At 33.6% G+C, this 61,305-nt stretch overlaps 1 protein-coding gene and 2 long non-coding RNA genes across 4 annotated transcripts; 1 reads left to right on the top strand and 2 right to left on the bottom strand.

Moving 5' to 3' along the window:
• The first annotated feature begins 2,576 nt into the window (after window positions 1-2,576).
• Window positions 2,577-10,324, top strand: LOC143243204 (uncharacterized). 2 transcript variants are annotated; one of them, XR_013024199.1, is made up of 4 exons: window positions 2,606-2,679; window positions 3,533-3,628; window positions 9,877-9,984; window positions 10,132-10,324. It is a non-coding gene; the product is annotated as an uncharacterized LOC143243204 (long non-coding RNA). The 2 variants fall into 2 exon arrangements; XR_013024200.1 differs by lacking the exon at window positions 3,533-3,628 and having other exon boundaries at window positions 2,577-2,679.
• A 30,625-nt stretch (window positions 10,325-40,949) lies between these two features.
• On the bottom strand, window positions 40,950-51,752 carry LOC143242720 (uncharacterized). The gene is made up of 2 exons (XR_013023169.1): window positions 51,370-51,752; window positions 40,950-43,492 (listed from the first exon to the last, which is right to left on the bottom strand). It is a non-coding gene; the product is annotated as an uncharacterized LOC143242720 (long non-coding RNA).
• A 5,898-nt stretch (window positions 51,753-57,650) lies between these two features.
• On the bottom strand, window positions 57,651-59,029 carry LOC143243306 (uncharacterized). The gene has a single exon (XM_076487155.1). The coding sequence runs from the start codon at window positions 59,027-59,029 to the stop codon at window positions 58,076-58,078; it is 954 nt and encodes a 317-aa protein (XP_076343270.1). The 3' UTR covers window positions 57,651-58,075.
• Window positions 59,030-61,305: the final 2,276 nt, after the last annotated feature.

The following is a 61,305-nucleotide window of genomic DNA, read 5'->3' as shown; positions in this document are numbered from 1 at the left end:
TTTTAATAACCAAACAATGGCCACAAAGGATTCTGGACTGATGTCTTATTGTTAACTGGAAATATGGATGAACTTTCAAATTCGTTGACAGTAAATTCAAACTTGTTAACTTTTAATTCCTATAAATATGACCTTTAGCATGATCTTTTGATCGTTGCCCTGACAACACCAATAGAGACAGTGGACGAAATATCATTCATGTCTGGGACAGAAACTGTGTTCAATTGTTGATATTTGTTGGATTGAAGAATTGTCTACTTTCACTGTTGCTTTACTGTTACATCGGGTAATGAGTTGTGAACACGTTTCAAACTACTTTCTTTGATAAATATAGCAGCAGCATCTATCTGGGGTGCAGAAGGTGAGAGGCCATTTCACTTTGATAACCACTGCACCATCTTACTTATTTCAGAACATGTCACATCAACTGGCAAATTGGAAGAATGAACTAAAGGAATAGGGAAGCAGGGAAGTTGGTAACTCCACCCTCGACTCCATTAACCCTCACAACATCTTCCCTTACTACGGGTATGGACTCTGTAGACCCCTTCGAGGTCGTGCTAGGTAGACTTGGAAGATTTTGAAAATGCTCTTTGTATTGTTGAGGAGACATATGAGAAAAGAAAAGACATTGGGAGGGCAAGTCTATCGCCCTTCCGGTTGCTTTGTCATGAGCATTAAAGAGAGTGCCTTCTACAGCATGTTGTCACTCATGTCGTAGGCTACACCTCCTTCTATACCATCACTTGTGGCGTGGGTTGTACCTCCATTGTAGAGTGGACTGTCGTCGTTATCTGGAAAGTGAGCTGAACCTCTGTCAGTACCTATGGTGCAGTCTGTGTCACCGATGACTTGAGAAGACTAGGCTGTCCACCAAATTATCAAACTATCTCAAATCATGTACATAGTCCAACAATGTGCTGTTTAGTGCAGCACATGTTAAAGCCATACAGTTTGTTAAAACATTGTATAACTAAATGACGTTTTAAATTTGTGAAGGTTATCTGAACCTATTCAGTCATTACGCTTAGGTGTTGTGGTGCTGCTCAGGGTTTCTTCATATGAAACTGCACAGATTGGGTTTAGACAACATAGTAGGAAAAGTGGGGACACTGGATTATTTTATGTCTGTAACACTCAGGCGATTATCCAAGATGAAAGTAAGAGTTTCGTACAGATTTTCACTTACGTTCATCTCGAAATTTTGTTAATGTGCAGATAATTTTGGAAAGTTAAATTTCATGTGCTTATAATTTTTACAAAAACAAAACTATACCAACTTCTACTAACAATGATTGAGCAGTCCCATTATCATGTAAAACATGTATTAGTATGGTATTAGTAGTGTTATTAGTATGGTATTAGTAGTGTTATTAGTAAATGTTATTTGTATGGTATTATAGTATTAGTTATTAGTACGATATTAGTATGGTATTATCAGTGTTATTTGTCACAGACACAGAACATAAAAGACACTAAAAGTTTTAATTGTCACTAACTTCATCAGTCTTTGTATATGTGACCAAATCAACAACATTAGGTGATCTGGTGAAACTACGTCCATATGTGGACACAAACACTGGGCGTTATCTGCGTTTCTTTTCCGTTCTTCAAAGGAAAACTATCGGACATAAAATGACCACGGTTTATTCCAAATGTTTAAATAAAGAAAAACACCTAAACCAATGATTCTAACAAAGAATAGGGTTAATGGCAGTCTTGTTTGATAAACAGAAATGAGAACAGTTTGTCTGTTTAATATAAGTACAAACCTGGACACTAGAAGAATCAAACCTCAAACTTTAGTTTTTAAGATCTCGCACTTTTATGTGATAAAGTGGAAAGTGTGTGGGGAAACGTTATGATGTTAAAAGTGTGCAATAACAAGTCCACCAATTTTTAATACAGCCGATAAAGTCGGCATTTTGAGATTGCAATAATTTACTGATCTGAGTAACAAAATCAAAGAATGATTTTAATAAACTAGTCACCATTATATATAAACCAGTTTTATGTATCAATTATTAACAATAGAGCTTTTCTTACATCTTAGACTATCTGTATGTAACCAGTTGATTGGATCTTGGTAACTGGAATATTGTTAATAAATTAAATTATAAATCTGACGTAAGACATTTAACACTTTATTAACATCAGTTGACACTTACATTGTACCTTTCATCCTTTTAATTTTGTGTTTTAGTTATTACATTATGTTTTGGGTTTGTTTGTATTCAAATCCGATTTTAAGCGTTTAGAGCTTACAATCTTACCACCGATGTTGTGGACATGAGGTATTACTATAATGTTTAAGTTTAAACACCAGAAGATAGAAAACATTAAGAAACCGTCACACCTAACTTGTGTAATTACTTGTGTTTTTATTACCAATAATAGATATTAGAGTGAACTAGTTTTAAACTTTATTTTTCAAGTTCAGACCAGTTATATGAGATATTTAGATACATTACTGTTTATAGTAATTAGAACATGTTTGTTCATGATAATTGGTTAGATATAACACACGGTTCGTTGTTGGTCATTTTGCACACGAATCTTTTTCTCGATGCAAATAAAAACTTCCACCACAGACAGGTTAGACGGAAATTACAGTTAGAAGCAGAAAAGATAGTGTTTTACTAGTGGCAATAATGACGGACACAGCTTGTAAATGTGGAGGTAGGGTCTAGTTTATGTTGTGCTGTAAATAATAATCAGGATGTATATATTAGGTATTTGAGTGTATGTTAAATAATATTATAAACAAGTAGGGGGAGTTGAGGAACAAATTATAGACATGAGTAAATAAATGTTGGTGATGTTGTGTATGTCAGACTAGTTTGGATAATGTTTGTGATGTAGTAATAAACAAAACTTTATAAATAGTACTTAAAAGTTTATCGGTTTAACTTTAATGTGAAATATCAACATAAAGAGGCTTGGTTGGGTTTAAGCTTTTCTTACGATTCACTCGATTACTTTCAATGTTGGTAAACCTACTATATCTATTTGTAACACTACCAATAATATATTTTATTGAAACTTGTACGTGTTTTCTCAAATCAAAGCCACATCAGGCTATCTGCCGATTCGCCTAGGGGAATCGAACCCCTGATTTTACCGTTGTAAATCCGAAGACATACCGCTGTACTACCGGGACCATTTATTGTACCTTAAGCTAAACATAAACCTTAATTTTAACCAAACTTTTTAAAATGTAATTAAACCTTAAACTCCCAATTTTCACCACTTGCATTATTTATATTTAAATGTTTTATCTATTGCATACAACCTGTTTCTTATTTTGCTTTTGTGACGAGCTGGCTGTAAGTGTAGTGATTTACTTAACGAATTGTGGGTAATATGTATTGTAACTACTACACAATAACAAGTGTTTACATGTATATTACTTGTAAACAACGAAAACGTTTCATTACATGAGTAATAATGAATTAACTTGTAGTTCTAATACTATAAATCTGTGTAGCATTCATACCTTACTTATGTTCTACTTGTCTTCTCTTCCATGAAGATCAAATGTGCACGTGCATCAAACAATGCACGTGTGGCAAAGAACAGGGTTGTAAGTGCACCACGTGCAACAAGAAAGACGAAACTGAAAGAAGTTGTAGAGTGTGAAGGTATGAAATGTTTTCTTAATACATGGGCAGCTATTAACATCCGTTTACTTAACTAGCAGGAGCTATTCAGCTATTAATATCTCTGGCTTGTAACATTTTAATATTCTCTTGGGTTTTTAATTTTTTGGTTTTAAATGTAGCGGTTTTCACCTTTGCCCTCCTATAAAGGGTGAACCCCTTACCTTGTATACGTCTACTGAACCTTCATTCTACTTCGTAACTAAAACTTATTTGAAAGACTACAAGTGCTTTCGGTTAATATCGACTGCACACTTTAATATGTAACGTAACGCAAATCGATATTAAGTAACATGGTAATAACACTGCTAAAAATAGCAGTATCATTGCACCAACAATAATAGTGTAACACGCATAGTCTTGCCATACCTCCACTTGAGGGGTCTGTCCTGATGCCCCGTCCGGTTTATTACTTTGTGCCAGTTGACTCGGTCTTAGATCAAATATTATAAATTCTAAAAAGGATTCATGCAAAATGTAGATCTGCATACAGACCAAGCTTGTGTGTTCCCAATTCTTCATTTTAGTTAATGGGTAAATAAAGCGATATTGCTGTAACATTCAAATTGCAAACTCGTTATCCGAAATTCGGATAACTTGAACCGTAATTATTTAAGTAACTGCCGCTGCAGAAGCGGTGATCGATACCTTTATGGAAAGCTTTCTTTTCTGGAAGTGTCTTTGCTCCACTTTCTTTACAGTATTTACCACATGTGTAAATTGGTACATATTGAATTAATTTCGTTCTTTCATTTTAGAAATTCTAGTCAGTGTCTAAAGCTGGTGCAAGAACTTGCACATTTAACAGTGAATTTCATACAAATATGAATTTTGACAAGGAAAACAAAATCAAATGTTTGCATTATTTATCTATACTGTTTGTTTTCATTTATGGTGATCTCTCGAACAAAACCTAACTACTAAACATGCAGCTACTCACTCCATAGTTCGACTTTGTGTTCTTCAAACTGCCTGACGATGCTCTTGTTAAAAGCTACCAAAGAGCAACCTTCGCTTATCACAGTTCTATCAACATCAGCTTTCAAATGTTGACTGCTTTTCGTAACTATGTTTGAACCAAAGATCCGTTCTACCAAAACGAATAATGAGGGTTATTTGTAATTCGATTACTCCTTCCTTGAAGACATTAAATAGATGTAGTCATAATTCGTTTCACCTGCAGCCGATGCTTCATATCGGTAACCTGTCAATTATACGTGTCTACGTGCAATTTTCCTTCCCAGAGTAAAATTGTTTCTTCTACACTTCCAATCGATTCCTTGAGTGACGTCAGAAATCTCGTCGAATTGCTTGGTGTCCACTTAAACAAACTAACATGACTTATCACGTTTTTTTCTTGTTGTGAGAACTAAAGTCCAAGCTTATATGTATAAATAATAAAGGGGACAACGTGTGTAGTTGATGTAACAAATAACCTTTCACAAATATTTCTCCTCGGTATGGATTTCTTCCCTTTAGTGAGAGGACCACCCAAGGAAAGTTCAGTTTCCCTCCAGTATTTACACATCCACCCGCATGTTTCCCGTGCGTGACAATTCGTGAAATGGAAAGATAAGATCCTCATGGTTGGTGTGTCCTCCCCTAACACACCTCTTTGGCCTTTACACCTATAGATGGGTGGCCTTGAGATTATTTCCCCCCCCCTTAGGACAATCGGCTGGTCCACTTGGACTAGGGTCAACCAAATACCAGTGTTGGATGTTCTTATCAGGTGAAGTAAACATTTTATCTGATACTGATGTTTGAGTATAGTGCTCACCAAACTCTGGCGTTGGTCAAGTGACGTTGTAGTACGTCCCGTTACAGGGCTCCATGGTGGGTGGGTTCAGGGGCCACTGAAATTTCCCTCTATAATTGAATTTTCTAACTAAAAACTTCAAATAGTGGCACACTGTCCCAAGGTAAACGAACACATCTTGAAGATTCTGAGCAGCAATCCTTACCACCTGTTCTACCTCCATTTTCTATATCTACGTTCTCTTTCAGACACGCCTTTAAGCCAAATGTCTTTTATTCAGAATGAACCTGTCAGTCAGCAAGTCACTAAATAAGCTCCAATCTAGTGACATTAATGGTGGTAAGATCCCATTGCAACACGGTGAACTCCTCTTGCATTCAAAGGTAATTGAGGATATGCCTATTGAGGTTACACCTCGTGCTACTTTAAATTCATCATGAAGAATTATTGTTGAAGAATTGAGAAACATCCCAGAGTCAAATTTTCACCGGTGTCTCTGCTAAAGGAGTTTCTACAGTGAGGTCCATCTCCATTCTCAAAGATGGAATTATGATGCTGACAAATATCCTTGTTCTTGCACTTCCATCCCCACGTCCACCTGGCACCATCATAACAGGTTATCTTAATACCAGGGTACGACCATATATACCAAACCTTCTGTTTCCAATATCGGAGGTTCAGTCATTGAAAGACTTCATGTCGTGGTTCCCTGACTCGTGCTAGTTGTAGTAACAAGGACCATGATGCCTACTAGCATAAACTGTCCTCAATTGCACTGGCTCTCACTAATCCTACTTTTGTTCTTATCTCTGAACATCCATACGTATTCAAATCGAATGATCTTCAACACCTATCTTTTAATTTACACACATTCCAACAAACTACAAACTCCACATTCTTTATTTGTGGATACATGCATTTCTTTCAATACATCTTCCACCCCAAGATGCAAAACAAGCATTCGTTCACTGGAATCTCCTAACAGCAAAGACTTGCCCAATAGAACTAAGGCAAAATTAATGAAGGTCTCCATACCTCCCTCGAATAAGAAAAATTACGTGGTGGTAAACAGAAGGGTTCTCCACCCAATTCGCCAACACAGCCACCATAATACAATGGAACTATAGAAGGTTACATTCTAATCTGGATGACATCAAAACACTAATTACTTCCCACCATCCTCTCTCCTTATAGAATACATTTCTCAACCTCCCATTAGATTAGTTACCTTCAGGCATTTTTATTTGTACAGAAATGAGTCTGTGTGAACGAATGCATGGAGGGGTGGCACTGTTGGTAAATCAGCATGTGCACACCTATCTTTACCACTCGACACACGCTTGGAGGTTGTAGCCCTACGTGTTTCCGTGGGTCTCACAATGGTCGTGGTCGATGCCACCCCGACCTTCGTGCCCTGGTAGAAGCTGGATCAAGCAAACTAGCTCTTTCACTACCCTTGCAGAACCTTGGCCCTGTCTTCGTCTGTAAGCTACCGACAGACCACTCCAGTAACAGAAACTGTCCGTATAATACAAGCATTTGATCAATATATTCCTAGAATCTCAATATGCTTTCCATTATATTCTCGTCCGTGGTAGAATCCTACGTATCACATGGCATGAAAGGCTCAAAAAAACGAGCAAAAATATTTCTGTAGATATCCTACTCTCGAACCACATCACTTTCCATGCTCAGTGGGTAAGAAATCAAAGCCATAAGGAATGTTGGATTCGGTTCATAACTAGTATATCTTGTACCACCAGTTCCAAACCTGTGGGACAATATTCGAAAGGTCTGTGAGCAATGTAATTTTGTCCCCCTCTTGTTCTTGCTTTGATGGCCAAGAAGTAGCTGATACCCAGACCATCACCGATACAGCAAGTGAAAGCTTTTGCTGGATATCTAGCTCTCCACCTTCTTAGCCACAAAGACTCAGTGAGCGATCACCTTTTCCTTCAAGCTGTTTACTTCTATGACTAATCCACTCTCTTACACTATTGGAACTCAAATTGGCCTTTACTCAATCTCTCAGTACATCTGTTGTGTCTGATGTATACTAACATGCTTCGTCTGTGTCTCTCACCCAGTATGGGTTCTAACGAGAGTGCTCCACCATAGACCACCTTATTCTGACGTAACGTCAGAGAAGCCATTCTCAAACGACATCGTGTATCAATTCTTTCACACTGACAAGACTTGATACAACATGGAAGTATGGCATTTTGCGAAAATGGCCGTTTGACCATGTTTACTAAACACTTAATGGACAGGAGATTCAAAGTATACGAGGTGTCGCCACTCTAATTCTTCTCTAGAGGAACTTGGAGTCCCTCAGGTATGTATCTAGTGTCGCACTTTTCAGTTTAAAGATTAATGCTGTCGCTGAACAACTCGTTATTGCAAACGGGCTCTGTCGACGACTTTCGCACCTCATATCAGTCGTCAAACACGAGGTACATCGACCAGCAGCTACGGACTACCCTCAATCGCTTTCTAAAATGGACCACAGCAAACTGCTTTAACTTCTCTAAAACCGTCTGCATGTAATTTTGCTTCGATCAATACTAATTGTCTATTTCAATATGTTTATGGTTCATCCTTCTGGTGATCAACATCCGACAATTTGAAAGCAAAGGAAATAGCTTGTGAAGAAAAATGTGTAACTTTCTCAACAGTTTCAAAGATCAACGTACTTTCTTACCTAATCTGAGGAATGTTATATAATATACTTGTTTACCATATACTATTACTAAGAACGTTTTGAGTGAATAGCACTTGATGTATTCATTAGACCTTCAGATCAACAGTTAAGACCACTGCATTATAAACCGAATGTTTGTTTTACTTCGGTTTAAGTGAATTCCTTCGAAAAATAAACTACGGTTTTCTTTGAAAAACGTGTATTTACGTGAACATATGAATGAAATATTAATTAAATATTGATGTTCCTTGCCTTTCGTTTTCTAAATACACTATATAACTTACACGGTATTTTGTTACGACAGCATTATAACTCGAGGGAAGTTGGTTAGTTTATCAAAGCACTTTATACCACTTTCATTACCTATAATCAAATTCGGAAACTGTTCCGCTTTGGAAGTAATGGTAAGCCTAAGTATATATAACTCCAGAGATAATCACTATCTATACCATGTACTCAATGAAACGTAAAGCATTGTTATTTCACCGAATTGTGTTTCCTGCTCCTTCCATACTGGCCTGGCATGGCCAAGCGTGTTAAGGCGTTCGACTCTTAATCCGCGGGTTCGAATCCCAGTTGCACCAAACATTCATTTTCAGCCGTGGGGACGTTATAATGTGACGATCAACCCTATTGTTCGTCAGTGAAAGAGTTGCTGAAGAGTTGGCGGTGGGTGGTGATGACTAGCTGCCTTCCCTCTTGTCTTCCACTGCTAATTTTTTTTTATTGCTAGCGCAGATAGCCCTCGATCAACTTTGCGCGAAATTCAAAAACAAACGTACTCCTTCTATAAATGACTACTAGAGATATCTTTGAATTCTATGAATCTAAATATTCATATTTAGCGGCTTAACTGTTTAACGATACTAAGATTTCCTTCCATGCGATTTCGTTGTTATAAAAATGGCGTTAATGAAATAGTATGAATCCATAACTCAAAATGCTTATGTTACCATTTACTGTAAGGTTTTATATGGAAGTAAAATCCAGAAATTATAGGTGTTATCAAATATTACCTAAACTGCCTTTTAGAACATAACCAGCCCTAATTATCTAGGGCTATGTCAGTTATGCTTAATATCTAGGTACGTCTTATGTAATATGGAAAGTGGTTTACAAAATCACCTAATACATTTTTTCACTTAGGTAAATAACTTTTATCAAACTACGTCAGTTACTTGTCAAACTATATACATAGAGAATTACCATTATTTCATATGCCCCTAACCAAATCTAACTCTTACCAACATGTATTAAGATAGCTCGTGGTTGAACAATAGTAATCCTCTTACTTTTGCGGAATTTCTCACCTTCTACTGACTTCCTAATTTACCACTGAAACTGATTTCGAAAGCTTAACACTACTTAAGCTGTCACGTTTATTAAGTGTGATACTGGGACATAAGAGCTAAACCTATTGTCTGACATCTTTAATCTTAAAAAAAAAAAAAAAACAATGGAAGTTTCATTAGCAGTTTCAACATGGTTAAAACTTCCAGTTCAAACCACACCTTCACCTCCTATTTCAACAATATTTCGTATCTTAATGACTTGTACTTTAAGAAGTGTTATAACTAACCCACACTATATACACTTCATTATTGGATTTAATCTATTGTGGATTACATAAGTTAAACTGTGTCAGTTGTTTAACTTAACGTCAACCACAAAGTAACGTTTCTGACATAATCAACTATTAATGTGAATTTCAATGTATCATAACACCTAATTAACTTGTGCCACATTCCTCTTCACAGATCCTACATGCACATGTATCGAGAAGTGCACATGTGGTAAAGAAGACGGTTGTGAGTGCATCATGTGCAATAAAAAAGCGGAAACTGAGGATCGATGCCAGTGTACAGGTATGTATAATTTTCCTGTTTAGTCCATATTGTATTGAATTCAACTTTAACCCAAAACACTTAATTTCGTCATTCATTACTAAACGTTTATCCCTTGTTTAAACTTCGATTTTTATCATACATGTAATCTTATTTATTCATTTCTAGAAGGAGAAACCTGCAGTTGCACATCATGCACTTGCATGCAGTTGAACATCAGAAAGGCGGACTGAATTTCCCAAAACGTTTGCCAGGTTCATATTTAGGTTGCTATTTAATGTATTCTATTTGATTGTTTACTTTGTTATATTTTTTTACTTTTTATTATTCTATTTGCAAATTAATAAATTTTAAAATTTGATATTCTGGTGTAAATTATCAATCTAAAATCACTTAACTAAAGCTTCACGAACATTGACTGTACTTTTTTTATACTGGCAACTATTGTAGTTGAACCATAATTCTTAAATCTTATTTCCTCTTGATCTATAAGCTACAACTGAAATGTGACTTAATCGTTCTATAAATACTACCCCTAATTACTGCAGTACCAGAGACTTTCATCCTCTTGTAGTATCTTTGTTTGTTTTGGAATTTCGCACAAAGCTGCTCGAGGGCTATCTGTGCGAGCCGTCCCTAATTTAGCAGTGTAAGACTAGAGGGAAGGCAGCTAGTCATCACCGCCAACTCTTGGACTACTCTTTTACCAACGAAAAGTGGGATTGATCGTAACTTTATAACGCCCCCACAGATGCGAGGGCGAGCATGTTTGGCGCGAACCCGCGACGCTCAGATTACGAAGCGCACGCCTTAATGCGCTAGGCCATGCCAGGCCTCTTGTAGTATCTTCAAGATTAGACTGGTATTTATAGGTTGGTTAGAACAACTATCGTGAGTTAGTAAATATAAAGGATTATCTAATACGCATCAAACAAATAGCATTAAATTCACCTGTAATTAAATCTGTTTTCCTAGATTTTCTTACTCCTACTGCAATTTTTCTAGAATTACATCCCACACTTTAAGATCTCGCCGGCTCCTTCAAAACATGAATAATACAACACAAATAAGCCTATATACTAATATAGGCTTAACACTTAAAAACATAGTATCAACCTATACCAAACATGAAATACTATTGTTTGTTACGGTTAACATTCACTATAACGGAATGTAACTGGTTAATATCTAGTTCTTTCAACTAGTGCATTATTTTCATGTGGATAATAAGATGTGGTTCTTCACTATATATCACAATCTCATTAACAAGATGAAACCAGATAACTTAAAACATCGAACAATGATGTGTGTTTTCAAACCTAACATTTGAGTAATAATAATACAAAATATAGTGAATTAATGCACGTTCTATAAAAACTTTGTTCATCATCTGTTCTTGTAAGGTGGTAATACGAACCTTAAGAAATCGTTATGATTCTTTCAAAACGAATACTCGTGTTGGTGTTCCTGTTACTGTGTAATTAGTTTAATAAATGTCTCGTTTGTTAAGCTTAAAGCTACCGAGGGGACATTTGTTAGGCGAACAACAATTTCAGCCTACAATACATTGCCTTAGCATCTTTCACGGGAGATTTCGACCCACGTAACTTTATTCATCCATGTTTTTCTTGAATTTTACGACACTTCAGATTACTGGTTCATGAGTTTAAGCTGTTTTCTATTCAGTGTTTAATTCAGTTGAATCGCCAATCAACAAACAGAATAAATTATAATTAATTTGCAACATGAACAAAAGTGTCAACAAGTTATAAAACACAGGTACTAAAGTTGGAACTATTGAATTAATCTCATACGAAGATACCATAGTTTTATATTTCTGTTTATAAATATGTATACATACGTATATGTGTGAGTGCGAATATAGTTACCTGACGGAAAGAGGATTTCATATGAACCTTTTATACAAACTGTTAAAATATCTGTAAAAATAGGATGAGTTAAATTATCGTCGAAATGTCCTTTATCAATTACCCTTTATCCATACCTTATAATACGAAGATAAAAGAACAGAAGTATCTTGAATAAAACTGTAGAAACTTTGAAACATCATCACGTACGTGAAGGTGCAGAAATAAAAGAATCTTCTTGTATTTAAGACAACTGTGGAAATAGTTTCTAATTTTAAGATGTTTTGTCTTTAACAACAACATTACTTGTTTGATATGTTTGTGATTTTTCACATGACTGGAGAAAATCTGTAGTTGAGAAAATGTATCCTTTTCATACACTACTGACTTCAATGTGAAACTTTTAAAAATTCTTGGAATCTTTTACCCACACTTCGCCCCTTGGAGCATGTGTTCAGCTGTACCTGACTAACTGATCCGTTTGTATTTATGGTTAAATATCACTTTGTGTCGAATCGATCTTACCTTTTTGAACATCCAAAGTCTACTAATAGTAGACTTGCATTCTATATCACAACAAAGACTGCTCATACTGGACAGGTGGTTTGTCATATTTGTTCCTTATATATATATATAAAAAAAGTAGGTTTTGAATATATATTTGAGTATACAGAAAAAATTGAAATAAGATCTGAATATTAGTCAAATATTAAAGCTACCGAAACTACAGGGAACATCAACCAGGCATTCGACCATGGATCTGTTAGTGAACGTACAGTTCAGCGTTGGCAACTAGTCATCACCACCCACCGTCAACTCTTGGGCTACTCTTTTACCAATGAATAGTGGGATTGACCCGACATATTATAACGCCCACACGACTGAAAGGGGGCGAGCATGTTTGGCGCGAAGGGGATGATAAACAATATAGCCATGTGTGTTGTGATCTGAGGGTCGCGGGTTTGCATCCCCGAAGCGCCAAAGATGCTCACCCTTTTAGCCGTGAGGGCGTTATAATTTACGATCAATCCCACTATTCGTTGGTAAAAGAGGAGATCAGGAGTTGGCGCTGGGTGGTGATGACTAGCTGCCTTCCCTCTAGTCTTACACTGCTAAATTAGGGACGGCTAGCACAGATAGCTAGCTTTGTGCGAAATTCAAAAACAAACAAATTTATATCTAAACGCGTACTAATGAACGCATACCAAATTACGATTGACGATTTTAAAAGAACCCTTCTGCAGGGGGCAGGTGAGAATAAGTTATATATCCCTGTAATAATAGGAAGAAGTGCAGAATTCTTTGTGATAAAAATAAGTGAAAAGATCAGGCCCGATCAATGCAAATAACGTTAAACTTAAAAAAAATCGAATTTGCTGCCATCTATGGGATTTTACCTGAACTAAGCCTCAATGCATTTCTTAAAGGCATTCTTTAATTCATCTCTCTTTCAGAAAATTGTATTACTTAAAACGATTTATCATTTTAAGAGTAAATCATAAACATAATTCAAGTGATTTATATTTTAGATGTGAGTCTATTTACAATTGTGTTTATTTTATGACATCTTAAAATCACCACAAAATTGCATGTTCAAATAAAAAAAAAATGTTTAAAAATATTACATTGTAAAACCAAAATCGAAAAAGATTAACCACTCGTATATGATGGTGAGTAACTATGTACAAAATTGCACTTTTATTTTCTTCTTTTATATATTTTTCCATTATTTATTTTTTATTATATATATTTAACGGAAAAAGAGAAAGAAAGAAACAAAAATAAAATAAGTAATAACATAAAAAAGCTATGTATATTATACCAGTTCTAGGCGTCTAGTGATTTCTATTTCTTAGATATATATTCATATGAGAGAGGTACTATGTTTATCATGTATGAAGATACACAATAAATCATTTTTATGTCAGTTTTTATAAAAATAGTTTAGTGCATTATGCAAGTGTCTATCAGATACTGTCTCTATTACATCCACTTTCTCTGAAATAATGGCCGAATACACTAATCGAAATAATGTAAACAGTTTAATAGTCATTAAAATAATTATGAAAAACATCCAAAAATACCTGCCATAGATCTTAACATATATCATGAACTCTATCAACCATGGATAAATTCAGTGCTACACATCAATATCCAGGATGCTATTGTTTCCAAGAAACATGAGATGGAAGACATAACCAACATCATAAAACCAGATGTCTTTGTAATTAGTGAAACAACCCTCTATAACTACCACATATTTAAAATAAAAGGATAATCTATTATCAGACAAGATTGAAAGGGTAAGAGAGATTCAAACAGAGGAATTTTATTACGGTATAAAACTGAACTTATAGTTCAAGGAGTTTGAATACCTTCCTCTAATGAATCAGTAGTAATAGACGTATAAAATTCAGTAACAGTGGCGGGCATTTACTGCTCGTCTAGCAAAGTATTAGATGTCAGTCTATTACATTCCATATATAACCACAACCTTAATATAGTAATTATAAGAGATTTAAATAGTAAATATCACCTTCAACTGTATATGTACAAACCCTAATGGTAAAATACTTTATTAATTTCCAACTGAAACTAATATGATTTTGTTAAATGATGCAACACCGACACATATCTCGTACTCACATGGGCACAGTAAAATATTGGACTTACGCCTGTGTTCGTACAATATGTGTCGCAAATTCATAAACTTGTCTGTTGGTCACAATACAGCTAGTGACTACCTTCCAGTCTGGTGTATTTTCAATCTCACCCCCACTTAAACAAAATTAAAGTAAATTATAATAAAGCTAATTGGCCACTATTTCAATCAGTCATAGACCAAATTTTACCAACTGAAGTACTAAACTTTGACATGGACACATCAGATATAGATGTATATAGTCATAAAATATATGAGTGCCTAAAACGTGCAGCCAACAGCTCTATACCGAAACAAAAACACTTCATAACAACACACATATGGCAACCACATCAAGAAATAATACACTTGATAAAAGAAAGAAGAAAACTACGCAGACAGTACATACAAAATGGAAAGTCTCGTCTCTTTAGTTACTGTGTACAAATATTCAGGAATATTGTGGTTCCATTTTATTGTTGTCTTTCTTCGCATTGGTTGGAAATGTAACAATACTCTTGAATCAATTATTGTAATGAAATGACGTAAGCAAACGAAAAGATAAATAACAGAAAAATAAAACTGATAAGTGAGGGATAACAGCAGGAAAAGTCAAAAGATATTCTTAGTTGAGTTATCAAAACGAAAATTTATCCTTTAAATCTACTTAACAAATTGTGTATGGAATATAAATAAAGGTTTGTTTCTCGCGATCACAGGAATGATTTGTTGGTGTAGATCTCAGAGCAACAAGTTTTTTGATGTGACAAATTTATTTGTCGTCTGTAGATTTATTCTATACATACAACTTTAACCTTTTACATATCACTGTATGTATGTGTTATATGAAATATCAAAATAGAGAGAATTACAAATATTTTATGATTCGATTAAAGTACACAAATAGATGCTACTGAGAAACAAACATTTAAAGTTGAAAGGGATACACAGCTAACTAACAGTGATACAAACACATTGTAAGATTGTGATACTCCAGACTCATGGTTTTTCAAACGATGCTCCCCCATGCCCTTAGGATCCGCCATAGTTATCTGGGGATCCGCGAGGAAATGTTAGAATGTTGGTATTTTTCCCTAAAACTATAAAATTGAATCAGGTTACGCTGTACAAAAAATTAAAATATATCTTTAATATAACAGGTTTGTCGCGTATTGGGCCTTTTAGTATTTTATTCTGCTTAACGTTAGACGATTTTATTTAGCTCAGGGGAAGTTCTTGCGGTGAAAGTGTTAATACAATCTCAATTAACATCAGCAGTGGCGTCACTGGTTGCTGGGGCCCGGCATGGCCAAACGCGTTAAGGTGTGCGACTCCTAATCCGAGGGTCGCGGGTTCGCGGGTTATAATGTTAAGGTCAATCCCACTATTCGTTGGTAAAAGAGTAGCCCAAGAGTTGGCGGTGGGTGGTGATAACTAGCTGCCTTCCCTATAATCTTACACTGCTAAATTAGGGACGGCTAGCACAGATAGCCCTCGAGTAGCTTTGTGCAAAATTCCAAAACAAACAAAAAATAAATGCTTAACGCTAGACGATTTTATTTAGCTCAGGGGACGTTCTTGCGGTGAAAGTGTTAATATGTTACTCAGAACAGAGATAGATTCAAGATGTTGTAAGGTTACAACTAGACATATACTAACACTAGTAATCAGAACAGAGATAGATTCAAGATGTTGTAAAGTTACAACTAGACATATACTAACACTAGTAATCAGAACAGAGATAGATTCAAAATGTTGTAAAGTTACAACTAGACATATACTAACACTAGTAATCAGAACAGAGATAGATTCAAGATGTTGTAAAGTTACAACTAGACATATACTAACACTAGTAATCAGAACAGAGATAGATTCAAGATGTTGTAAGGTTACAACTAGACATATACTAACACTAGTAATCAGAACAGAGATAGATCCAAAATGTTGTAAAGTTACAACTAGACATATACTAACACTAGTAATCAGAACAGAGATAGATTCAAGATGTTGTAAAGTTACAACTAGACATATACTAACACTAGTAATCAGAACAGAGATAGATTCAAGATGTTGTAAGGTTACAACTAGACATATACTAACACTAGTAATCAGAACAGAGATAGATTCAAGATGTTGTAAGGTTACAACTAGACATATACTAACACTAGTAATCAGAACAGAGATAGATTCAAGATGTTGTAAAGTTACAACTAGACATATACTAACACTAGTAATCAGAACAGAGATAGATTCAAGATGTTGTAAGGTTACAACTAGACATATACTAACACTAGTAATCAGAACAGAGATAGATTCAAGATGTAAAGTTACAACTAGACATATACTAACACTAGTAATCAGAACAGAGATAGATTCAAGATGTTGTAAAGTTACAACTAGACATATACTAACACTAGTAATCAGAACAGAGATAGATTCAAGATGTTGTAAAGTTACAACTAGACATATACTAACACTAGTAATCAGAACAGAGATAGATTCAAGATGTTGTAAAGTTACAACTAGACATATACTAACACTAGTAATCAGAACAGAGATAGATTCAAGATGTTGTAAAGTTACAACTAGACATATACTAACACTAGTAATCAGAACAGAGATAGATTCAAGATGTTGTAAGGTTACAACTAGACATATACTAACACTAGTAATCAGAACAGAGATAGATTCAAGATGTTGTAAAGTTACAACTAGACATATACTAACACTAGTAATCAGAACAGAGATAGATTCAAGATGTTGTAAGGTTACAACTAGACATATACTAACACTAGTAATCAGAACAGAGATAGATTCAAGATGTTGTAAAGTTACAACTAGACATATACTAACACTAGTAATCAGAACAGAGATAGATTCAAGATGTTGTAAGGTTACAACTAGACATATACTAACACTAGTAATCAGAACAGAGATAGATTCAAGATGTTGTATGTTACAACTAGACATATACTAACACTAGTAATCAGAACAGAGATAGATTCAAGATGTTGTAAAGTTACAACTAGACATATACTAACACTAGTAATCAGAACAGAGATAGATTCAAGATGTTGTAAGTTACAACTAGACATATACTAACACTAGTAATCAGAACAGAGATAGATTCAAGATGTTGTAAGGTTACAACTAGACATATACTAACACTAGTAATCAGAACAGAGATAGATTCAAGATGTAAAGTTACAACTAGACATATACTAACACTGTTAATCAGAACAGAGATAGATTCAAGATGTTTGATGTTACAATTAGACATATACTAACACTAGCAATCTGAACAGAGATAGATTCAAGATGTTGTAAAGTTACAACTAGACATATACTAACACTAGTAATCAGAACAGAGATAGATTCAAGATGTTGTAAAGTTACAACTAGACATATACTAGCACTACTGACAAATTTATATTACTTTCAAGGTTTAAGTTACTTATAACTAGTAAATATATACATTACTAGTAAATTTAGTAACAAAATTAATTAGAAAGCCTATAGAACACTTTGAGTATCTTATATAAGTTATGATCAAGTGGTTTCAAACACTTTCCTTATTTCTGGAAAGGTGATTCATATGAAAGTAACAGATAAACATTTACAATATTATATTTACAAAAGAAATGATAAACTGTAAACCTAAATTCATGGTTTAATTTTGTAAACAAGGTGACTCTTTTCAAATATTAATGTCTGTGCTAAACTGTTGTACATATGCATTTTTGCTTATTTTGGACATCAACAAAATGGAAACCATCTGTGATATGAATAGTTTAACTTCAGAACTAAGTGAAGTGTATTCTATAGCAATATTACAAAAGCTGCAGGCATCTTAAGCAGCAGTATTAATGAAGGAAAATTGTCAGTATCTTAAGAAGTCAAGGCATGGAATGCTATTATGTTAGTGTCTAATGAAATTAAATGATGTATTTGTTTAGAAATAATTAGATTTAAGGGGGGAGAAACTTATTCTACAGATTTTTCAGTTGTTGCATGTTTTTAAATAATCAAACTTTGTAAAATATACAGAAAATATTGGTTAAAATGGACAGTGATCCTTTTCTGCTTTATTCATACTAGTCCATGAGTGTATAGTTGGGATGAATGTAATTATGGTGCAGTACTTCACAAAGTTGAATCTACAAGCAGTCCTGTAGAACATACCATCTTGGTGTTGTGTATTATAGACCTTAAAATGTATGGTACAAGAACTTCCTAATGCAGGACAAATGAACCATTTGTGGTATAACTGGCATTAGGTAGAGTTAATTTCACACACTGGTTGAGGAGCTCTGGCTTTCCAGGGATTAAACAATTGAATCCCAATCCCAGTGGTTCTGAAAATTGAGTTGATTTTCTGATTGCAGTCTGGAGCTTCATCATCATGTTATATTAGGTGTGCATCTCAATCTGATTGGTTGAGGATGCCATTCTTCCAGGACTAGAAGTATCAACATTGGTTCAGATAGTGTGAAGCTATAGTTGATCTTTCAGTTATGGTCTGACATGCTTTAACCACACTATATCAATGGCAGGTCTAGCTACAGTTGGTTCGTGACCTTCTTCTGTGAACTGAATATATCATTCACAGTTCCAGTGGTTTGAGGATGGAATTGTTCACACAGCTTTGAGTGGACCTTCCCTATCTTTTAAAAGTCTGACACTTTTACTTTCTGCTGTTTATCATGTTTCCCTTTGTTGTCCATTCAGTGATGATGTTTTTCATCAAGAGTGAAGAGTAAAACTGATTCTGATGTAGTTCAATCTCCCTCTAGTGTGTTTACTGAACAGAGATGTTAATAAACTCCCTGGGCTCTTTTTAGATGTATTTTAAAAAGGGATAATTTTGGTAATGTTACACCACTCCATTCAACAGGTCAATGTATAGGATTCTAGCTTTTATATTAGTAAAGGTGAGGTATCATATTGGAACTTATCATTTTCTTACCAATAAAATATATTACTGATTGATACTTATCACACTTTACATCCTTCTTTCCAATTTAGTGTTTTTGTTTCTAGCATCTAATCTCCAAGTGAGGTTAGACTATACACCAGGGAGAGGTAGTTGCATGAGGAGAGTAAGTCACATGCCTGTTGGTAGAGGATTGTTGCATGATTGTTTATATGCTTCAGTACAGCTGAACCACATTAAACATGCTTGGGTAGATGAAAGTATTTAGACTAATGGTGAGTGAAACCTGTAAGTATATAGAGGATATAATAATTGAGAAAAGTTTTATGTAAGGGTTGGTAAGTGTCTATAAGAAGTATATTCTCTGTGCAGGAAAATTATAACATTAGACTGTTGGAGAAAAGATACTTTAAAGGAACTTGAGTTTTAATTTTCTTTTGTCATGTTTTGAAAAACTGCTTTTCTTTCAAGCTGGAAACAAAGTTGTTGGTTGATGATAAACTACTGTAGGACATTCTGAAGTACATAAGAACAGAATGTTACAGACAGAAACACATTAAATAATCCATATAGTTATGACAATATAACAGAGCTGAAGAATGTAGTGATGATACTAGTTTACTATTTATGTCACACATCACAAAACAAACCATATAGTTGTGACAATATAACAAAGCTGAAGAATGTAGTCATGATTCTAGTTTACTATTTATGTCACACATCACAAAACAAACCATATAGTAATGACAATATAACAAAGCTGAAGAATGTAGTCATGCTACTAGTTTACTATTTATGTCACACATCACAAAACAAACCATATAGTAATGACAATATAACAGAGCTGAAGAATGTAGTGATGATACTAGTTTACCATTTATGTCACACATCACAAAACAAACCACATAGTAATGACAGTATAACAGAGCTGAAGAATGTAGTGATGATACTAGTTTACTATTTATGTCACACATCACAAAACAAACCATATAGTAATGACAATATAACAGAGGTGAAGAATGTAGTGATAATACTAGTTTACTATTTATGTCACACATCACAAAACAAACCATATAGTAATGACAATATAACAGAGCTGAAGAATGTAGTGATGATACTGGTTTACTATTTATGTCACACATCACAAAAGACTTCCTCCATCAGTTAACACCACTGTCAACCTCTTTATAAATAAATAAGTGTTTATAGAGACTGAGCTATCTATACAATGATAGGAAGAATATAAATGTGTTCATGTGGAGATGAGTACTGATTTTAGTTCCATCTTTTATATTAGAAATATTAATTTCAGTTTAGTATGTTACCTCTAGATTAACAGACAGCTAAGATTCTCATATTAAATAAATGAAGAAAGAGCATTCTTCTTTAGCTAGGAAACATTAGCCTTTAGAGGACCTTGGCCATGCTGGACTTGTCCTGACAAAACTGTAATGAAATGCTGTATAAAAAAAGGAACTAAATGTAATAGCTGTGGTGTTTTAAAACACACCTAGACACACTTCACTATCCTCTAACAATATGATGTACAGGAGAATATTGCTAACTATACTAACAATTTCATTAACTGGAGTACTGTAATAATGCAGTGGATAACATACAAGAACATAATACATAAACTAAGTAACAATACATATACAGTTATTGTATTTGTTTATATATGACACTTCAGGTCCTGTAAGATCACCACAGACCCAGGTACTAAACAAACAGTAATGCTGAACAAGTAAAATGATATGGATCTACATGAAAGAGATATTTACACCAACTTAAACATTGTAATTCAGGGATACATACAAGTTATGAATCAGTTGTAATGTGATAACAGAATGACTCAATATAAATTTGTCATAAACTTTAATTCTTGTTCCACAGTATAGTAATAGTAGCAAGTGGAATATATCTGATATGAGGATACCACCCTTCCTGTGTATGAAGGGATATTTGTGTTGTCAATATAGAGTGACTCATTTGTGATAATAATGTATAATCCTAACTCAGTACAGAATCTGTACTTTATAATAAAAGTGGCAGTGGGAGTAAAAGAGAAACTAATGTATCATTCTGTTTAGCTGTACAAGTTTTAGTCTTAAATGGCAAAAAAATTAAAAGCAGATGAATACTGAAGAAAATAGTCTAAGTAAAGTTTAAAATTAATTTTTCAAAGAATAGTCATTTAAAAGTACAAAATGTCAAAAGAAAAACAAAAAGCAAAGAAATCATTAGAGAACTGATATATACACTACATGGCCAAAAGTATATGGATGCATGACCATCACAACCATATGTGCTTGTTGAACATCTCATTCCAAAAGCATGGACATTAATATGGAGTTTGCCCCTTCCCCTTTGTCGCTATAACAGCTTTCACTCTTCTGGGAAGGCTTTTTACTAGAATTTGGAAAATGGCTGCAGGGATTCACTCCTATTCAGCCACAAGAGCATTAGTGAGGTCGGGGGAGAAGGCCTGGCTTGCAGATGACGTTCCAATTCCTCCCAAAGGTGTTCGATGGGGTTGAGGTTAGGGCTCTGTGCAAGTCAGTCACGTTCTTCCACACCAATCTCAGCAAATGATGGCTTTATGGACCTCACTTTGTGCATGGAGGCATTTTCATGCTGAAACAAAAAAGAGCCTTCCCCCAAATGTTTGCCACAAGGTTGGAAGCACACAATTCTCTAGAATGTCATTGTATGCTGTAGCATTAAGATTTTCCTTAACTGAAACTAAAAAGTCTAGCCCAAACCATGAGAAACAGCCCCAGACCATTATTCCTCCTCCACAAAACTTTACAGTCGGCACTGCATTCGGGCAGTTAGTGTTCTCTTGACATTCACCAAACCCAGATTTGTCTGTTAGACTGCCAGATAGTGAAGTATGATTCATCACTCCAGAGAACACGTTTCCACTGCTCCAGAGTCACTCTAACTAACATTTAACATTGTGCATGGTGATCTTAGGCTTGTGTGTGGCTGCTCAGCCATGGAAACCCATTTCATGAAGCTCCTGATGAACAGTTCTTGTACTTTTGTTGCTTCCAGAGGCAGTTTGGAACTTGATAGTGAGTGATGCAACTGTGGACAGATGATTTTATGAGCTTCAGCACTTGGCAGTCCTGTTATGTGAGCTTGTGAGGCCTACCACTTCATGGCTGAGGTTTTGTTCCTCCTAGATGTTTCTACTTCACAATAGCAGCACTTAGAATTGATAGGGTAGCTCTTGAAAGGCAGAAATTTGATGAACTGACTTGTTAGAAATGTGGCATCCTATGACAGTGCCATGTTGAAAGTCACTGAGTTCTTCAGAATGACCCATTGTACTACCAATGTTTTTATATGGAGACTGCATGGCTGTGTGCTTGATTTTATGCACCTGTTAGCAATGTGTGTGGCTAAAATAGCTACACTCACTAATTAGAATGGGTGTTCACATACTTTCGGCCATGTAGTATATTTGAGATGTAGATAAGTTTCATAAACTGAGAAGTTGTCTGCAAATGAATGATATCTTAAAATACCAGAGAAAGGTATAAAACCTGGTTAAAGATTATTTAACAAGTTAATCACACATACCTTTACTGGTTGTAATATTAATTTGAATTCTGTAACTAATTTTAAATGAAACAAATGCCATGGTTTTGGGTTGTTTTTTTCAGCTTTATGCCCAGAATTTTTAAGGGGATTTAAAACAATCTTTGACATCCATATGAGGGTCACTGTCCAAATTAATGTCTAAATACAACACCATCAGTTTGGTGTTTTATGAATATAGAAACTTTTACTTTGTCACTGAGAATTCTGAGACTTTAAAATACCAATGTCATGAAAAATATTTATTATGATCAAGATCATATGACAATGAGTAGTTTGTAAATAATAAACAATGTAAAATTACAGTATTTTAATGTTTATATCCAGATATAGATTAGTGGTAAAACTGAAGTAACAATATATCCATGAAGTTGAACATTATCATCTAATTTCAGAAAATCATTTACCTTTATCTTAACATGTGTGTGAATAGATTCATGTGATTAAACCATGGACAAAAGATCTGTAACTGAGAAATGTTTAGAGAAAGCAAAAATGGGAGAATCATTGTGGAACATGGTTAAAAATGTAATAAACTGATGGAAAACTTCTTTATATCCATATATCAGGTCATCCCTTAAGTAATGTCTGATTTTAAGTTCAGAAAAAGAGAGAGGATTTCAAACACTTTTAATGTTATATAATCAATAATGTATGTTCCATTATTATTAATTACTTCCTGCCAATGACTCACAAGCTTCTGAATGTCACTTACATAAAACTCTTGAGGTTTGGAGGATAAGAATGTAGAGAGGGTAGTTTTGACATCATGTGTTCCAAGCTATTTTCCATCAAAATAGTTCTTCAAACTTTGGAATAGATGATAATCAGATGGGGAAGTTTTTCCCAGTCTTGCTCTTCAATGGTAACAGGTGTTATCCTTGCTGTATGGGTTCATGCATTATCCTGGTGTAACACAACACCTTTACAACTGATCAAAGACAAAAATGATGATGCACTTTCTGTATTAAATTTTAGACATTACTTATGAGATGACCTGATACATTACAACCACCATCTTACTATATTTACAAAAAATACTTGTATATCTCAAATGCAATCTGATCCTTTTGTCCACTTTAAGACATTCAAAGTTTTTCCATTTCACAGGAAAATAGTTAGTCAGTACTATCTACTTATTATTAAACTGAAATTTAAACACTAACATTAAATTATATCTTAATCTAACTTCTAATAGTTAACAAAGTCCTTTGGATTCTGTTTTGTTCATTATGTAGTTTATTTTATCCTACTTCTTGAGACCTGTAACAGTTTGATAATAACCTTCTTGGTACTGTACAACTAAGTGTATAAACTATGTGGACAAAACATAGTTCTTGAGAGATATAGTATTAGAGAGGTTATGCAGTCATTGTTGCTTGTTTAAATGCCAGAACAATTCTCCAAGATGGTAAGAAAAACAAGATCACATTGGGTTAGCATTGATATAGCATGTTGCCTATAGAGATGTGTAATAATTGTTTCTGGATTCTTTACACAACCTTATAAATACATGTTGACTTCTGATAGTGTTGATTTATGTAGTTGTAAACATGTTTTGGTAAACGTTCATATACATTCACATCGTGTTTCGTCATTTTTATTATCCTTCATATTTTCAAGATATTCATTATAATTCTCATTATTAGGTAAGCTTTATTTTTATACAATGATCCAATATGTGTGTATAGTCTTCATTAAGTTTACAGAATAAAAAGTGATTTATTATATGATGTAACATTAACAATTTTTTAAACTAGTATTGAAATATCCGAACATCTCTGTACTATACATGGATCTGTAAAGTTATTAAATCATAACTTTTGTAAACAAGTATTGCCAGTGTGTATTTATACTCACTATAAATTGTGATGTTATTTGAATAATTAATAACTAATAAAATACAATAAAAACACTAACACCTAGAGTCAGTTCACCATTTTAAGTTTAACAAACACTTCATATTTATGAACACTATAATCAGGAATTTATTAACCCTTTCATGATGGGCTTACTATAAAATACACAAGTTTGGATACACATTGCAGACATTATGTATTTATATTAGAGCTTTTATTGCCGTATGCATATCTTAACAAACATTAATAGATATTTACTAATGATTCCAATCTTTAGTACACAAAAATTCATATTTTTAATGAAGTAATTTTACTAAAGATTTGTTAATAAAAATGTAAAGTCTGTTTTGTTAATAGTCCGAGTGTGAAGTGATTTTCTTGTTATGATTAAAAACTATTCTTTGTTCAAAAATCTGACATATTTGTGTGATCCTTGAAACCACCAAAATACATTCCAAACACTTGTTTTCAATAAAATTATATATTTTATCTGTTATTTTCTCTACTCTAATTTTTTATGTTCTGTCACTTTAATCAACTTCGTAACCACCACAATAAATTAGAAAATAAATATGAATCATGCTTAATTTTTGTTCTACAATGACTGCAGGTTATAATGTGAAAACAAACATGTTTATTGTAAGTAGCTTAAATCTCATAACATTATATAATTGTATATAGTTATTATTTTTATTATGTTGACCTTCCACTCTTGCCTGGCTAACAACACAGAAGATACACCAACCTTATATTAGATGGTAGTATCCAGTTGGGAATGGGACACACAAGTCACTAATTCTAGGAGATTTACGGTTACACTAAATAATGACTCCAAGACTGAGATTCCAATAAAACATGTCAATTTTATTTATTCTTTACTTAAACAAATACAGCACATCATATGTTTTATTATTACCTTTAATAATTCTTCCACAATACTCTTTAAATTACCTATTATATATAAGATATATAACTTGTGGAACTTTGATTCAAAGCTTTATTAACCTATGTGATAGATATATAACTTGTGGAACTTTGATTCAAAGCTTTATTAACCTATGTGATAGATATATAGCTTGTGGAACTTTGATTCAAAGCTTTATTAACCTATGTGATAGATATATAACTTGTGGAACTTTGATTCAAAGCTTTATTAACCTATGTGATAGATATATAACTTGTGGAACTTTGATTCAAAGCTTTATTAACCTATGTGATAGATATATAACTTGTGGAACTTTGATTCAAAGCTTTATTAACCTATGTGATAGATATATAGCTTGTGGAACTTTGATTCAAAGCTTTATTAACCTATGTGATAGATATATAACTTGTGGAACTTTGATTCAAAGCTTTATTAACCTATCTGATAGATATATAACTTGTGGAACTTTGATTCAAAGCTTTATTAACCTATGTGATAGATATATAACTTGTGGAACTTTGATTCAAAACTTTATTAACCTATGTGATAGATATATAACTTGTGGAACTTTGATTGAAAGCTTTATTACCCTATGTGATAGATATATAACTTGTGGAAGTTTGATTGAAAGCTTTATTAACCTATGTGATAGATATATAACTTGTGGAACTTTGATTCAAAACTTTATTAACCTATGTGATAGATATATAACTTGTGGAACTTTGATTCAAAGCTTTATTACCCTATGTGATAGATATATAACTTGTGGAAGTTTGATTCAAAGCTTTATTACCCTATGTGATAGATATATAACTTTCTATTATCTACTGTTGTAAAATTTTCTCACCCTTGTTCTTTCTTATCCCATCTATTTGTCAGTGAAACAAACTAGTTTGGTTAGTCTTTGTCTTTCCTATTAGTTATGAGAGAAAAGTAAAAACAGAGAGAATTATAACTTGTAATTGTTTTTAAAAACGTCAACATTATGTTAGACATAAATGACGTTTTTAGCTGAATGTGAAGGTTATGAATTAGATAGCTGACATAGTGTGAATGTTAAATTTAATTATTTATAGAAACAATAGTTTATGGCAAACTTATTGACACAACTGCTTATGAATCATACTTATGTTATGAACTGTCAGTTTTTATATTATAGCAGCTTGTTACTAGAACCATTATAAGGTTTTCTTCTATCACTGAGTATTATTGAATCATAATACCTATTACTATGTGGAATGTTCCGGACTTCTCTCAAGATATAAATAAGCATTAAAAATTTAGTTCAAATGATAGACCTAATGTGTGATTGAGAGTTTAGTGATAAAGTGTATAGTGGCAATTTGAAGGTGAAATTATAACAGAGCAGGGAAAGGTAATTCATTATGAAATTCTTCCCAGCTGTTTTCTAAAGTAATTGAAGCCTGTGTGGACTTTGACAAAAACAAAAAAGAGACAATTATTTAACTATCTTAATACAGCTGTGGTAACCAACAGTTTTATGAAAATTTCTATAAACATTTGGCTTGTCTTAATGTAATATTTTATAGTAAATGGACTGTGGTGCTATTTGTTTATTTATTGCTCAGAATATAAACAGTTTTATCAGACAGAATTACAGCTGAATATGGATCTTTGAAAAAGTATAAAGACCACTGAAAAGTTTAACATAATGAATTATAGCTAAACATGGCTGACAAAAGAAAAAAAACTAGCCCATAAAACTGTGTTACTGGATAGCATTATAAATAAAATAGTTATGTGAAAAAGAACAGTGTGAAAACCTTTACAAGGAAATTACCTTGCATAGAAATGTTACCATGTAGAATTAGAACTAGATGTGACACAGTGAAAACAAAAAAATAAACTTCAGAAATGTTCAACAGACAGAATTATAGCAGGACATGGGTCAGTCAAAAACAGAAATGAAGATAACAAACAAAGTTTTAGGATTATAATTCGATATTTCTTACTTAGATCACTGGTGGCCCAGTGACATATTGACAGACATGCGATGCTAGAAACTGGGTGTTGATACCTGTGGTGAGCAGAATATAGATTGTTCAAATAACAAGGAAAACAAAAACAATTTCTCAATTAAAAAGAAAATTACACTGACATTGTATTTTACTAGACAGAATTACAAAGTTACCTTACTTTAAACAAGTGAATAGGGATACATCAGCCAGTCAGCAGAACCTTGTTACCAAACTTAGGGTTTGACTCTAATTTTTACAACTTACAGTTAATGTATGAGGTTAATTTTGTGATAATATGAATTTCAATGTGGTTGCTGATTCCAAAATCAAGAGTGCTTCCACAAGGTGAATCTGCATCTTTTATAACTGTAAATGAGTCAGTGGAAAAGAAAGCTAGACTCCACAAAGTTTTGTTAACATAATGTATAGTTTAGTGTTTATATACAAACAACCAAGTTTTGTATTTGTGTTCCTAGTTCTCACTTTTAACTATGAAAAACGTTGATACATTATCACTGTCATTTCCTTCAATCTCACATACTTTAGTCGTATCCAAGCTAACTTTTCTTAAATTTGATGTCTTTCCTAAGATAAGGAACATTAGACTGAACACAGTATTCCAGATGTGACCTAATTAGTAACAAGTACAATGAAACTGTTACTTCTTTAGACTTGTATTCAATATTTCTGTGCATACAACCCAACATCCTATTTGCTCCACCACTAACAATTGCACACTGCTTAGATGGCTTTAGAATATGATCAACTATTACACCATGATTCCTTTCTTTCATAACACTGTTAATCCATCCAAATTATACTTATATTTTAAAATATAATAACCAACACGCATTAATTTGCATGTATTGTAATTAAAACTCAACACTTTCTAAATTATAGAAATTATTTCATAAATAAACAGCATCCTCTTCAAAATATGTTTAGCTTGACTCATAATTTACCTATATTTATAGGCTGGATCTACACTTATCGATCTTAAGTAATCAAGTTAATTCTTAATACACCGAAAGATAATAAAACGTTTAGAACAGGCTTGTTACAGTTACTTAAGTTCACTAATTTTTGCTACAATAATAAAGCACAAAGAGAAAAACAGTTTCAGTAAACTATGTTTCATAGTATATTTACTTAATAAAAATATTTATCCTGATTTTGAATTTATTTACAAGAAAAATGAACTGTACAAGAAATCGTGACAAAAACAGCATGCGGTATGAGTTATGAAAAAAATGTTATATATACAAAGTGAAAAGGAGGAATATATACAAAGCAATGAAAAACAAAATAATTACACATATTACAAAGTGAAAAGAATGGTGTATATACAAAACAAAACAATGAAATAGATGCAAAGCAAAAACAATGAAATAGATGCAAAGCAAAAAATAATGAAATAGATGCAAAGCAAAAGTAATTAAATATAAACAAAGCAGAATTAATTAAATATAGACAAGGCAAAAAGGTAATACATTCAAAGCAAACAGAATTAAATATATGCAAAGCAAAAATAATTAAATATATACCAAAAAAAAAAAATAATAAAAGAACAGACATATATATAAGAAGCGAGAGTGAAGACAGAATGGCTCAGAATCCACTCTCGACCCGGACCCCCACAAACGTAAAAAGAGGAGATACCCGGTCGCTATAGATGGAAGAAATCCCTGTAACCCAGCCACCGAAAGTCCGCCTCAAAGCGGAGTAACAGCCGATACCTGGCCTTGCTCAATATCTTAAAGTACGACACCAGCGCCTGCACGAAAACTAATTTGTTTCGAACAAGCCAGATGACATACTTAGAGATGGTTAAAGTATACTGGAAGGAAAAGGCCAGATGGACGGAAACAGGGACCGGCACGTGGTACAGGATGGTCTCCGCCAAGAGAGGCGGGACCTGAAAACCAGCAGGCGGTAGAGGGAACAGGAGTCTGTCGGAACGTCGGCTGACACAGCATGAAATCGCCGCAGCAGCGTCAACATACCAGGAAGGAGGGTCAAAAAACATAGAAGTTCGCAGGCTCAACGGAACACCAAAATGCCTGCGACCTTGCCAACCAAGAATCGAGTGAGGTGGCAACAGGGATGACCCTCCAAGGACAAACAGCGAAAGTCAGTAGACACAAAGAGAGAGAGACACTGGATTCTGACACAAGTTATGCCCAGACCTCCCTTGCGAGGCAGCAGTGTTGAGAAAAGCTGAGATACAGCCTCAGACTTGCCACCCCACAGAACGGCAAAGACGTGGTGCTCAATGGCCCATGCAGTGCAGTCATACAGAGGAAGAACAGCCCCAAGGTACCAGACCAAGGGGAGTATCATCCTTCTCACCACCTCCACCCTGTCATACAAGTTAGTGGGGCAGTAGCAGTAATCGTGCACTGCTGAACCGATACATTGCACCACCCCGTCCCAAGCAACCCGGGGCTCATGAGAAGATGAACATCAAAGCAAGTGACCTGGTAGGAGGTCTAGGCCATACCAAACAGGGAGTCGGCAGACGAGGCCCATTTGCCCAACCCCCAACACCGAGACATGAGATAATTGAGCTGGACAGCACTGACCAGAGAGTAATGGTGGACATTGACCAGTGCTGAACCCAACGATGTTAGGTTCTTGAGGAAGAGGTTCACATCGTCTGCATGCGAGATGTATGTCACGCTCGTACCCCCCGGCAACTGGAGGCCACTCACCAAGACCAAGTGATACAGAGAAGAGAGCAGGCACTCGATCAACAATGCATAAAGCGAGGGGGACAACGGGCATCCCTGACAAACTCCCTGCGACCTCTTGTTAGGCATTTCCTACCCTGTTTAGGACTTCATTTTGGTATGGTTTTTAAACATTTAACCAGCTAGTATGTAGGTTAATTTCATAGTGTTCACATTTTCCCTAATAAATGCTAAAAAAGTTGTTTTTTTATTTTCCCATTTCTTATTGTCATCTTTCGAAGCTCTACTCAAATAAGTGGTTGAGTCTAACAGCGCAAAATGCATATTTTTTCTTTATGTTCATTGGCCTTAAAATTTTGGCCAGCAGTGTATTTCACAACACTAATTTTACTAAAGGTAATCACGATGGCTGTCTGGAAGAATTTAATTAACATACTAACGATGCTTCTTCTGGAGTGTATAACTTATATATTGGTGATGCCTGTAATATACTGTTGGATTAATATCACCATGCTGGTTGTCTTTAGGTTTTTAATCACAGTGTCAATAATGGCTTCCTTATGCTCGTTAATTAAAGTAATGACAATTGCCAGGAGATGTGGTGTAACTATGGAAGTTATGAAAGAAGCTTTCAAATATGTGACTAAAGAAATCTTTATGGATATCTTGAAACATTTAATTAAAGTACTGGTGATAGCTGTCCTAAAGCAGTTACTTACCGTATGTATCCATGATGGATATCACAAAATATCTGATTATCGTAATCTGTTTCATTATCTCAGTCATGATAGTTACACTAAAACATTCAAATAACGTCTATACAGTTGTTAACCTAAGTTGTTTAGTTAATATAATCTTGATAGTTCTCGTGAGCTGTTTGATTAACGTTGTCGTGATAGCCGTGTTAATATGTTTAACTTCGATAGTCATAATAGTTGTTTTGATGCATGTGACTGAAGTGGTAATGACAGATATCTTGAGATACGTAACTATAAAGGTGACGATGACTATCTTACAGAACCTGATTAATATAATAATAATGACTATACTCTGATTTATAATTGATGAAGACATGATAGCTGTTTCAAGTAACTTAGTTAATGTATTCATGATGGTTTTGTTGTTTAACACAATCAAAATGATTGTCAATGAGGAAGTTATTGTGTCACGAGTGAGAAAAATAAATTATCGTATATATGTAAGAGAAATTGTTTGATAATTATCAAAACTATAGTCATGTAATCAGTCATGTAGACTAGTATATGGAACTGATATATGACAGAAAACTTGAGTGTTTAGTAAATATAAAAAGTATCACATAAGTAAAGAACGACATGGAAATGAAATCCCAAGAGCTCATGAAGTGTAAAATCTAAAATGCACAAACTATTCCTGTCTCATCTGACTGAGGTTAAACGTTTTATAAACTTAATTTATTAAACAATTAGGTGTGGCAGCATTGTTACAGTTAATTATCTAATTGATAGTTGTACAGATATGTCTGTTCATGCTGATTATTGAATAAAGAAACATAAGTGAGTGAGTACAAGTTAATTTGTAACAAAGAGTTAAAAAACAGCAATGCATTTCAGAAAAAATTAAATAATTTAGGTATGGGTTCAAAGCCAGAGTGTTTTAAAGTAATTATGACAATAAAAGTTATTTTTGCATTTATTTCTTTTTATGCAGTAAGATTTTTACAGCTTCTTTGAAGGGGAGAGAAAAATCTGAAGGAAGTTTTTGTGTTTGAATACAAATTATTTAGGTGAGTGGCTTGTGTTAACAGTTATTTTTAGTTGAGTTAAAAACTACAACACATAACCATGATTCTGTGTTATGATATCTAAAAAGAAGAAAACTGTCAAACCAATAGAACTAGTATGTATAATATTTATAATGAAGATCACACTAAAAGAGAGAAAAATAACCAGTACTGTGATTATTGTTATCACAGTTATTAGGGTGATAACCGTGATTTATTTTAACCACTGAATTGTGAAATACTCATAACGACTGCGGAGCACGTGGTGAAATACCAAATGGCAATTACTGCATCTTTGGTTTGAATAGTTTAGGAATGAAATTTATTGTAGATTGATAATGATATAAAATATAGTTAATGTTTAAACTTAACACTAAAGTATTTTTAAAGTAAACTATCATAAACTGATTACTACTTGATCCTAGTTATTCAAGAGATTGTGATATAAGTAAAATAGTTTTGTTGTAGAGATTGATATTATTTTTAATAAAGGAGGTTTTAGGGTTGTTCAAGAGTTCTTCTGGTTTACATGAATTTTACTTCAATGATTTCGATCTTTGTTTCTAATCAAAAAACACCTTGGGTGTGAGAAAATGAAATCACAATTGGCAAAGTGTTTGCTACACTTGAAGCGTTGATAAGAATTTTACAGCAAATATTCATTTATTGGTTCACCAGTTTTTCAATTTGGAGCATGATGATGGGTAAAACAACAACAAAAAAAAAAACATCATCACGTGGCTTAATTAATTAATACTGTAAGTGCAGGTACTAGTTTTGCCTCAATTTTATTTTATTATTTTAAGCTAAGCTAAAAACTTGATAGTTATTTTAGGTTTATCAGAAACCTGTGGGTTCTCAGAAATTAATGATTTTCTATTCGAGCCCATTTTGGCTTTAAATAATTTTAATGGATTAATAATTGTTTCTCTGAACAGTTGATTCATGGTTCAGACTTGAAAAATAAAAGGTGAAGGAAGCCTGAAGGATAGTTGTCTTCTTGGTGGTGATTTGACAAGGGTGTTTTGAAACTTCTAGCGTGAAGTTTATAAACTTATCACGAGCAGCAGATCCAGATAGCGGAGACCCATCCCATGTCGGCCAGCGCACCACGTCCCAGAGAAAACACAAAGCCAGAACAAGAGTTAATGCATCACAAAGGACACTTACATATTACAATTTCGGATACAATCATGTGCATGGTAATTAATATTAGATTTAATAGAATGTACAATTTACTATGTTTATACAGTTCATATATATAAAACACAAACTATATAATCACTAGACATTGAATATATTGGTAAAATAGAGAACATGACCACATATTGAATAATATAAACATGATACATATGATTATTAATGAATATATTTGGTCCATTGTTCATTATTGTCGGTAGCCTTAAGAAAGATGGGAGTTAGAGCCACAAGGTAAAATTCTCAAGTTGGTTGTTGGAGTGTTTGTTTTGTGACTGATGTGATTTGAAGAAGAGATCAATTTGCTTCATGAGGCTGGTGTTTGTGCAATATTGAATAGTTTATTTCTGGTTTTGGTCTTATTTTAGTATTTTTAGCTGGTCATAAGAAACGTGTTTGTTATGATATTGAATTGCTTGTTTTCTATAAGTAAGAGCCTATTGTATAGACGTGGATTTGGTTGGCCATTCGTACTGCTTTTAGTTGGGTAGGCTCAAGTTATAGCCCCACACTCTCTCAGTGGCACAGCACAATGTGTACTTACAATGCTAAAAACTGTAGTGGGCAGAGCACAGACAGCCCTTTGTGTAACTTTGTGCTTAATAACAAACAACAACCTCAATTCAAGTTTTACATAGATGTGAGGCATGCTGTATGTCACTGACATCCATATTCCACAATAGGTCTTATATAGGTATTTTATATTATCATTAATGTAGAATAATAATCTATGGATAGTTTGGCTTGGTCTTCGTCACTCCCACTTTTCATATATTAGTGATCTTCATTATACATCCTACAGCTTCACTCCCACTTTTCATATATTAGTGATCTTCATTATGTAGCCTACAGCTTCACTCCCACTTTTCATATATTAGTGATCTTCATTATGCATCCTACAGCTTCCCTCTTATCGGTTTTACTCTCTTTCATCTCCCGTTTCCTATGGGAAACTTAGGAGGAGGTCAGCGTGTTTGTTTATTTTCGTCTACTACTTAGGCTCTGTCAACTTCTCTTCCTCTTGAGGACAGTATTCGACCATCCTCTCATTATGTGTACATAACTTCTCAGCTATGTGCCATTCTGTATCTTTCCTTTTTTTTATCACCAGTGATTTTTTGTTTAAACACTTTTTATTATGGTATTGTTTATTAAACCCTAAACTGATGTTGGAAACTTTGAAATGCAAGAGTTTATGATAATTGTTTTATAAATTCAATGTGTGATAAGTTGTTCTGTAACTGTAGGTATGATTTTTCATCATATCTATATAATTTTAATGTGTAGATAATATAACGTTTTACTGTGACAATTGTGGTAGGTTGGTGTTTCAGAAATCCGATTATTAGAATAATCGTAAAACAAAGTAGCATTATATATCATTATATTACTTAAGGACTAGATTACTACGTATATAAGTAAAATGTATGCAGTTTCAGTGTAAATTACATAAATATATAAGTTAATCCACTTTCAACAATCTTCTTGTCAAATTTCAATCTTTGATGTTTAATAAAACTATTAGAACGAGCAACATACCACAAACTTTAATGGTTGTATTGAACTGTAATTACAAGGTACAATCAAAACTAAGAGTACCAGATAAAAATATGTTTTATAGGTCTAAGTAAATGTAATATCTCAAATGGTTCTGATTTGTTCTACTAATACATAAAGGTCAACATTACATCTTAAGTTTGTAAAAATGCCGGCAACAGAGTAAAATTTACAATGTAATTTTTATTCAAACACAGAAATCTGTGCTGGCAGATTCAACAAAACGACATTCTAGTGCTTGGTATTTGTATTCTTTTTTAACTAGCAAGTACTCGATGAAATAAAACTTTCCACATCACAGAAATTTCTAAGTGGTAAATATTAAATGTTAATACATCACTTAATGTTTGAAAATTCTTAGAGTTTAATAAGATTAACTTCATAGATCTCGCCATCAATTGACTGACATGCGTATTGCTCAATACAAAACAATCTCGATAACTGTATATATTTTAGGCTGTAACTAACCTATCGTGGATCACTTGGGTGTTTAGGTATGAAAGTTCTCCTAGGTCTTTCTAGTTGTCTTATCACCACATTTATCCAAATTAAAATGTGTATATTTTCTGCTTAACAACTGTTATATTATCCTATTGGAATGTTAATAAATTGTGTTTTAATATTGTATAAAACACCTTTTTATCGATTTACATTTACTTAGTTAACCGTTTCAAACGTTTTTCTCCTTTATTTTAGGATCTATGACAAAATTATTGAATAAGGTAATAAAAAAATTCAATGTAATCTAGTTAAAACAATATTTACGACATAAATTTAAATACACTTTCATATTAACAAGGGTCCTGCATCCTTTAATATGGTACTTCATAAACATAGGGAATTTTATTTCGAACTAGAGAAGCTGGAATTCTTAAACGAATCCTTAACTTCATTGAATTAAACAGATACATGTGTTAGTTAATGCAGCAGGAATTTCGTTTTCATACAAAGTGGTTTTTATCTGTGTTAAAGTGTAATCATCAGAAATAGCAACTGCTTCTTGTAGTATTTCAATTTTATTTTCAATCAAGTAAAATTCTTTTCATGGACGAACTCTATACAGGTTTGATTATCTTGCTTGCGATAACTTCTAAACATTTGGTGATAAGCCTCCAGTAGTAATTTGTATGCTTTCAGAATATTTGCTTTGATTTATCATAATCTGTACAATTTTCTAGGGAGAGACCAGCATAAGGTTATTGTGCTTTACCAGTTAAAACACTTTGAAATAATAATGACCATATTAGGTGAGTCATTCAGTGATTAGGGCAGTCTTCTCAAAATGTTGGCAATGTTTATCAACTTAATTTTCATCAAACAATGGTACTTCAAGTTAAAAGCTGTATTTTTCCATTTTTGATCGGAATTGAGTCTAATTTTTATTTATCTCAGCCTATTTTTTTCTTGACTTCGATACGGACCTGTTCAAGCTTGATTTATTTGAGTTTTAGCTGAATTTCTAATTTATCTTTATCACTGAAGTCTGTTTAGCTAGTGGGAACGTTAGGGTAACCCAGTAGTGCTTTCTTTGGACAACAAATGATCATGGATTGGTATTTTAATAATGAACTTTATTAGGTCATTTTATCTCATTTATTTCTTAAATTCTAATTCTAAACTTTTGGCAATTTCCAGCAATTCACTTTTGTTATATTTTTCCAGTTGTTCGAAGGAGAACGATTCAAGATATCCTTAATATTCAGACATATTTAAATTTTGTTGGCTTTGATAAATATAAATTGAATTATGATTTTAATTGTAATTTAGGTTGAATCTTGTCTTTGATTCAGTTCTCTGACACGAACCCTCAATTTATCATTGTTATATAATATAATTTATCTCGAACAAACATCCCGTTTACTATGTTATGTATTAAAATTTAAGAAAGAAGAAAGATATAGGGAAACAAAAAGGATAAAGCTACATATACAACTAGTCCAATAGCCACATTTGAAGACAGAGAGTAGTGATACCAAATGATACATTTAGCACTGAGTCTGGTTAAGGAGTGATAGTGAAAGAGGAAGTGTTAAGGGAGTTATATCCTGAATTAAAGTAAGGACTGGAAATTAAGTTTGAGATCCCATAAAGGTCTTATCGGAAGGACAGATGCTGATAATGAATGAATGATCGATAAAACATAGAGAAGGAAGCATGCAGGTATATGGATAAGTTAGTCTAATCTTGTATAAATTAATTTACCATCTAAGCTGAAGAATATGGTACTAGGAACCAGAAAAGAGGGACTTTTTTTTTTTACTTAGACAAGTGGTAAATGTATACAGATGTTGAGTATTCAACTGATTATATAACCATTAGAACCATTGAGAATTGAGAAAAACATGCTATACAAAGGATCTTGTAGGAATGATATGGATGAATAGAGGATTTTAGAGAACGTGCAGAAATCTTCCATTAATTCTATCGTACTCAGTGACATGTGTGAAAGTAAGTGTGACTCGAAGGTATAGGGACTTCCATCATAGACATGACAATCAAAACAGAAATAACTTCACTATAAGACAGATTAGGAGTAGATTAACCTAAAATAAAAGGAAGAAAATTCTGCCCAATTGAGAAATGTTTTGAAAATTCTACCAGTTGAAAAGGGTATAAAAAGTCATACGAAATTCAAGATTAATGTTCACCTGGAGAGGATTTTGAAACCATAGCTAATTAATAACTAGAAAATAAAGGAAAAATAGACAAACAGCATGCAAAACGTTAAAGTAAAAGAAAGAGGAAAACTTTTAACACATCATCAGATGTAAAGGTGAAGATGGGAACCCTCCCTTCTATTATCTCTTACTGGTTAGTCACAAGAGATATGGTTTTGTAAACTTAACATTTTCTTACATGAAAATGTGTTTTCATTAGATACTTACCTTTTCAGTCAAATATTCCATCTTCTGCTAGCATCTTCCTTGAGTATTTGCATGGCACTAACTTTTAGGCAACTCCTACCTAAACTCTCATACGTTCTCATGAATTATATTATTGGATAATAGTGTTATTGTTCAGTAAAAGCACTATCTCTATCATCAGGAGAATGACATCAACTCCTTGTTGGCTAGTTCCATCTTTACTCATGAAACTTTATTATTGAAGAGTTAAGAAGTCGTATGTACCAAAAGAAAGCATAAATATTAGGAAACTGGTGGGTGAAGTGGTTATTTAATAGGCAAAACATGATACAGATAGTCTGCTATAAGGCACATCGCTTTCAATACATGAGAATCTATAAAGTAGATTCATTGGATAGATGCCCATAAGGTCGAGTGTTTAAAACAAAGAGTTAAAGATCTAGTACTTACTTTATTGTTGATATATAAAACCACCATGAAATTGTAAGAATGGATGATAATCAAACAATCCACTAGCATTGGTAAGAAATGCGAACATCTCCGTTTGATAGAATAAAGATCGAGCACACTGATATGGAGGAATTGCTTGTGCTGGTCCAGATGTCTGAGGTGAGATTGTTGTTCAGAGATGGAAAGATAAGCATCTGTGAAGAGGTGTAGGTCTGTTATCAATTGATTTTGATTTATGATATAAAACTGCTTCATAAGCAACTGAAGCTTTGAATATTGATCAGTATTGGGAATAGAACCCTGGATTTTAATGTTATAAGTCCGTAAATATAAACTTACTCCATCGATGATCCGACAGAACAAAAAACAAAAATAAATCATGTATGTCTACATGTAAAATGTAAGTAATTTTACACGTGAAACTGGTAAATGTCGTCCTCATGTACAGTGACCTTATAAGATAAATCAGTCAGTAATAAACGTCGCTGGAAAGTCCTTGTTTGTCTTTTTCTGTAAAGCCCTACAGGAGACCCTATGAGAGAAGAGAGGACAACAAATATTGGTGTAGACTGTATAAGAAGACTTAGGATATGAACTAAGAACAGTGTTTGTATATAGTGTTAAAGATTGTTGATAATATTTTTATTGAAGAAGGGCTTATTTCTGGATACACAAGACTGCTTAGTGTTGGTTTTATTATTTGGATTATTTCATGACTTAATATTTAATGATTGTTAAGTTCTTTAGAATAATATTGTCAAGTGTTAATCATTTTTTACTTAGGTTTTGATAAAGTGAAAAGACAGAGTTTGTTTGCGACAACTGTTTTATGTGAATTTGGTTAGTTTTCATTTCTCTAAATAATCTGTTAGATAACATTTTAATGATGTCATTCAATATTTGAATTTATAGAAAACTAAATTATCATGGATTTGGAACTGAAAACAATTTATTATATCAATAAAACTAACATACGAAAACAATTAGTAAATGCATTGAAAAGAAAATTAATTCTAACACAGCAGAGGTTTTATATAAAAATGTATTTTTAACAATTGTTTTTTTATAGAGATGTATATAAATATTATAAAGTTTATAACATAATCCATCATTTGACTAACTGCTAGACCAATTGTCCCCAAACCTATGATGTACTCTTAAAACCCTGGCAATGAAGTAGAAGTACAGTGATAAATGTACATAGCATGTACATCATCTTCTAATAAATTATGATTGATTAATATTATAATAATTTGAAATTAACCCACAGATCATCTCTCTACATGGTGAACTCATCTATAAAAATGTCTCATGTGGCTTGTTGTGATGAGAATACACTCCACTTAGTGTGTAACCATCCATAACTAATACATCTTTCAGTTTACCTTGTAAAGTCTGGACTTAACCATCTGTACATTGACACATGATCCAGTTTCAGCTGTGTTTGGTAAACATGATGGCATTGTGAAGGCTGGTTCTAACGAGTTGTGTCTGGTAATAGTTTTAATTGTGGGTGATCTAAATTGGTAGATACTGGTCATCTGTTTCTGTTGTGAATGACCTTGTCCAGATGTGTAATCTTGGTTTGAAAGTAGTGCTACATTTATGCTAATGGTACTTGTAACCATTTTTCAATATTTCCATATTTCTTTACTGAGGTCTGGACATTGTTCACAAACAATTTGAAATACTTTAAATTCTGTGATTGACTTTAAAAGAGGCAAGTAAGAGAAACTCGTGCAAGTCCACTGAATGTAGTGTAAGCTGAGATGACCGATTTCACATTTCAGATCATACGTCCAATCATCACATATCTGGTTAGGATAAACATAAATGCAGGAGAGTTCATTAAAACATTAGTTTTGTTACCATGGCTGGCATCTTAGTTTTGTTACCATGATAAAATTACCTGTTGGTAATGAAATAAGTAACATTTGAACAAAATACTCTTGTGATGGTTTATATTGTCAGATGTGTTTTCGGATTATTTGGTAAAGATGGTAAAGCCATATCATTCTACATAATGATATCAACAAAGCTATTTCTATTTCGTTAGATCACTGTGTTACCGAGATCAGCAGTACAAGTACTGGATCTCATCAAACAAGTAACTTGTCATCAGTGTAAGTACTGAAGATCTCATCAAACAAGTAACTTGTCATCAGTGTAAGTACTGAAGATCTCATCAAACAAGTAACTTGTCATCAGTGTAAGTACTGGATCTCATCAAACTTGTCATCAGTGTAAGTACTGGATCTCATCAAGCTTGTCATCAGTGTAAGTACTGGATCTCATCAAGCTTGTCATCAGTGTAAGTACTGGATCTCATCAAGCTTGTCATCAGTGTAAGTACTGGTGATATCATCAAACAAGTAACTTGTCATCACTGTAAGTACTGGATCTCATCAAGCTTGTCATCAGTGTAAGTACTGGAGATCTCATCAAACAAGTAACTTGTCATCAGTGTAAGTACTGGAGATCTCATCAAACAAGTAACTTGTCATCAGTGTAAGTTCTTGATTTAAAAACATAATTTCCATTTCTCTGATTCCTTTTTATAGAATGTATTTGACACTAGTTATCTGAAACTACTTACATTAATTGTACACAAACACAATTATTTGAATTAGCAAGGAAAAGCTAAAAACAACTAGGTACAATATAAAAATCAGATTCATTTTTAAATATATTGTTAATTTGTTACATTTATAACAAGAGTTTTAACCACGTTATTTAAAAAATGCTACGACCTTCTAACTGAATTTCAGACATTTTTCAAACTATAAAATACATAAAATCATATACTAGCTGTTGGCTCAGCTCGGCGAACTATGCCAGTTTGTGATGGTAAACATCCTGTGTGAACACATGAATTCAAAGTATCAAAAATAAACTTTACCAAAAGAACCAAGAATCTTATAAATTTGACGGTGAGGTAATTTTTTTATATTTGTGTTTTGACTTTTTATAGGAACATATATTAGAACCATGATTGTCAACTATGTAACTGCACTATTCACATCACTGAAAAACTACACCAAAATAAACTAAAAACGTGGAGTTTCAATATTATAGAAACGTGGTAACAATACAGAGTGTTTGGTTTTCTTAAAATGTATTCAACAAAATGACTTCTTTTACCTCTGTTTCTTTTCAGGGTTTATAGATAATCACGATCAGTTCTGAAGATGAATTTTAAATTTCACCAGTTGGTCATAGTATATCCGAAAGAAATAATTCAGTGCCTTAACAATAGGTTTTTATTATCATTAAATACATGGAAAGTAAGGAGTTTCTAGAACAACTTTTTCTTTCACTCCTCTCTTCCACATTTAATGAATAATCCAATAACAGTGAACTGTATATATGTATGGTCTAAAAGAAGAAAGTGTTGGAGAAGGTGTGTTCAGTTTCAATCTGAGGTGAACGAGTTTCACAACTTAAACAGTTGAACAAACACCCTAACTTCTCTTTCTCACTTTTGTTTACATAAAAATTTTCGGATCTAGATAAAGTCAATGAGTGCATCCTGTTAATAAATACAAATAACTAATTGACTAAAACATTGTTTTCAAATATCTCACCATCAATAGAAGCCGAAACCAATCAACAGTAATTGTATGAAATCAAAAGTTATTTGTAGATGGAAACACGTAAAGATTAAATGTAGGGGTGTAAAAGTTAGTTGTAGTTCTAAAGACGCAAGGTTTAGTTGCAGTTATGGAGAGATAAAAGCTAGTTCTAGTTTTAAGGATGCAAGATTGAGTTGTAGCAGAAGTCGCAGATGTAAACATGTATGGTCTAGTTGTGGTTGTAAGGACGTAAGATTAGCTATAGTTGTAAGGATGTAAGGTTTATTTGTAGCTCTAAAGAGATAAAAGCTATAGCTGTAGTCGTAAGAATGTATGGACTAGTTGTACCTGTAAGGCGATAAAAACTATAATTGTAGTGTAAGAAGAAATGAACTAGTTGTACTTTCAAGTATTTAATAATTATTTGTTATTATAAGGATTTATGAACTGAGGGTGTGATTACTATATGTTGAGATGTAAGGGTTCATCGTGATTATACAGACACAAGAGCACATTATAGTTGTAAGTATTGTTGAACTTCTAAGGACGTAAGAGCCAAAGATGTAATAATAATTTAGGTTGTGAAGACATAGAGCTAGTTGTAGTTGTAATAACGTGAGATAATACTTAATGAATAAGATCTATTTCTTGAGTAACGAAGTTGTTATAAGAAGAAAACATATTTTAACATTTCCACTGAACCCGGATTGTATATTATATCGATGTATTACTACACAGTTCTATACACACGTGTTATGACACTGTTTTTGTATATTTTGAGACGACAAAAGAGAATAATATTACACATTTGAAAGTGACGTCTGCTGGAACTTTTGCGTCAAACAACAAATTCATTCGAAACGCCATATACTACTTCAAGTCGATGGTGAAACAAAGTAAAACCAATAAGATATTCGCAAAAACATAAAATCCAATGTAACAATGTTTGAGAACGAGTGAGTGTAATCATATAAATGGTGAATTTTTCAGCAATGCAAACAAGTTCAACTATTAAAGAAATTAATATTTCTTTATAATTCAGTTACTAAAAAACCACTTGTTTGTTACATACCTAAAAAGTTATAGTTTGCTGAAACTGTTAAAAACCTGCTTAGAAGTAAGTTCAACGGCACAGCTACATAAGAATCTATACAATAAAAGTTCCCTTGCAATATTAAACAGTAAAGATGGAGCATTTTTATTGTATTGACGTTGGAAAAATATTCTTTTGTTTATCACTGTAGAGTTTAAGGAAATTTGCATGTGTTACATGAGAAAATAAATGACATATTTTTGTTAACATCCGACACTCTGAATGCTAGAGCGTGAGTTTCGGGACCTCTTACGATCGTTGGGGCACCTTAGGAGTCAATGTACCATCGATGATTCTTGGGCAGGTGTTTACCTGGCGGCGCCCATCTTCTCTCCATGTAGCCGTCTCTACTTTACTAGAGAAAGGTTAGATGGAAGGCAGCTTGTCAGCGTTACCCACCGTCAACTCTTGGGTTACTCTTTATCATCGAATAGTGAGATGTACCGTAACTTTAAAATGCTTCCACGCTCACAGGACGAACATGTTCAGTGACGAGTAGCGAACCCGCATATCTCGAATGTCAGACATCCTTCCTAGAAACATAAAATTACACTTGGCTACAGCAAACCATTTTATTGTACATAATTGTGCAAAGTATTGTGAAAAAAAAAATTGCTTTTGCTTACCAAAAAGCATTATGGATAGCATAGAGTCTAGTTACCCATCAGTTGAAACTTGGTGTAACCTTGTGTCAGTATGACACCTTGTGACTAGGATGGCTGTAATATGCTACTGAACACTTTAAGCTGTATTATAAATATATATACTTTCTTAGACGTGGAGTTCGTTACTTGAAGTTAATCAAAAGTTACTTATAACAACGTGTTAACAAAAAAAAGTATCTAGTGAACCAACAGCAAGTTTACGCCCTTACAACACTTAAATCGGGGTTTCAATTTCCCGCAGTGGGCAGAATGCAGATAACCCAAAAATTAGCAAGATTGCTTCGGGTTATGATGAAGATATATCAAATTACGATAATCGCATGTGATGACAAATCTGAAGAGACTTTAAAATCTGATTCATGGATAAAGGTTCGTGAACGTTTATAGTACTTAGCATACTTCAACATGGGTATGTATCCATTAATATCAACATTGTGCTCTTAATATTAAACTTTCATTTGTTATAAGTTTATAAGTACATATATATTACAAGTACTGTTTCTTTACTTTATTATGTCATTGAATATTAAAATTAGACACCATTGACTGAAGCTAGTGATTCGACTTTGAGCCTTTAGAAAGGGACAACAATCGTTAGTTGAATTCAGGGTCTAAAAAACCAATAAACATTGAAAGTGTACACTTGAATGTCTAGGTTTCCTTGACAACGCTTATAAGCTCTTAAAGAGTTTCTTCTTTACTGTTGTATATGATTGAAAACTCAACTTCATCGAACAGTTTTAGTGCACATTCTTATGTTTATGTTTAAAACTACGCAGAAATCTCGGTAGTAATCAGGAGAATTAACTGCAATATTGGGCTTGGTGTGATTTAATGATTAGCATGTTATATTTTGGTCAGAGGGTTATGTTTGGCATCTGATGACAAACAACTTATTACACACCGTATTTAAGAGCTACGAGCTCATGATTTTTTTTTATAATTTCGCGCATACGTACATGAGGGCTATCTGTGCTAGCCATCCCTAATTTAGCAGTGCCTACAAATAGTTGGATTGCCCACACATTATAACGCTCCCAAGGCTAAAAGGGGACTATGTTTGGTGGGACTGGTATTCGAAACCGCAATCCTCAGATTACGAGTCGAGCGCCTTAACCACCTTGCCAGGCCAGGACCACTTGGGGTATCCGAATTGATAGTGGAGGAAGCTATATACTGACTGTCTGCCTTTCCTCATGGGATGTTTCAGTGTTAAGGTAACGTAAATTAATCACTAATTCCAGCAATCTAATCTTGATTGAAATATATGTTTGACTCTTGAGCTGCTATTGTTTGACTGTCACTCTTATAGCATGCCAACAGTGCAGGACATTATTTCGTTCAGTAGTAACTGGACTTAACCAAGAACCCTCAGTCCCATGGTCTGGATCACTGGTAACGGTTGTTCTCTTCCTTTTCTGTGGCCGTAAAAGTGCTAGTTCATTTAAAAAGTGAGCAAATGCTTTTGTTGTTTAGCCCCGTATTCCTCGAATTCGGTGGGTAAGCCAGATGTTTTGGCATGATTATCACACTTTTAGTATGGACGACAAACAGGTTGGTGTCTTCAAACAGGCCCACCAAGTTGGCCACACTGATTAATTGAAGAGCTAAGACGGTGGAGCTCTGGAATTGCAGGTCAGTCTTGAAGTCCTGAGCTATTTTTCTTACTAGTCTGTTAAAGGTAGTTTGCGAATAAGCTGCTCAGTGGACTTCTGGTAAAGGCAGATAATATGGAAGAAATTTATTTCGACCACCTGCGGCTGGAGCACTCTTTGGAGCAGACTTAATAGCTAGTTATATTATGGGTACTTCACCCCTGGGTTTTCTTGCATTTTGTTTCATACAGTATGACGTCTTAGGTATGAAGGGTCTGTAAGGAAGCGATATAATTCATACCGGCTACTAAGACCTGTGAGATTGATTGGTTGTTTATTAATTATGTGATGACTATCTGTGTCAGGAGACCCTGATTTTGAAGTGATAGATTAGAGGAAAAACAACAAATTAACTCCAATCACCGCCAACATCTGGACTATTCGTAACGAACGGAATGTTTGATTATAACGCATTTATGACCGAAATGGCCACCATGTTCTTATGTTGTTTGAGTCTTGTGTTTGAGAAGCAGTGCTACTAACCCTGCTTCGTTCTTTCAGCTATGTGTGCGTTATAACAGTAACAGACAATCCCACTTTTACTTTAAGACTGTAAATGGTATGAACTGATTGCCTTTCTATTGGTTTCTGGTAGACAGCAATAAAAGCCGTAGGGGGCGTTATAATGTGACGGTCAATCCCACTATTCGTTGGTAAAAGAGTAGCCCAAGAGTTGGCGGTGGGTGGTGATGACTACCTGCCTTCCCTCTAGTCTTACACTGCTAAATTAGGGACGGCTAGCACAGATAGCCCTCGAGTAGCTTTGTGCAAAATTCAAAAACAAAAACAAACCTTTACAGCTTGTTAACAAATTGTGCGTAGAATATAAATAAAGGGTTGTTCCTCGCGATCACTTGTATAACGACTTGTCAGTGAAGATCTCAGAGCAACAAGATTTAGATGTGAAGAGTTGTATTTATCGTCTTTAACCGTCCTCCGTTGGTACAGCGGAAAGACTACGGATTTACAACGCTAAAATCAGGGGTTCAATTCCCCTCAGTGGCTTTGCTATCAGAAAACATATACATGCATACTCTTCTTTAACCTATCATATTTATTATATGTTTTTATTATATGAAATATAAAACAGAAAAGGCGTTAAGGCGTTCGACTCGTAATCCGAGGGTCGCGGATTCGAAAACCAGTCGCACCAAACATGGTCGCCCTTTCAGCAGTGGGGGCGTTATAATGTCCAGAGTAAATGAAAAGGATTGAGTCTGGGTTGTGGTTAAAGGTAACTGTAATTAGGAGCTTAGGAACATGATAAATGATTTATTTCCTGACAACTTTCTGGAACAAAAGTTAGATGTCATAACATTCAATCTGTACAGGATTTATTTAAGATTAAGATTATTTTGTCATTGTAAGACGTATATATTCATTTAGAGTTCTGATCCAGTTATTATTAAACAAATTTAATTTAAGATTTTAAGAACGACTTGAAGAATAAATGTTACTTATCTAAATCCATGGTTCTCAACGCTTTTTAATATAAGAACTCTTGTAGTGTTAAACTTGTGTCACATAACATCATTCATTACAAAAAACACTAATACCATATCAGTATTTATAAACAGGATATTTATGTTTAATATAGCTATATATCAACACACATACATGTAGAACATGAAAAATTTACTGAGTCAACTACTCGGGCACACACACGTACAAGTTTAATCCGTCAAATAGTTAATTTTTACATGATCCAAACACATATTGTATCTGGTCTCATTAACTAGTTGAAAACAACGTAGTGACTTAAGTTGTGACATTACAAAATTATCTATACTAATAAACGAATATGATGTAGTCACATCGCAATTATATGACTATTGTGTAGTATAGAATATGCAGAACTCTTGCATTCTGCAGAACCAAAATATTCTCAAAACCCCTGGATGTTTATAGAGGAAACAAAGTATTAAAAACAACAAGTTAAAAAGCAGTAATCTAAATTGGTTTCTGAAAAACCTTTCGATAAGATGATATTGATAATGTAATAATTATTAAACTTAAAGTGGTACTTCTAATATCTTAAGTAAAGAATTTATAACAATATGTCAAACGTACTATCTGCAACATCAGTTACTGAGAAGGCCTTCAACTCTCAGTTTCATCAAATACCTGACCTATACAATTAAAACTGAAAGATTACCTATGAACATCATTTACACCAAATAGCATCATAAGTAGATTTATTTTATGGGTTTGTTCAGTGTTTATTTCTTATTATTAGTTCAACAAAAATGTCTGGTTAATATATTAACTCACCAGCTACTTCTAACTACACCATGTTGATTTTAGGTATATATGCATTATGAAACGGATACAAGTTTTCCTTAATGGTCATGTACAAGTATTAAAGTTGCTAAAGATGATGTAAGTTTATGGTAATAACTAATCACATCAGCTGTAACCTGGAGATCTAACTAATATATAAAAACCTTCCTTGAACTTGAAAAAAAAAATCTAGTTCAAAAGATTCAGTTAGAATGATTCATAAACAGTACAAAAATGTTACAGAAGGCAAGACTCCCGGCCATGTCGACACACTGTTCACATTTAGTGGCAACATTCCTAAAACTTATAAACAAAAAATGAAGTTTCTCACTTATTTCTATTTGCCGCACTCTATATTTTCTTCATCTATTAGCTTGTTCGTTTAACGAGAAGCTCCACAATGGGCTATTTGCGCTCTATCTACTACAAGTATCCAAACTCGGTTTATATTATTGTGTGTCTGCAAACATATAGATATACCACTGAGGAGTCACCCATCAGTGTATGAGAATAACTGAATGCATCTAGTGGTGTTATTTCTATGTTTAAAAACAAAGTAAGATTAGCTAGCTCTTCATTTAGTTCTATCCACATCATAGTTTTCTCCATCCATCAGTGAGATGTGAATATTTGTAAAGGTTTTTCAACTCCATTTTATTATATAACAGATATCATACAATATCTTCCAAATATCTCTATGTTTATTAATTATCCCAAAAACTTATTGTTACATACAATAAAGCACAGCTAGCCTGGTTACTCTGCGCCACAAACACCAAACCAACATACAATAATAAATTTAAAAAAATTAAATTAAAACTTTCTGTAAGATCAGCAAATACCTCCATTTGCTTCATAATAATTTGTTTTATACAATACTAGTCTACTATGTACCTAAGGGGTTACGTGCACTCACTTTAGACTGATAAGGGAGTGGGGCAACACTGAATATCTTACGTTCTCGAAAGTTAGCTGTGATGCCGATTTACATCATTTAGTGATTTTAATTACAATAAATACAAGACAATACATGTGGGTTATTATAATTTCCATCACTAACTATAAAAGCTTATTCACTTTCATACACTGTGTAAAAGCGCTAGGTAAGTAAGTCAGATTAAAAGACAAGTTAAGTCGACAAGATACACGAACCGGTAAATATACATTTTCGAGAAACCGAGTTATCGTTTCAGGAACCAATGAATAATGGCAGGCTGATCCGGTGTATCTATCTAACCTAAGTCATATAACAATGAATTTAAGTATTTCTTCACATGTTTAAGTAACCTATTTCGTTTGATATACTATTTTTGAAACAGAAACTAAAACATTAGCCATAAGAAGTAAGGCAGTTAAATAAAATATAAATTTAGCTTCTTATGTCAAACACGAAAACGAGCAATACAAGGAGCTCAGAATCCAGCTAGAGAAGTTCTAATCAATAAAAGAAGAAACATGAAGGTCCCATATTCAGAATACCTAAGCTATGAGACGAAGAACATCGACTCTAGACTTTTCGACAAGTAATCACGACTCTCCTACCAAATTACAAGAACACTATCATCATACAAAATTTGAGCGAAACTTGTTTCCCTCCCCACCTCTACAAATAGTGATTGAAGAAAGTCAGTGGACTGTCTATCTTCACTGACCAATAGAAAACATTTCGAACTTTCTATAACTGGATTAGAGATGATTATTTAGATCCAGTTAAATCATACCTTCATGTAAAGGCAAACGTTATTGAGCCTGGTAGTACAAGGTGTATAAAAAAAGATAAAGATACATTCGGTTCATATAACACCGCGTAATATAAGGTCATAGTCATGGGTTATTACATCAGATCGTGGTGTTACTGTAGTTTTTACGGTATTATCCTCAGTTAATTGTGCAATACTTTCACTACCGCCAAAGGCCCGGCATTGCCAAATGGTTAACTCGACTCGTAATCTGAGGTTCGCATCCCCGTCACATCAAACCTGCTCGCCCTTTCAGTCGTGGGGGCGTTATAATGGACGGTCAATCCCAGTATTCGTTGGTAAAAAGAGTAGCCCAAAAGTTGGTGGTGGGTGATGCTGACTAGCTGCCTTCCCTCTAGTGTTACATTGCTGAATTACAGATAGATAGCCCTCGTGTAGCTTTGGGCGAAATTAAAAAAACAAACAACCACTATCGCCATTACCAGTAAGGACGTCTTCTGTTGTTATTTTTTCATAACTTAATACAAAACTTTCATCTTTTTCCTAACTCTGGAGTTCCTATTTCTGTCTCTGGCATTTCTTCTTCAAAATCAAGAGGTATGTCAGACTCAACTAAGTTGAATATATTCCTATGTTCATTCTGTTTTTTGTTTCATCAACTATACACTCATAATAAGTGTTCACACACTGCCTTGGCCCATTGGACCTGATTCATAACATTAGTACTCGTTGCGGTTTACGTTCTAGTAACTTCTAATACATCAAGTGTATCTTCACATAATTTGGTGCACCTTTAGTAAACATTACAAGGCTTTTGCACACAGATTTTTTATTAATATTCTTTCGAGAATTTGTCGATTCTTCTTTAACTAGTTTGAAAGCAAAATGATTTTCATTTTGAGGTTAAAAATACTCTTCGTTGTCTCAAAAACCTCATATTTAACTTGTATAACCTCTAGAACCTCTTAAAGTAATACATAGCTTCTGTTTCCATTGAAACTTTATATTTTTCTGTTATTACGTTTATCACTTAATTCTTCAGCCTGTAGAAAACTCATCTATTTTAATGTAAAATCAGAAACAAAATGAGCAGCTTATCCTTTTTCTTCATTATTAATTAAGAGGTTCCAAAGTACGAACCTTGAGTTTAAACTGTTAAAACATAACCCATAAATTTTCTGTAATTATTTTACTTTCAACATCTAAGGTTAAATCCACTGTAAATAGAGCTTAAATCACTGACCGACTGAATCAGTCTTTGCGCAGCATAAAGAAATAAGTCGCCTGTTAGAATCCCCGTCACACCAAACATGCTCACCCTTTCAGCCGTGGAGGCGTTATAACGTGACGGTCAACCCCACTAATCATTGGTAAAATAGTAGCCCATGAGTTGGCAGTGAGTGGTGATGACTAGCTGCCTTCCCTCTAGTTTTACACTGCTAAATTAGGGACGGCTAGCACAGACAGCCCTTGAGTAGCTTTGCGCGAAATTCAAAACAAACAAACCCTAGAGGGCAACAACCCACGTGCAAAATATAAAAGTGTCATTCATACATGTCTTTGCTCAAATAACACAGTATTGGACTTAAAGGGCTTATGTTTCATACAATCCTTACAAAAGAAATTTCAAAGGGTAATCAAATTGTAATTTGAACGTGTGAAAATATTTATTATATGGTTCAAAGTTGCGCTGCTTCAATAAATGTAGTAGGTTCTGAGCCGATCCATTTACATTGCACGTCTTTCAATACAAATGCTCATTTATTTGATGTCTGTCGAATTTCGCAGTATATGCGTGGGACGTTATTTTGGCACATTATTATAAAATTTACTATTCTGTTGTTTTAAAGTTGTCAAGTTTCGAATATGGTATAACGTGGTTTTAAATTTACCACAATTTATACAATCAGAATGACAAATACAGTGCTTATCTGTACAATACAAATGCATTGGCTTATAAAAGTATACTACTTCGGCTATCATACATTACATATGCCTATAAATATAAATGCTATTATTCACTCATAACTGTTTAAATTTCAGTTACACTTCTTAAAACATAGAAAGTAAATGAGAAATACGTTGAACAACATTTATTTCGAGTACGTACCCGTGTAACGAAATTCTGCACCTGTTCTATCACTAAGCCTTGTCTAGACTTGCGGGTGGGGTGTGTAGAAATGATAATATTTGTAGACTTCAAACACTTACTTTTGAAAAATAAAAAACAATAGCAAATAACAGTATTGGTACACTCTAAATCCTGTAATTTAGTAACGTATCTAAGTAAAATACATGTGGATTGAAAAAATCCAAATTCTTATGCAGAGAAACGACTTATTGATCACATCTACAGTTTGAGCAAAATTATTTCTTTCGCCTTTAAGTCATTTATAACAACTGTCAGAATTACGTAGAAGGGAAAAATTCTCTTTCTATTAGTTATAAACTTAAGCTACTCAGTAGTAGGTGGCACTAGTAAAGAACCTTCAAATAATTCGCTGAATATATCGACATCTCAGCAAATAATAAAGGTTGGAGGTTCTTATTTTATATTTAGCTTGTTTATATCTCAAATTCAAGTTTCTAATTCGTTAGATACTTGTACATATTGTATGATGGGCATATTAAAATAGAAACAGAGCGAAATGGCAACTGGACGTATCATGTGACACACAAAACCCAATACTTAACATTTCCTTTTAAATTAAAAACATTGCAACATGTATAATTTTACATTATAAACTACGTTTTGATACCATTCTCATTGACGTAAGTAGTAAAAATGTTATTTCACAAAAATTTTGAATGTACAGTTCCAAACGTGCACTTTATCCTCCAGGGGGGAAGGGATGAAAGAGTTTTAATAAAGTCTATATCTTTTATAACTTTCTTTAATCTATTAATTAATTACATTTTCCATAAATCTCCTTAATCTAAACATTAACTGGACCAGTTTATTTAAGAACTGTATTTCGATCTTTCTATAGCTTTGCTAGCTTTTTAGTAATTCCTTTTTTTAAAATCAGGGTGTGTAACAACACTTTGTCCCTAACCTTAGGTCACTACTTTGTGCCTTTATATTTACTTGCTTCTCTCTATGCTCTGCAGTTTTAGTTAAATGTTCATTAACTAACTCATAGGCTAACTGCATTTGATGTAACAATTCTGCCTTGAAATCACAACCTATCACACACCTCATTTTTTAAGAATTAGTATTTCTTGCATCATGTAATAGAGAAAGAACGGACTTTCTTGAGTAGACTCATTGTAGCACTTCTATATGCTAATAATAACAAATGGATCTGCTCTTCACTAGATGTTTGACCTTCCTCGTAATACTGAGAGGTCATGTCTAAATAGTTCGATAAATTCATTCTACAAACTCGTTTAACAGATGGATGATAAGATGTCATTTCAATTTTCCTTATACGTAGTAAGTTGCAAACTTTTTTCATTAACTTACGCACAGTTATTTCCTCCATCTGTCAGTATATTATACCTAGTGACTATGTTATTTACAAATGCTTTGGTGATTTCTTTGTTTTTCTGTCAAGTAGTTCGGGACTATTAATACGTTTTTTGGAAACAAAGAGATGGTTTGGCCCAGTTGAAGTGTTTTGACAAAGACATCCAAATACACAAGAAATTGGGTAAGATGAAGGATGGAGTTCTCCAATTTGATCAACCAGTTTACTTAAGCAGCTTGAAGAAGGAGCTGATGAACACAAATAACTGACCCCTGTTCGGAATGGGCCAGAAGTAGTGAGTTACGAATGTAAAACTGGAAATTCAGCCCTAGGCATGAAGACAAAGAACAAAAGCTCTTGTCACCTGACAAAAAAACATAAGGAGCAGAAGGCAGCTTAAAGGGAAAGATGCAAAATTGGTACACCACCTTGATAGATGAACCAAAGATAAGGACAAGATCATACTGAGATTAGAATATGCAGATAAGCTTTGGAGATGTTTATTTGATCATCCATAAAAACTTTCACTGCATAGTGGGGTATGACTCCATGGTGACACATGGAAGATGAAAAAAACAATTAAGGTGGGACAGAATGATCATGGACCTCCATTTCCTTGTCTTTTTGGGAACCATAAACAGGCAAGAATGAAAATCCAGAGTAGGATGTGTAAGAAGTTCAATAACCTGTTGGGTGATGAGGTCCTATACCACCTCTGATAGATGCTGGCAAGTTATGGGATCCTAAGAAGGGAAGAAAACAGGTACCTGAGACAAGGGAGATAGGGTTAGAAAATAAATTTTGAATCCCTCTGACAAAACCTGAAGTACCCAAATATCTATGGTGAAAGGCCACCACATATGAAAGAAGTCTACAAGGGAAGCTCCCACAAGGTAGTAACCAGAATTGTTGGTGGCATATTGTGCATTATTACAAACAATGACAAACTGTGGTATCATGAGAACACAGAACAGGTAATGGCTGGGAAGTGGAAGAACGAGAAACTGAAATTGGAGCTACTCTTGGCTCTGACCGAGATTAACAGGCAACCAGATGTAAAAGGGTAGATTGTTGTTGAAGTGATGCCATCCGAGACTCCACGGGCTCTAGAGCCAAATCAAAGATGAAACATCTTAAAAATGGAGCCATACACAAATCCTAGAGATAAGAAACAGGTAACCGGTTTAAGGTAAGATAGCAACACAACGTAAAAGGTCCTAACAATAGATAAATAATATTTCCAAAGCCAGAGCTAAGTGCAACAAACAAAGCAACAGGAAGAGTGAGAAAATCACGAGAAAATCCCTCAGGATTTCTTTGAAGTTTCATACTGGTGAAGGATAGTGGAAATAAACTCTAAAAGAGTCATGAGGGTAAGCTGAAAGCAAAAACACTGAGCATGGATGAGAAAAACAGAAGATTCACAATCTCCCCCCTCCTGCACCAAATGGATAAAACTGAATCCAAAAGTTGTTGGTCGAGATATTGACTATCAGCCCTTTGATATGTGATATGACGAACTGATCTGAAACTTGTGGGGAACAAGGTATACTAACACCATTGCTCAACTGAGAGGCAAATTGGTCAGCATGAACCCAAATGTTGGAGGGTGGAAGTAAACCAAGTAGGGATGGGATGTATATTCATACAATAATAAAAGACATAGGTCATAAGATACAGGAGCAAGAAACAAAACATCACATACCTGAGAAATAAAGTTTTAAAAACCATGGAAGGCCAAACAAAATTCACAGGAAGGGTATGGACACATTCAAGAGGCAGAAACAGACAATTAAAGTCCTCCTCAGCCTGCCCTAGTTCCACATATTCAGAAGGAATTAGAGTACCACCTGAAATAAAGGTTTTACTGTATAAAGTTCAATCTTCTCGTGTATAAAAGTAGAGAAATCTCCCAACGTGTCACCAGCACCCAAAGCCTGTGGTAAAGTGCCTGTTGAACGTGAGACTATCAAAGTGGTGACATTTGAAGCAGAACAAATGTGACTAGAATATGGACGAATGCCACTGACTGCCCTCAAAAGTTGGAGTATTTTAAATTAAAATCATTTCAATAACAGTATTATTCTGAAGTACAAACAAAGACAAAAAAAAAAAAAAAGATGCCAGAGTGCATGTACTGCCAAATGAGAAATGCAAAGAGAGAGTCACACATCAAGTGAGCGTATTATGCTCTTATTAGTGAAGCAATGCATGATGATTTTCACGAGACATACCTTAGAATATTTTAATTCTAACAGTAGTTGCAGAAGGCTTGTGGCACTCATAAACAGTTTAAATACACAGGACAGCAACAATTTAGCAGGTTATAAAACGTCAATATTACCTTTAAAAAATTGTTGCATTAACTGTCCAGGTCTAATTAACTGTTTGCTCCCTAATCTCAAATAAAGAACCATGCATACCAAATTTACATACGAGTATGCTAACAAGTTCATTGCTTGAATCTCTTGTTACAGTCCATTAGAGCCATGATGTATAATATTTTACATACAGAGTCCATTACAACCACATTATATTATAATTTTCACACACACAGTCCAATGCAGCTCCAGTCTATTATATTTTACACACATAGCTCATTACAATCATAATATATTACATTTGACATACACTAAACAGATGCAAGGTTTTTATCTACTACTATGTGTTGTTTCATTTATTTTTGAGCTACAATTACTTAAAATTGTTGCTAAAACTGCTCAACTGTAAGGTTTCCCTCCATTGTATGTTCTCGTTATTTTGATTCATTCATCATTTTGAAGTCTTTTCTACAGGTTACAAGACTGTATTCTTTATTAGTAATATCTCTAATAAGAAAGCTAATCCATAATACTTACTCCAGACTCTAAAGATACTCTTTATCAACCAATAGTGGGATTACTGTTACATAACATAGGTGAAAGAACAAACATGTACAGCCACAGGTTTTGATCCCATGATTGTCAGTTGAGCTTGCAAACTGAAATGCCACACCAGGATGTAATAATAAATAATTCATACTTACTTTATTTGATGAGCTTTCAAATTAAATTTATTTTTACAATGAACACCAACATCAATACCAAAACATTATAGGTAAAACATAATAATGATGTAACTTACACAGTTTCACACTTTATAAACCTTTTCTCTCTATTGAATTCCTACTTAAAAAAGTATATATCCATCCATATTTAAGACTAAGTGTATTTAATGGTAAAAACATGGTACAGTATCACAGCAATCATCATTACTTTCAGCCACTGATTTCTGGGTTAATTGTAAGTGGCTGATTAAGTTGTTGTTTTTCTCAAATTGTGGATATGTAATTTAAATAACTAGAAGTGTTAAGATTAAGACAAAATAAAACTGTTTAGCAATATTTTATTTATACATTATCATGTACAGAACAGAATAATCTTAGTATAACCTGTATGATTACTTTATTTAACATGAAAAGTTGTGAGACTAGAGATTTGGAAACTTTCATGTTCCAGAATCCAGAAGGCTGTAAAGTGTTCTGAACATCAAATCCAGCTAAATAAATTATAGCAGTACATTCTCAGAACATGGTGAAATATTAATATAAAGATACTGGTTTGAATAAGTACTCACTATCTATACATTAAGAAACTAAGCAGAAAACTACCACTTCCTTTCTGTTTTATTTTACAGAACTAATGACTGTTGTCTCCAGCAATTTCCATTCAGGTTTAATTTTAACATTCTTAAATTTAATTTGTCATGTTAACACTAACACTGAATAATTCTAAATTACACACCAAAGATAGATCTATATACCTTAATCCCGTCTTTTATGATTCAACAACTATTGAACATTTATCACATTCACTGGTAGTTACTGTTTGTTCTAAAATATATATGTAAAAATGGCTGGTTTGGGTTGAGAAATTTTTTATGTAGAGGAGTGAACAATGTTTCGACCTTCTTTGGTCATCGTCAGGTTCACAAAGAAAGAAAAAGGTAACTGACTGATAGCTGACCACATGTTTGAAGGGGTTTTTGTGTAACTGAGTGTAGGAATGTAGAGGGCATGCTTAGATGTTTGATTATATTTATTAATTTAGGTACAAAGGTGTTCTTTGTATTGGTTAATTTTGGCTTGAGTTGTTGTTTCTTTAATTTTGTATTTGTTTATGTATTTAGTATTTGGGTGTTTTCTATGGTTATGTCATGTTTATTTGATTTGCAGTGTTTGAAAACGTGTGAAGGTGACGTTTTGTGTTCTTTGAATCCAGTTTCCATTTTTCTACTTGTTTTTCCCATATAGAAGCCTTGAAAGTTATTCAAAAACCAGGCACATTGTATTTTATAAATAATGTTGGTGTGATGTTTGTCAGTGTAGTTTTTACACAGGATAGACCTCTGTTTTGTGCCTAGTTTTTGAATAACTTCCATGACTTCTATGTTGAGAAACAAGTAGAAAATGGAAACCAGATTCAAAGAACACGACATGTCAGTTACCTTTTCTTTCTTTGCAAACCTGACGATGACCGAAGAGGATTGAAACATTGTTCGCTCCTCTACATAAAAAATTTTCTCAACCCAAACCAGACATTTTACATATATACTTTTCTCTACAAGTGGTTTTCTCATTATCACTGACTGTTTGTTCTAAATTCCTCACAATACTTATATATAACACAAATGGTATGGTTTCTCCCAAGTGTGTAATTTCTAAAGTATTTCTAATCTCTTATTTGTTCCAAATTGAATTCAGTTGAATGCAAAGCTGTAAATCATGTCTCCAATATGTATTCCGTTATGATATTTCAATACAATATTTTTTTACAAACTCTATATTACATACTAGACAAAGATTAAGATTTCAGTATGTATTTGTTCATGTTTTTTTTAAGTTAAGAGTTATTTTATAATAGTTCTCCACAAAACTCACAATTGTAATATTTCTATCTGGTACATATACTTTCAAAATACTTGAAGAAACTGCTTTATCTGAAGTTTTTTTCAATAATTTGTACAACAGTAAGGTTTCTCCCCATTTTATATTTTCACATGTTTTTAATTTTCTGTTTGTTCCATACAGTCTTTCACACATTGTACACTGTAATGTTTCACCTCAATGTATATTTTGATGGTGTTTTTAGTAACTCTTTGTTCCAAATTGTTTTCCACACACTGTACAACTGTAAGGTTTCTCCCCAGTGTGTATTCTTTGATGGTGATTTAAGTAACTATTTGCATGAAATTGTTTTCCACACACTGTACAACAGTAAGGTTTCTCCCCAGTGTGTATTTTCACGTTTTTAATTTTCTGTTTGTTCCAAACACTCTTTCACACATTGTACACTGTAATGTTTCACCTCAGTGTATATTTTGATGGTGTTTTAAGTAACTCTTTGTTCCAAACTGTTTTCCACACACTGTACAACAGTAAGGTTTCTCTCCAGTGTGTAATCTTTCATGTATTTTTAAATGACTTTTTGTTCTAAACTGTTTTCCACACACAGTACAACTGTAAGGTTTCTCCCCAGTGTGTATTCTTTGATGTTGTTTTAAGTTACTATTTCTATCAAAGTGTTTTCCACACACTGTACAACTATAAGGTTTCTCCCGAGTGTGTATTCTTTCATGTATGTTTAACTCATCCTTTCTTCCAAACTGTTTTTCACACACTGTACAACTGTAAGGTTTCTCCCCAGTGTGTATTCTTTCATGTATTTTTAAATGACTTTTTGTACCAAACTGTTTTCCACATATTGCACAACTGTAAGGTTTCTCCCCAGTGTGTATTCTTTGATGTTGCTTTAAGTGACTGTTTTTTCCAAACTGTTTTCCACAATTTCTACAACTGTAAGGTTTCTCCCCAGTGTGTATTCTTTCATGCATTTTTAATTCACTGTTTGTTCCAAACTGTTTTCCACACACTGTACAACTGTAGGGTTTCTCCCCAGTGTGTATTCTATCATGTATTTTTAAACGACTTTTTGTCCTAAACTGTTTTCCACACACTGTACAATTGTAAGGTTTTCCCTCAATGTGTATCCTCTGATGTTGTTTTAAGTTAATATTTCTTTTAAACTGTTTTCCACAAAGTTTACAATGATATGCTTTCTCTCCAGAAAATGTCTTCTTTTGTGGTGTTAGGTTATCATCACATTGATGTACATTAGATGGTTTTAAGTTATATCCACTTGACTTTCTTTCTCTGCTAATATTGTTGTTTGAGAATTTTAAGTCTTCTGTAAAGTGATTTTCTTGTTTTATTACACAACCAGTAAACTGACTTCCAATATAGTTGTCCACACTGGTCTTCATATCTAAAGTAGATATGCATGATGTTAAAAATTAGATAATAATAAATAAATCCCAAATTATATAATTTGATGAACATCTACGTATATTTTAATGTTGAAACATGATCAACACAAATATCAATATTAAAAAGATCAAAGATATAACTAAATTTCACAACTTAATAAAAAAATGTTTCTATCTATCTATATCAGAATAACAATGAATACATGTTGGTAATGCACCACATTCAAGAGACATTTTAAGTTAATAAAATATAAAACTGCCTGTACAAATATAACAGTAGTGTGTAACATTAACCAGTGCCTTTCTGAATTAACTGTCAGTGTTTTCTAACTTCAGGTGGTAATTATCATGATATAATGATTTGTCTAGTTTAACATGTTAAGTAACACCAATACTTTATCATTCTTCTTTAAAAGTACTGTATATGTAAAATGAATATTTATAAATGCCAAGATTTAAACTAAATATTTATCTACAGATAATATTTATCAACTTTAGATATCAGACTCTTGTTTCATTACTCACTTAAGTATGTCAAATTAAATGACTGGAGATTTGGCATTATTAAAGTCTCAGGTTCTATAGGTGTCATTCAGGATAACTACATTTACAGAAATAAATAATAGCAGTACATTCTTTGAAGAGGAAGAAATAAAAATACAACAAAACTGGTCATCTTGAAGACGGCTTTTATTTATGTTTTGAAAAGTGTTGTCATTTTATCAAGTTACATAACAATTTCCAAGTGGAAGTAACAAAAGACTTACCAAAGAGAGATTACTACACTTCATATTAATCTCATTAGATTCAATAAATCTTAAAAGATCAACAAGAGTTCCAGTACTTTCTTACTTACACTCAGTCCATATACTCCATGTATTTCAAGACATTTCTGAACTGGTAGATCATGTCACTACACTCTATCAATAGTATGGTGCCACCTATACTGCTATTCCTGCTTAATTTAACTTTCTTGATTGGCATTGTATTTTATCAATTGTTTTAATTTTTTGAATTTGATTTCAATTGTTTCCATAGTCTTGCATTTGAAATGTTTTTGGTTCCCAATTTTTGCATGTTATTCATATGAATTTCAGGTTTAGATTGTCAGAAACTATAACACAAATGGAAGGAGTTCCTAGGATGCTGATTTGAGATTATCTGTTGAGGAAGTATGGGCCTTAATTTGCTGGCAGACAGAATCTTATGTTTGGCCAACAATTTCTTCTTTTCAACATGAGCACATTTCTGACCAAGAATACCATCAGGTTTAACAAACTTTACTCTCTTTTATGTAACTTTTTGGTTAGTCACATTTTACAGGATATTTTACTTTCCATTCCTGGGTGAGTTAGTTCATCAACTTGTTAGGCTGGCATAGTTTAACTTACCTACACAAAATTTCTTTTCATCAAATTCATTGCATAACCATGTCCTTGGCTGATTATCTTTGTCATCTATTGGAGGAGATCATTCAGGATGGAAATTGGACTTTTCCCAACATCTTTATCACTAATTATTCTCACAATCTGCCTATCTTGCACTGGTGATATTCATCTTCCTCCCATAACTATTATAAACACATCTGTCCACCTTGATTGGGGTAATTTTATCAATTCCTTTCATTCATTTTTTTTCTTTTAGTGACTAGTTTTAAGCACAGTCACAGGCTGACAAAGATTGAGATAGCTTTTGTGAGGAAGGTAAGTACATATTGGAAATACATTTTGATAGCTTTGTGAGGAAGGTAAGTACATATTGGAAATACATTTTGATAGCTTTTTTGTGAGGAAGGTAAATATTATTGGAAATACATTTTGATAGCTTTTTGTGAGGAAGGTAAGTACATATTGGAAATACATTTTGATAGCTTTTTGTGAGGAAGGTAAGTACATATTGGAAATACATTTTGATAGCTTTTTGTGAGGAAGGTAAGTACATATTGGAAATACATTTGATAGCTTCTTTTGTGAGGAAGGTAAGTATATTGGAAATACATTTTGATAGCTTTGTGAGGAAGGTAAGTACATATTGGAAATACATTTGATAGCTTTTTGTGAGGAAGGTAAGTACATATTGGAAACACAATTTGATAGCTTTTTGTGAGGAAGGTAAGTACATATTGGAAATATGTATAAGAAGTATAAGAAAAAATTATTTAACCCTTTCATCATGAATAGATCAAAGTGCAAGTCATAGCTTTTAGACATTTATATTCAAAATTTGGTATCAGAATATAATTAAGGAAATGAAGTGTAGTATTATATAACTTT

The sequence above is a fragment of the Tachypleus tridentatus genome, unplaced genomic scaffold (genome assembly GCF_004210375.1).
Source record: "Tachypleus tridentatus isolate NWPU-2018 unplaced genomic scaffold, ASM421037v1 Hic_cluster_2, whole genome shotgun sequence".
NCBI classification, from domain to species: Eukaryota; Metazoa; Arthropoda; class Merostomata; order Xiphosura; family Limulidae; genus Tachypleus; species Tachypleus tridentatus.
The sequence above is the reverse complement of the archived record's forward strand: the minus strand, read 5'-3'. Positions and strand labels throughout refer to the sequence as shown.

Bases quoted from the DNA above. Each gene is read 5' to 3' on its own strand.
- LOC143243306 (XM_076487155.1), bottom strand. From the start codon at position 59,029: ATGAAGACCAGTGTGGACAACTATATTGGAAGTCAGTTTACTGGTTGT.